Raw genomic sequence first — 70,294 nt, forward strand, 5'->3', positions numbered from 1 at the left:
TCACTTTCACAAAACTCATATCATGCACATCAAAAGCATATTTATTTCAAACTAAGTACTTATATATATATAATCACAAAGATAATCATATATGCATATGTTAGATAAAAGTCATATTTATATTTCAAAATCAGAAATCGTATTTCGCAAAAATTCACATTCTAAAATCCTACATACGAAAATCATATATATACATTTTGCATGCTCAACTCGATTTTTATAAATCATAGGACAAAACATATTATACATAATATATGAAATTCAATTTCACATTGAGGCTAATTTCTAGGGTGTGAAAACATAAAAGGGATATCAATCACTTACCTGATTTTGCCAATTCCACTTTCAAGTAGCAAATCAGAAAATCTTCCTTGGAGCTTAATATTTCAAGAATTACATAGAAAAATCAGAACTGAATTTGTAAACAAATCCTACAAGGCGACTTTCCGTTGACCATCCTAGATACTTAGGGTGCATAGCAAACTCTATTGCAATTTAAAAACATTTTCAATTAAATAGGTAATATATTATTATTATTTTATTATTATTATTATTATTATTATTATTTATTATTTTATTATTATTTGAGTTAATAAAAAATCAAATAAAATTGAGAATTAAAATTAAATCATAAGATTGGTAAAGATTTTAATTTGTGATATGAGATAACACTAATTTCATTCATAAAAATCATATTTATAATTTTTTTATAAATTTTTTATATTTTAAAAAAATCTACTAATTTAAGAAATAAATTTATAAAATATAAAGATATATTCTTTTAGATATAAAAATACAGTAGATATCACATATCCAATATTTATGAAGTTTACAATAGAATTTATCACATATTAATTAAAATCAAATTTCAAAAAAATTAAAAAAAGATTCTATTTTCTGAAATTTTCAGAATCTAGATGGTCATTTGGCCTAGTTTGAGCTCTTATAACTTTTAACCCGAATTATTTTCAGTGAAAATCAACACCAATATGAAGTATTCATATCATACTACAACACCAAAATTTGTTTTGATTAAAAAGAACACAAAATTCTCAAGTTTCGAAAGCCAAAACTCTTGAAATCATTACAGAAATACCCAGATTTTTGGGTTTTCAGTATCAACGAGCCTACTTTGAGGCTTTAATTCTCTTAACATAGAAAGCCCCTAACCAAGCCATTGATGCCATATTAAACATCTCATTTCATACTACAAAAGCCCTCAAAGAAACAACCAAAAAGGTTACCGAAATATGGAGTTCCGATGACCCAAAATTGGGTTGTCAAAACTATTGAAAACCAGGTTCTTAATTAACTTTAAAAATTTGTAACTTCCAAACCACAAAACCAAATAAGATGCTACAAAAACCATTGGAAAGATCTTTTCAAGACCTTTCCATTGTTACCCACCATGCTACCGGAAAGATTAAAAAAAGTGCCGGATTTGAATAAAAGGTAAGGAAATACAAATAATTTAGGGCTTTTATGCTCAAATTATGAAAATACAACCCCAAACATACCTTAATCAGCAATCTCTTGAATCATTTTCCCTTTCCTCTGTTTTTCTTTTTCCCTGGTGTTAAGTTCTTTTGACTACCTATTATTTAAGTCTGATGAATAAACTGATGAGTTTTTTGCCTTTTCTTTGTCAAACGTGTTGAGATAAAACTGATTACGTTTATTTTAAAATATGATAAGATTATCTGATTTTTTTTAATACAATAAGGTAAGACTAATTGATTTTCTTTTAAACGTGATAACGTAATCTGACTCTAACTAAAATATATCTACTTTATTTTCAAAAAGTCTTTTTTTTTCCATGTGGGGAATTACAAACAATATAAAAAATCAGTAAGTCTAACAGTTTAAACTAATGCTGATCATAAGTGAGAACTAAGGAGGGGTTTGTAATATTAATTTCTGAGATGAGCATATGATTCCTTCGGATGTTGATTTTGTTCTAGCTGTTGATTTCTCCAAACCATGGCTGAATAGATTACTGGTTAAGCTCAATTTGGTAATTTTCTCAGATGATTATAACCAAGAAGTTTAATCAAGTTTTGATGTTAGTGGAGTCGTTTTCTTATAATAATTTTTGGCGATTGAGAGAAATGGTCCACTGAGCAAGTACTGACTTGGAATATCTTGAGAAGTGGTAATCAAGTGCTTGAGTAAACTTCAATTCTTATATGTCACGAACCGGCAATCCCTTCGAGCCCGTGACAACCGTTGCGAAGTCTTAGTAGATATTCATTACTCGGAATGTCAACCGAAACCTCGTAAGGCTCTTGCATCAGTTTTCCACTTCCCCTATGAGCAATAGTTACTAAATATCGAGTTTTAATAGAATATAAACTATTTTAGATCAAAAAAATCAAAATAAAATTTTCGCCACACAGGGGTATTTTGATCATTTTTACCTAAAAATTTCGAAACCTGATAAAAATAAAACATATGGTAGAAAGATATCCATTTCCGATCAATAATAAATTTTTGTAATCTAAATCATCCATTTGGAGTGAAAAGTTGGCTAATTAGACTAAATAAAAATATTCGATAATATATTCCATTTTCTTATAAAACAACTTTTATAGAACTATGCATAATTAATTTTTGTAGCGTAAGAACAAAATAAATTCATACACATAGTAATACAGTAAACCAGGTATTCAAAATTATCCTACAGTGGCATATGGACCCCGAGATAACCAAAAGTGTGCAAGAATGTAGACCTACGATTTCCAAGGAAGTAAGTCCAAAAGAAATCCTTGATGAAATCGATTGCCTACAGACTATCCTGAACCTGAAATGGTTAAAAAGAAAGGGTGAGTTTTCATAAACTCAGTGAGTAAACAAAGTCCGTCATTAACTTCTAAAGCCAAGTAAATTGAGACAGTTAACTTTTCATCATACCATAGTCCATAACATTTTGTACTTGTTTCAAATCATATAAAACAACACATTTCATTATAATACACATCACGACTTATGATTTTCTTAAAAACTTGGCTCGTGTCAAAAATCATACTCGGTGATACCTTGGCCGAGGCATTCAACCAAGTCCGCCAAGGTTATTAAGTTAACAACTACTCATAAAAGCATAGTTTAGCCATCTCTTGGCGTTGGCGGAGTTCATCCTCAAGTGGTGGTTCAGCGTGAAGTGAACTCTATCGTACCTTAGGAGATATCCTTCGCACCTCTCATACTAAGGTAAATATAACGGGGTTTACCGTGCCCTTCTAATAGGCTGGTCCATGGAAACCCGCCTATTACAGTGGCTAATTAAATAGCCCACCAATCAATAAATTTTTGACAGCATAACGTGGCTAACATAATACTACCCAGCCTGTCAAAGGAAAACAAACAGTTTAATATATTTCACAACCTAAAAACCCAGCCACATATGTCATCACGTATCAATTCATAAATCATCAATTCTAAACATAGGTACGTAAACTTAAATATATAGGCAACATCAAAGGTTGGTCTCCACATACTCACATTTTCAAAAACATTATTGAATTGTAAAATAAGTCATAAACCTTATTCCTTAAATCGATTATTAGGCATAAAACATAAAATTCATTTAGGTTCAATATTCTTAAAATCATAAAAACGATTGTAAAAATACTCTAGATAGATAAGATGAACAGTGGTTACTCACTTTGACGGGAATTTACAACACTCCTAGTCTCGTTCCTCGGGTGCAATACCTTTGCCCTTATCCGAGGGCTCACCTCCTATACATAATGTGCAACAGGAAATTTAGTATACTTATACTAAATTGTCACAAAACTATTCTATGTTCTATATGAATGCATGCAATGAAATGGGAGGTGTTCAGCCTATCGCGCACTATACACTATTTAATCTGTCTAAACGTCCAATTCGATTCCAATTAATTTATTGCACTTCTAGTACTCCCCAAAATTCCACACACTTCAATAAAAATCTATTCTAAGTGCAATTACCAAAATATCCCTCATTATTGTGCAAATTGTTAACTAACTGGAGTAAAATTTTTTGGTACCCGTTTTCGATTTTCGGTATTCCTAAGCACCAAATACAATCTAAAGGGCATGAAAAACAACCAAATTCATCATCAAACCTCACCCATAAAATTCGGACAAGATAGGTTCTATAATGGGCATGTGGATTTCTTACTTAATTTTCATACTAAATGTTACTAAACACCTAAAAACACTAAGTTACCTTGAAATTCAACTAAATTCATCACCAACTTTCTCTCTCTAAATTTGGCCAGCATATTGCCCCTCATGAAAACTTGAATTTAATTCATGAAAAATGGAAAAGAATGCATGGGCAAGATGAATTTCAAGCTTAAGGTTAAAAATCTTACCTTTAATCACCAATTTCTTGAAATTTCAACAAATTTTCCTTAGTTTTTCCTCCCTAGGGTTTTTTTTTCTTTTCTTCTCTTTTCTGCAGGTGCTGGTCAGCCTTCAAATTCTGAGTGGAAGAGTATGGGCTGGTTTTTAAATGGCAATATAAAAATATTTAATTTTTGACACATGTCACCTTTTTGTTGGTCCACTTGTTTTAACTTAATTTTTAAGCCTTTTCTCACCACCAAAAATGCTCTAATACTTATCCATAGCATAAAATAATAATAGGTAAAATTCTGGAGCTGGACATATGTCATGGTGGTGTAAAATCGTAAAACTTCAAATTTTCTCTTATGGACCCGAAAAATGACATTTTTGCCCTTATGCTCGAAATTGAAAATTTTCACTTCTCAATCTCAAATTATACTCCAATTGGTCAAACTTGATCAAAATTTTCATCCAACTTTCCAAATTTACCCTCGGGTGGCAAAATTACCATTTTGGCCCTATGGTATGAAAATTCCTAATTGACTCCAATTTAATCCTCGAACTCCAAATCATCATATTAAGTCATTATGGGGTTTTAAAATTCTCAATTTCATCTTAAAATATCTATTTGAACTAGTTCGAGACTTTAAATTAACTTAGTTGCATAACTAGTTACGATACCGATTATTTAACTATTTCTAAGGCATTCTAACATGCAGATGTGTCATCAAGTATATGGATGTTATGATGAGTATATAATGGAGTAGGGCTTGACATTATATCTTGGTTGAGAAACTTGGGAAATATGGCTTTCTCATCAAACCCACCACTATAACAAGGTAAAACAGTATAAGCATTCAATTCTTCACAAACAGAGGTTATCTGGTTGAAAACAAGGAGACTATCATAGTAAATTAGTCTGAAACAAAGTGATTATCTTGGTTTGATATTCCAAATGAATTGTTTGAAAATTGAAACCAAAGTATGTGTAGCTATTGCTGTTTGGGAATTGACAGAGAATAAGTAGCTTACAAAATGAAATAATTGTATCTTTGCAGTCTACTCTAACAATGACTTCTATGAATTTATGTGAATGAATTTCTTCTTGTTAAACAGTAAGTAGAACTTTCCAACTACCATATTGGATTTTAAGTAGTGAAGTTGTAGAAAACTCAATAAGTATATCCTAATTAGAACTCACTTTAATGGAATGCGCAAGGCAAAATATACCACTCGCAGTGATTTGGTTACTAAGGAGAGGAATCATCATTCTCGCATCTTATAGTTTCATGATATTAAATTTAGTTAATATTAAGAAATTGAATTAATCTAGATTTTTTTAACTTTAATTTCTAAAATTTATAAAAACAAAACAGTTGTGTCAAGAATGACTTAAGTAGTTATCAAAATGAATTAATTAGCACAAGTAGACAATAGAATGTTATATTTTCCATAAATATTTTTCATTTGACCCATTCTCGATCTCAATTTTGAGTATAGACTTTATGTCACAACCCGAAACTCCTCATCGGGCCAGTGACAACCGTCACGAAGCCTCGACAGACATTCTTCATCTCGAATGACGATCAAAACCTCGCAAGGCTCTCGTATTAGCTTTCGCACTTCCCCGATGAGCAATAGTTATCAAATATCGTAATTCGAAGGATTACTAATCATTTCCAAATCAGAACATAACATATTGTTTTCTGGCTCACAAGGGCATTTTCGTCATTTTTCGTCGAAAATCTCAAAATTTGCTAAAAATGTAGTAGGTAAGCAGAAAATATATATTTAGTGATTTAAAAACAAATTAAGTATCTAAAACGTTCATTTGAAATGAAAATTTGACCATTTTAATATAATAAAAATATTCAATAAAATAAATTATTTTCTTGTAAAATAATTTTTATAAAGCTATCGGTAAATAATTCTTATAACGTAAAAGTTAATTATATTCATATATACTATAAAGCAAATAACCAAAGCATAAAATTACTTTTACAGCGACACATGGGCCCATATCTAACCAAAATGCATCGGAAGCTGAAAACCTATAGCTTTTGCCGATTCAAGTCCAAATGAAAGTCCTTGTCAAAGTCAGCTAACTATGGAATTCCTCGAGCCTGAAATGTGAGGAAATGAGGGTGGTGAGATTATAAAATCTCAGTAAGTAAACAGACACCATCTAAACTATCTAAAAGAGAGTAAATAGAGATAATTAAAATATTCCATCTAAATATGTATTTCATAACATAAATATACATTTCATTTAAATAATCAATATGGCTTATGAGTATCTAAAAACTTGGCTCATGCCAAAAATTATTCTCATACTCAATTATCAAGGATACCTTGGCCGAGGGCTATCCCAAATCGAGTCCGTCAAGGCTATTAAAAAGCTATGTGCGCATAAATCATGTTTTTATTTTGTAAACATAGTCGTTCCTTAGCGTTGGCTGAGTTCCCCCTCACGTGGTGGTTTGGCGTGAAGTGAACTCTAAAAGTGTTAGCCTTAAGAGTTATCCACCCGTGCTTCTCATACTGAGGTAAGATACAACGGGGTTCACCGTGCCCTTCTAATAGGCTGGTCCACGAAAACCCGCTCACTGCAGTAAGCTAATAATTATCCCACCAATCAATAAAATTCAATAACATGATATGGCAATTAGCGTAATTCACAGCTTTTCAAGGCGAAAAACACATTTCATATATTTCAACTCAAATACCAATTCAGCCATTAATGCAAATATTGTCATAAGCCATTTGATTCAAATCATAAATTTACAACACATGAAAACAGTCTCCAATTGCTCTATTTTCAAACCATCATTCAATTTCAAGACAATTTATAAAATCATTTCGTTTAAACACGTTTTGTTTGTAAAACAAAAAGATTTACCATTTAAACTCATTTTTCATAAAATCCACAAAATCGGATAAAACCACTTTAGATAATTAAGACGATAGTAAGGTTACTCACAGTACTAGGAGTCGATGTACTCCTAATCCTAGTCTTCAAGCACAATCTCTGTACTTTTACCAGTGTAATTTGCTCACCACCTACCCACAATGTACAATACACAATTCACCACATTAATGCTTGACCATTATAAAATCAATTCAGGCTCGGTGTATATGCATGATATGATATGCAACTTATCCGACTACCGCTTAAATGCGGTGCTGACCTAATTTGGCCTATTACCCGATTAAATGACAATTGAGTCTGATTTGGCTCCAAATTGCTCCATTTCATTTCTAATATTTCAATTCACTAAATACAATTCCAATAATCTAAAATTCAGCCTAACAACCCTTACAATTCTTCTTGAAAATTTCGGTCATTGTGGTGCACTATCACTAAAAATTTTCCCATTCCATTTTCTCATCATAAATCATCATTTCATCAATTTTTCAACCAATTCACTTGATCACAAAATCAATTCATTACTTCTACACTTCACATAGGGTTCGGCCATTGAAGGTTCATGAGGAAAATAGATTCTTTTCTTGTTGTTTTGTTTCTAAATATGCTAAACTAACTAGAAACACTAACATAACTTAAAATCAAATCAATCTAACATCTTTCTCTCTCCATACCCATTTTGACCAGCCATGAATCCATCATGAAAACATGTAATTTAGGCATGAAAAATAAGGAGAAATGCTTAAGGAAAATAGATTTCAAGCTTAAGTTGAAAAATCTTACCTTTTTCACTTGTTTTCCTTGATTTTCCACACTTTGTCTCTTAAAATTCTTCACCTAGGGTTTGTTCTTCCTTTCTTTCGCTCTCTTTCTTGCTTGGCCGAATATTTGGAGAGATAATGGGCTGATTTATACAGATTTTTAAGTTAAATAATAAAATATCCTAAGCTTGACACTTGTCATTTTCTTATTGGTCCTTTTTTTTATACTTTAATAATTATGCTTTCATTCTCCACCACATGATTAGTCAAAAGTCAAAATAAAGATAAGGGAAGACCATGTGCTGGACAAATGTCCTGGTCGTGGAAAAATTATAATTTTTCCCCTGGGTGGAAAAATTACCATTTTACCCCTATGCTCCGAAAAATACCGAGATTACAATTTTTCACTTCTCAATCTCAAATCATACTCCAATAAGTCAAATGTGATCAAGATCTTTGAAAAATTTCCCCTTTTTGTCCTCGGGTGGCAAAATTACCATTTTGCACCTGGATAGTGAAATTTTCGGTTTGACTCCAAATTGATCCTCGAACTTCGAATCACCATTCTAAGTCATTCTTGGACTATAAAATTTTCAATTTCACCCTAACATCTCTATTTGATCTAGTTCGAGGTTTAAATCAATTTTGTTGTACCTCTAGGCACAATACCACCTTTTGTAAATTCTTCGAAACTCTCCTAGCATGCAAACATACTATCCATCACATGTATGTCAGACAAGTATTTTATAGAGTCAGGCTTTACACTTTAATATTTGAAAACTTCAATTATAGAGTCTACACTTTACTATAACAATAATTTTAATAATATCTAAATGTTTGTTATGTCGATATATACGTGTACTATTTTTAAGCTATAATAAAATTTCATAAAGCTGCACTCATATCTTCTCTTCTTTCAAATTTATACTTACCATAATATAATATTCTCTTTTAAATTAAATCTTCACTTTTTAAATGACTCAGAAATTTTAGGAATAAGTTATCTTGTTTTACAACTTTTACCTTAAATTGACTCAAAAGTGGATAGGTCCTACCTAAAGTTAGTATTTTATTGAAAAATAAATTAAAAAGTGTTCATTTTGAGAAACTGGATATTATTTTAAATATTCAAAAATAAGAAAATGAACGTTCAATTTGTGTAAAAAATAATAATTCAATAAATTTTAGATGAAATAAGCTTGAATGGGATGCCTTTTATAAAAATTTCTCAATCAACAATTATATGTGCAATTTGCAAGCACAGTGGAATGAAGTTGGACTTGCGAACTACCATATTAAATAAGTAGTTTCTTTTCGTTTTCCTTTAAAGTATTTTTGTTTTTATTTTTATGAGAAAAGTCATGATATGACGAATTGTGCAAAGTTCGTTTTATCCTCTTAAAGTCATGATATTGGCCTTGCACTCCTTCACCTTATTCTTCCATCTAACTTTATCATTTTCAACTGTAAAAATATAATTAAGATAGATGGAATTTACAATTCTACAATGACAAATGACCCAAGAGCATTTTTTGTCCATTAAATGACCCAAGATTTAAAGGTCAAATAAAAACACTATCCCACTGTTCTCAAAGCATGATCACTGCATGTTTCTGATTAAGCTCAATTTCGTAATTTTCCATATCATTATCCCAAAAACAGGTTAACTAAATTTGAACACATGATTTCCTAAAGGTGACTTTGGCAATTGAGGGAAGTGGTCCATGGAGCAAGTCTGACTTGGAAATGCTTGAAAGGCTGTCACAATTTTGTAAATTTAGCTGAAAGAACGTGTTCTTAGCAAGAAATTATTCAACAGAGTGTTTTCGGGTGAAACATCCCTTGTTTAGATATTTCGATCAATAATTATACATCAAATCAATACTGTGAAGAAATGCAATGAAGTTGGACTTTTGAACTACTCTATTAAATTTTAAGAGAAAAACAGTAAACATCTTTGACAAATCAATAACCCAGTTCTTATGTTCCGTCAAGCTAAGATCGTGAATTAAAATCCCCTCTTAACTTGGTGTTGACATGAAAAATAATAGATAAGATTAATGGATTGTCCCTAAATTGTGTTAGAATTGAGATTTTCCTTAAGTCTTAATTCCAATTGATAGTTAGAATTTTACTTGAGGTCTTGTTTTTTGTCCTTAAGTTGACAATGTATGAGAGTAAAATTCATAAACCCCCTTAAGTATACTTTAAATTTAATTTTTGGAATAGAAATTGAAATGTTTAATTATATATTACTAGCTTAATGAGACTCTAAAACTATATTAAAAACCATTCAGTTTATAAGCTTAATCCCATGCTGATCATTAGAGGAGGGGTTTCTAATCTTAAGTTCTGACATGAGCATATGATTCCTCTGGATGTTATTTTTGTTCCAGCTGTTAATTTCACTGGTTTTGAAATTGATTACAACTTTAATGATTCAGAGACAAACAATTCATATATCAGGTTAACCATCATGGCAATACATAACTGGAATGTTGGCTTTTACACTCCTTTATTTCATTATTCTGTCTTATTCCATTATTCTTCAATTATAAAAATGTAAATATAGAATCATGGTTTGTGCAATTCTAGACTTGCAAATGACCCAAGATTTGAAGGTAATGCTAAAATCAAAACAACATCCGACAATTCTAATCAGATTCATTCTTAATGAATTGCAATTTACTGGTCGACTAGAATGAATATATATCTGCTGAGGGTTTTTTACACTTTGTAATAAATTTTTTGTTCATAATTTTTGGGCTTTGTGATTTAAGTGATGACAAATATTAAGTGTTGAACGTTTACAACAACTTTTACAGAATTGCTCTGTTCTCAAAACCATGGCTGAATTGATTTCTGGTTAAGCTCAATTAGGTAATTTTCTCCGGTGATTATAAGCAAGGGTTTTAATCAAGTTCTGATGTGAGTGGTGTTGCTTTTTAATCAAGGTCAGGAAATATGGCTTTCTCATCACAAACAGAGGGAGATTATCTTGGTTGAAATTAGGAAGATTATCATAGTAAAATAGGCTGAAACAGAGAGATTCTCTTGGTTTGATATTTCAAATGAATTTAGGTGAATGAATTTCCTCTTATTAAACAGTAAGTAGAACTTTTCCAACTACGATATTGGCTTTTAATTAGAGCTCACTTTAATGGAAAGCACAAGGCAAATTTACCACTTGCATTGATTTCGATACTAAGGAGAGGAATCATCGTTCTTGCGTCTTGCAGTTTTATAATATTAAATATGGTTATTATTAAGAAATTGATTTAATATAGATTTTCTCATTTAATTTTAATTTTTAAAATTTGTAAAAATAAAACGATTGTGTCAAGAATGACTCAAGTAGCTATCAAAATGAAATAATTGTCAAGAGTACATAAAAGAAGGTTATATTTTTCAAACATTTTTCTCATTTTACCCATTCTCCATCTAAATTTGAACCATAGACTTTGACATTTCAAAACTTCAATTACAGGAGGATTCACAGTCTACTATAACAATAATTTTAATAATACTTGAATGTTCGTTAGAACAATAGATTTGTATAATCCTTTAAAGCTATAATAATAATATCATAAAGTTGCACTCGGATCTTCTCTTCTTTCAAATTTGTACTTATCATGATATAATATTTTCTTTTAAATTAAATGTCCACCTTTTAAATGACACAAAGTTTTAAGAATAAGATATTTTACAACATTTTTTCGTTAAAATGACACAAAAGTTGGAGGGACCCATCTAAAGTTAGTATTTTTATCAAAAATTAAATTGAAAAAGTATTTCTTATTTTAAGAAATTGGATATTATTTTAAAATATTCAAAAATAATAAAATGGACATTCAATTTGCAATGCTTTTTACACCTTTGCTTTTAGACAAATTTCTCAATGTTAAATATGTAGGACACATATATAAAGTCAACATCATAGACAAATCAATGGCCCACTACTAATTTGGAAAATAACATCATAAGTTCACATCCCCTCTTGACTTTTAAGAAGTAAAGTTGTGGAAAACTCAATAACCGAATGCTCATTCTTTGGAATATAAGATAGTAAATACAAATTCCTCTTGTCTTGATACCAAAAGAATCAATATTGGATTGAACTAAAAGAAATATCTTCATTGACTGTGTTGTTCCACAATCTTGTTCAATTCTGAAAATTTAGTAGTTAACAATTTTGTAACTAAGTAACCCACTACTCACGCTATGAAAAATTAGCTAATAAATGCAATTCCCACTTGACTTGATTAGAAAGGGAAAATGATAGGTTAGAACAATGCATTGCACTTCAAAAAACAAAACAAAAAGAAATCCTATACTTTATCTAATGGAATGCTCAAAGCAAATTTACTACTCAGTGATTTACAATTCAAACCAATAAATCATCATTCTTGCTTCTTACAGTTTCATGACCATCACAAGAATGTGTTTGATGTTGAGGTCCTTTCTGTTTCTACTTACACTTTTGGGGCTTTGCCAGTGCATGAGAATTCCAAATGGCTTAAGCCCAAGTGCCAGAGAAGTGAAGATCCAATGCACAGACAAGCAGAGACAAGCTCTGCTTATGGTCAAGCAAAGCCTCATTGATGATTATGGTCAACTCTCGTCCTGGGGAAACGAAGATGGAAAAAAAGATTATTGTCTATGGAGAGCTGTCCGATGTAACAATAGAACACGCCATGTAGTCCTGCTTGATCTTATTAACCCTTGGACCTTTGATAATAACTTGAAGAAGCATAACCCTCTAAGAGATTGTTCTGTTCTCACATCATGACTGAATAGATTTCTGGCTCAGCTAAGTTGGTAATTTTCTCAGATAATTATAACCAAGGAGTTTAATCAAGTTTTGATGTTAGTGGTGTCGCCTTTTTATTATTTATATTTGGCAATTTTTCACACCAAATATCCTAAGAATGGACTGTGGCAATTGAGAGAAACGGTCTATTGAGAAAAGAACTGACTCGGAAAAGCTTGAGAAGTGGTGATCAAGTCCTTGAATAAACTTCAATTCTTAGATCAGGAAATATGGCGTTCTCATCAGCCTCACTACTGCATAAGCATTCAATTCACCACAAACAGAAGTTATCTTGGCTGAAATCAGGAAGATTATCATAGTAAAATAGGCTGAAATAGAGAGATTCTCTTGGTTTGATATTCCAAATGAATTGTTTGAAAATTGAGACCAAAATATGTGTAGCTATTGCTATTTGGGAATTGACAGACAAGAATATCGAGAAGCTTACAAAATGAAAATAATTGTCACATGTAAACAAGAGAATGTTATATTTTCCACACATTTTTCTTTTTTGACCCATTCTCAATCTCAATTTGAACTATAAACTTTGACATTTCAAAACTTCAATAATACAGTCTACAACTTACTGTAACAACAATTTTAATAATATCTCAATGTTTGTTACATTGATAGATATGTACACTATTTTAAAGTTACAATAATAATTTTATAAAACTGCAGTCATATCTTCTCTTCTTTCAAATTTGTACTTATCATAATATAATATTCTCTTACAAATTAAATGTTCACTTTTTAATTGACAAAAAATAATAATTCAGTAAATTTTAGATGAAGTAATGTTGATCCTTTTAGCATTTTAGAGCATGAATGGGATGCTTTTTGATACCTTGGTTCTTCATACAAATTTCTCTATCGACAATTACATGTGCAATTTGCAAGCATAGTGGAATTAAGTTGGACTTGCAAACTACCATATTAAATAAGTAGGACATATATTAAATAAGTAGTTTCTTTTCGTTTTCCTTTAAAGTATTTTTGTTTTTATTTTTTATGAGAAAAGTCAATACATGACGAATTGTGCAAACTTTGTATTATCCTTTTAGAGTCATGATATTGGCCTAACACTCCTTTACCCTATTCTTCCGTCTAACTTCATCATTTTCAACTGTACAAATATAATTAAGATTGATTGAATTTACAACTCTACAATGACAAATGACCCAAGATTTTTTTTTTTTGACCATTAAATGACCCAAGATTTTAAGGTAAAATAACAAAAAACAAAAACATTATCCCACAATTCTATATATTCATTATCCCAAAAAAAGGTTATCTCAATTTAGTGGTGTCAATTTTTTCCATTCTTTTGGCTTCTTTAACACAAATTTCCTAAAGGTGGAATTTAGCACATGAGGGACATGGTCCATGGAGCAACACTGACTTGGAAATATGCTTGAAAGGCTGTTGCATATAGTCCTTGAAGAAACTTGATTACTTGATATTGGTTGACTTGACTTGATATCAAAGGAGATTTTTAATTCTACTGTTAATGTATAAAAAAATTATGTAGTATTATTTATTTTGGAAAGCACAAGGCAAATTTATGGCCAGATTCTTTGATTTGGATTCTAATGTGTTGAAAGTTAGTCTCTGGTTCCATACGCTGCTGGGAGTAAAGATATCAAGTTTGGATTGAAGAAGAGGATCTTATCTGCTACTTACAAAGTTATTTAACTTTTTGGTTATTTCAACTTTCTTTGTTATTTAGTTTTTTCAGTCAGGCAACGTGTTAGCTTTTGCACAATTGGAGCAAAGTACAGCTGACAACCTTACTGGTGTTGGACCTTTTGTTAAGCTGCTTTTTTTTTTATTTTTAATATTTTATCTATTGCTTTTATATTGTAAGCTGGTATGGGACTTCACGGGTCAATTCAAGCAAGTCTTCTTCATTTTCTTTGCCAAGTGTCTTTTACTGGTTTGAAATGAGCCTCCTTTCTTGACCAAGATCTGACCTACAAGACTTTCTTTATACTTTTCATAAATCGTTTCGTAAGGACGACCCATAATCAAACCAAATATTGTCTCGCAATTTCATGACAATCATCACAAGAATGTGGGAAAAGTGCAGGTCTTTTCAGATTCTACTGATGTTTCTTTGGTTTTGCCTTGGCATAACAACTGCGGATGGCTTCAACCTAAGTGCCAAAGAGGATAACATCCGATGCATAGAGAAGGAGAGACGTGCTCTCCTTATGTTCAAGCAAAGCATTGTTCATGATTCTGGTCGACTTTCGTCATGGGGAAGCAAAGATGGAGAAAAAGATTGTTGTCTATGGCGAGGTGTCCGGTGTAGCAACAGAACAGGCCATGTAATCATGCTTAACCTTCATAATCCTCTTGATGACTATTATGCCTATCAGAATAATCGTCTGAGAGGTACGATTAATCCTTCACTGCTTGAACTGCAACATTTAAGATATTTAGACCTTAGTGAAAATGATTTTGGAGGAAGTCGATTTCCAAATGTAAATGACTCCCTAAGCAAGTTAAGATACCTCGATCTTCATGGAACTGGATTAAATTCTGCAATACTGTATCAGCTTGGGAATCTTTCTTCTTTACGATATCTCGACCTTAGTTCGAATAACCTTAGTGAAGCCAAGGATTGGCCGCAACTACTCAACAAGCTTCCTTACCTAGAAGACTTGAAGTTGAGCGATTGTAGTCTTCCGATTATCCTTTCTCCACCTTCCCTCACTAATTCTACTTCAACACAAATTTCTATTGATCTGTCAAGAAACGAACTTACTTCTTCCATTTACCCGCTGTTGTTCAATATTACCAGCCAAATTGTTGATCTTAACCTTGATGATAACTCGTTAGGTGGCTCAATTCCGGATTTTTTCAGGAATATGATTTCTCTTAAACATCTTTCTCTTTCGGTAAATAACCTTGAAGGTGATATTCCGAAATTCCTTGGGAACATGTGTACTGTTGAAACATTATCCCTTGCAGTCAACAACCTCAGTGGATCAATTATTCCAGGGTATTTTGGGTGCTTAGAAAATTCATTGCAGTTTTTGGACCTATTTGCAAATAACTTTCATGGTCCATTAGTGTTACCTCATATTGCAAGATTTTCTTCCTTAAGAGAGCTTCATCTCTCACATAATAAATTAAATGGCTTTCTGTCAGAGACCTTTAATTTGAAACAACCTTCCAAGCTTACTGACTTGTATTTGTCAAGAAACCAACTTAAAGGGACGTTACCTGATTTCACAATATTTTCATCTTTGAAAGCATTACTTATTAATGATAACCAATTGAACGGAGCTGTCCCTGAAAGTTTGGGATGCTTATCTGAGCTTGAACATTTGTATTTTTCTCGAAATTCTTTCGAAGGTGTGATATCTGAAACTCATTTCAAAACTCTCTCCAAATTAAGGTTTCTTGACTTGTCGTTTAACCATTTGGTTGTGAATTTTAGCTCTGGTTGGGTTCCTCCTTTTCAGTTACATCAAATTTATCTATCATTTTGCAAATTGGGGCCTCACTTCCCAAAATGGCTTCAAACTCAAAAAGAATTTCAAGATCTTGATATCTCTGGTGCTGGAATTTCGGATTCTATCCCTGATTGGTTTTGGGACCTACCTCCATACTTATTATCTTTGAATCTCTCTCATAATCAAATGACTGGCATGGTACCAGACTTATCATCACTCAAGTTTAAGGAATTTCCTGGAATGGATTTAAGTTTTAACATGTTTGAGGGTCCGTTGCCAGTGCTTCCTTATAACATGACATCAATAATTCTTGCGAAAAATAGGTTTTCAGGATCAGTTTCTTCATTATGTAAGATTGCAGCTGGGACTTTGAGCATGCTTGATCTTTCTGATAACCTATTGTGTGGAGTGCTTCCTGATTGCTTTTTTCACTGGCAAAACCTAAGTGTTTTGAATTTAGCAAATAACAACTTCTCAGGGGTTATTCCGACAACTGTGGGATCGCTGTTGTCAATTGAAACAATTAATTTGCGCAATAATAGCTTCTCTGGAGACTTACCTTCTTCTTTGAAGAATTGCAATCTGTTGGAATTTTTGGACTTAAGCGAGAATATGTTTTCTGGAAGTATTCCGGCCTGGATAGGAGAAAACTTGTTATCTTTGATTTTTTTGAGTCTACAAGCTAATGAGTTTTATGGGAGGATACCTTCCAATTTATGCCAATTGGCAAAGATACGGATTCTGGACCTCTCCCAAAACACTCTCGCTGGATCAATACCATTGTGCCTTAATAATTTGACTGCCATGGCTCAAAAAGGAGATCCAGATGATGATATCATTGAACAAGTATATGATCATTCAGGCCAAGGTAATGGTTTTTTTGTAGGCTTTTATACCGCGAAGGCATGGGTTGGATGGAAAGGAAGAAGGCACGAGTATGAAAGAAGCCTTGGACTGTTAAGGATCATTGATCTTGCAAGTAATAAATTAGATGGAGAAATTCCAGATGAGATAACAAGACTTTCTGAATTGGTTGAATTGAACTTATCGGGGAACAATTTGATTGGGTTTATTCCTGAAAACATTGGTCAGTTGAAACAATTAGAATCACTTGATTTGTCAAACAACCAATTGTCAGGGCGAATTCCTAACAGCATGGCCGATCTAAACTTTTTGAGTGACTTGAACCTGTCATATAATAACTTATCAGGAAAAATTCCAACGAGTACTCAACTCCAATCCCTTGACGCTTCAGCCTTTTCTGGTAATCAAGCACTATATGGGCCTCCAATTACACAACAGAGCCCCAAAAATAAGACGGTTCAAGCTCAGCCACCAGAAGAAGAGAGAGATGAATTCAATAGATGGTTATATGCTGGAATGGGAATCGGATTCTTCATGGCATTTTGGGGAGTTATTGGCACTCTACTGTTAGAGCGTTCTTGGAGGCATGCATATTTTCGACTCTTGGATAGCTGGACTGACTCACTGTACGTGACATTCATGCTGTGGAGTGCAAGATTGGAAAGGAAGTTCAAAAGTTAGAGACTACTAAGTTTCTACAAAAGGTCAGAAAACTTAACGTTTTTATAGAAAAAAAATATATTTATACATGTTTTATTGTCTTCTATAAAAGCACTCAACCAAGCTCATCATGGTGGATGATATTTAACAGATGGTTTCAATTTCGAACATGTTCAGGCAAAATTCTACTTCATGAATCTGTTGAATAGGTATATACATTAAAGTTCAATTTTTAATTAAAACCATTCTATTTATAAGTTTTATCTGATAGCAAGAACAAGTGACAACTATCTTGGAATTCATACTCTCTGATGTGAATTCTGTCTTTCTTCTAACTGTTGATTTCACTACTTTATGAGAAACTGTTGCCGAATTAATGACTTAGACACAATTGATTTGTCAGGTTAACTATCATAGTTGTAGCAATATCAAAGTTGTGAACTGTGGATTCAAAAAGATAAAGAACGTGGCGCGCAGACATAACTCCAGATTGGGATGAAACGCATTGTCTGTTGATGCATAGTCTGCTTTTTCTTCTGTTTTGAGAAGGATGAAAAATATATGCTTTGAAATTATCTTCTTGTCTATGTATGCTTATCTACTTGTTGATGGACAAATTCTGAAGAAAACTTTGTTCAAAGTTTTTAGTTTGTTTTAAGACATTACATGTTCTTCTCTTATTACCTTTATATATTGATGTATTTTCAATCCTTTTGAGAGAAATATATAATTTTTCTTCACAAAATCACTGTATAATTAGATATCGGTAAGAGATATCATCAAGTTTAAAATTGTTTTTAATGCATATAAAAATGTTCGAGGAGAGAGTGAATTCGGATGGTGGACCTTATGCCTCTTAAGGAGGGATAACAAGTAATAACTAGCAGATAATCAAGCTTTATTCGTGACTTACTTAATCCCATCTTGTTGTAATACAATTATTATTCTTAATATGATAAGTTACATAATTTGTTTATGCTTCAGAAACATAAATTAGGACTATTTCAAAATGAATGTCTATGTATGCTTATAATCTTGCTAATCTATTGATTGTGCAAACTTTGTTTAATATTTATGACATTGCCTGTTTGATCAGAGATTGGCATTCCTTGTTCTTTGGCATCCCAGATGAAATATAGGAAAGTTATAATTATACCCAAAAGGGTAAACTAGTTGTGTATGCATTTGGTGGTGGGTCGAGTCAAGTTTGAGCAATGATGGTATCACTTTTCTTCCAACTTTTTTGGCTTTTGTAACACAAAGATCCTAAAACTTGATTCCCCCATCATAAAATGATAAGAAATTTTCTAGGACCAAGATGATTGCAGCTGAGAAAAGGGTTGCAATTTCTTTTATTAAGGCATCCTATTAGCAACATAGAAATCAATATTGGTAGGCAATGCAGGACAGGAAGTACTCTTCCCAGTTTAAACCATAGCCATATGAGGACAAAATGCTCTTCAGATCATTCAGGATAAATGCCAGTCAAGTCAGATCATTGCTGTCATATGTTCGGATAAATGAGAGCAGAGAGTTTGTATTTGGGCAGGGCATGATGATAGATCAGATTTTAATCCTGGGTGACCTGTTCAGCATGAGAGGGTACAGTGTTTGATGTGAATCCCCATCATCTCAGCAGCTATTGAAGGTAAATTTATAGCACAAAAATCCAGAGATGCCATGAACACCAACCACACAGCAACAGAAGTATTTGTTCTGCCTTACTTTCTTGGATTTTGATGTACTTAATGTTTGTAATTAGAAAAATCATTTGCTCATAATCAGCACCTCCAGCAACAAAAACAAATAAAACGAAGGCACTTTGTAAGATACAAATGTGCATATATGACCATCTAAAATCACTATAGATAGACACTACATATGTAGGCATGAAAGCTACATCTTCCCATTCATGTATTGGATGCATGGATAAGCAAAGAGAGTTTGCCCCATACAAACCAAAGAAATACAGGACCAGAAGACCCATAAAACTACCAAAAGAAACCAACCTACTTGCTATGACAAGAAAATAGATTCAGGGAGAACATTACAAAGAATCTCATCACTGTTCTTTCCAAATCCTTCCTGTCACTCTAAGCTTCAATTCTTTCCGGTCTCCCCCTGAGAAGAACAAAGCCATGTTTCGTTGGATGATGAGACCATCAAAACTGTCACGAACCTTCCGGTGACTGTCCCTTATGCTCCTGGGCACCCCTTGCCAAGTCATCTTCCTCCCATTCCCACCCACCTCGAGACTGTAGCTATAGTTCTTTGCCTCATTATCGTCACCCATAAACCGCAAGAATGCTATATAAACAGGAGCCATCCCAAGCTGGAATGCTTCAAAGTGCAGGCAAAAGTACTGGCCAAAGCAACTGAAAACCTAAAAATTGAGAACAGAAATCCAACTATCAGTGACATACACCTCATAAAATCTTTAAATAAAATCTAAAATAACAAGGTTAAGTCTATGAATATCATTGTGCCACATCAAATAACAAAAATAAGCAAAATCTCTTATCCAAAAATAAAAAACAACTTAGTAACAGTCTTCAAATCTGTGTGGCAAAGCCATTTTATTAGTTTTATTCTTTTGGGTCCCCTCTATATTTGTATTCAATGGTAGAACAATAGAACAATACATTGACAATGAACTTTATATAATTCTCCATTCATTTTAATAAATTTCAAGTTCTTGAATTAACAGAAACAGTAGAATAATTCCTCTTCTAGAGGGTTGGAGAGAAAGCAAGCTATGACAAGAAATGTGAAGCAAGAACAAAGCAACAATACCGTTAGCATCCATGTAGCATTCTCAACCTCGTGTGGATTTGATTTGACATAACGATGGTTGAAGGTGCTGCCATTGTGCATGTCAACTTTATGATCATCTTTGAGATGGGCCACAAGATAAGGAATATCACCAATGACTGTGCATTCAGACCCAGCATAGGGGCAGCTATATGGTCTATAAGAACATTGGGACTCATGTTTTAGCTTGCTGTAATATGGATATATGCCAATGCACCCAAAACTCTGATATTTACAGGGAAGCTCAAGAGATGCAGCAACCTTCTCCAATGCAAGACACCTAATATTACCAAGTTCATGCCTACATGTGGGGCACCGGTTGTGCACCCTAGGCTTGCAACCAGAACACAATGTGTGTCCATTTGAACACTGCACAAAGAAAGAAAACCAGCAGTTAGTTTGTTGTGTTAGTGTTCACTATTAATTTATGTAAATGTTAGATATCATCTTGCACATAGACATGGTTTGCAAGAGATATGCTTAGGATGATTTAGTACAAGTAAGGTGGTTGAAACTGATATCATTCCTAGAAGATTTCCGAATATTGCAAGAGATTCCACCAGACACAACTTGCAGAACATATTTGTTAAACAATTTCATGAAAGCAATCATCAAATTAAGGTGTTATATGAACAAACCTGATGAATTGGCGGGTACATTGCATTTAAGCACACAGGGCACTCTAACAGCTCACGAACACTGCTAGACACAGTCACATTAGGTTTTATAGCAGCTTGAGTAGGATCATTCACAGATTCACTATCAATAATGTCTTCATTTTGTGGAGGATCAATAACCTCAGGCTTGCTCCGCAACTCATCAAAAAATGGATTCCCAGATGCCATGCTAGTATCTATGCCTAGTCTAGACTGAAAAGACAAAAAAAATGTGCATGCACAAAATCAATTAACATTCCGCATACCAAGCACAAGCAACTTAAAATCTTTGATATGTGTCAAATTTGACAAGAAGTTAATGTATTAAACAATTACTCGGAGTCAGCAAATACTACTGTCATTTAAATTCTGCCACAGAATCATACTTTTAACACATCAGCTTATTTTTCAGCCCATCATATATTCCACTTTGGCAAAAAGGATTCGACTTGTTTAAAACATGATTTAGGTGTCGAAACTTAAATGAAACTAAAATTTAATTGTAAAAAGTTACAGTTTCATACAATCCTTTCTCCAAAGTTCACATGCAAAGGTTACCAAACATGGACATTTACCTTTAAAAAGTCATGTAGAAATCAACAACATGAATAGAATTAACTGCATTTTGGACTATTTAAGTCAAACCAATCCATTTACCATTCTATAATAACTAAGGTCCCTCAATGCACATCATCAAAATTAGTCTACCACTGAACAAAACAAAAAATCTGATTCAATCATAAGGACAAAATATTCTTACCACCCAAGTTTCTCTTAAACCCCTCAATCCTCTCCCTTTCTTCTCTACCAAATTCACCTGCCGGCCGTCGATTCCACCTTACCCTACAAATAATAAACATTCATCAGAAAATCAGATTAAACTTCATTTTCTTTATTCAAAAATACCCAACTTATAAATTCATCATTGTGGAAAATTACAACAATGTAGGTAGAAAAACAAATGAAATCAGAAACTGAACAAACCTACTTGCAACTGAACCAAATAAAGACTATAAAAAAAACACTTAAAAAGGAGACAGGAATCCAAAATTTCCAAAAATAAAACTCCCCAAAAGAATCAAACAGATCTAAAATATTCCAAAAAGGAAACTTTACAACCAACCAAAAAAACCCCAGAAACCAAAACACCAAAAGAAAAAAGAGAGAAAACCCAGAAAACCTACCTTCAATCCAAACTCAAAAATCCATTTGCATTAGAAAAAAAAAGCCGAAGAAAAGAAATGGAGAGCCACCCAAAATGAACAAGAAGAAGAAAACTTTTATAAGGAAATCTGGGGTGTTTGTCTATTCAATTTTTCTTTTCTTTCTGGCTTTGATGGGAGTAATAAATATGGACAGCAATGAAGATGAGAATTTCAAATTAAAGAGAGAGGAGCGTGGGTGTTTGGGAATTGGATTGGGAGAGAGAAATTTCTCGAGAAAATACAAAAAGAAAGAGAGAAAAAAATAAAGTGTTTTATATGTTAAGAAGGGGCCCAACATTTTTCAATTTAATTTCTTTTTTTTTTTTGTTGTCTGAAGATTGAAAATGTCGGGGGAGGGAAATTTCTACGTGGGTTCTACGCACACGAGGGGGAGTTGAGAGAGCGCGTGGAGATAGAGAGAAAGAGATTTGATTTTTGAAATGAAAATGGGAAGGAGGCTGTCGACCGGCACCGGGAATACAGCGGACGGCAGCGCCCAGTATTTAAGGTGTCGGGTTGGATGTGAGCTTCCTTGTTCCCAAACGTTGACATTCCCGCGCGTGTTGTATACGCATCTTAACTTTATCCTTTTTGTTTTTCTTTGACTCTATTATCATTCATGCTAAGATAATTTAAAAACTATTTTCATAAGATCTTGTTGTCACGGGTCATTAACCCCTCTCAAAAAAATTAATCTGATATAATGCATATTCATAAGTGTTTAAAGATCTCCATGCTTACTCGATATGGTTTAAATCATCCGATGTGGTACTCTCCCCGCACCCATTCCAATAACATCCTCGTTATTGTTGGTCGTCCTAATTTATAATTTATGAAAAGAAAATTATCACATATTTCATTAAATTAAAAATTATAAATAAATCAAAATACATAGACATAATGCTCAAAAAAATCTTTAGAGTATTTAAAAAATTTAAATAATTCTTTATTCTTTGATTATATTCAATCAAGTTTTTATATTTTTATTTTGAATCAAATAAGTTATTAATAGTTGATTAATTACCATTAATTAAAATGGTACTTGTCATTTTATATCCATATGACATTGACATAACGTTGACATGGAAGGTAAAAAATGTGATTTGGTCATATGATTATAACATATTATCGTTAATTAAACTATGTAAACATATCACATCATCATCAATTTTGACATGTTAAAATGTCACATCAACGTCAGGTGGCATAAAAACTTATGCTTAAAATAAAAATTAATTATTAATCATAAGGGATTATATGACTATAAATAAAAGTTTAAGGACTTATTTAGCTCAAAATAAAATTATAAGAGCTTAATTGCATGCAATAAAAACTATGACAAATGGTTTTTTAACTAAGTTAATCATTAGTCATGAGCGTTTATTTGATTCAAAATAAAAATATAAAAATGTATTTGGTTCAAAATAAAAATACAAAGACTTAATTTAGCACAATAAAGACTTATTTGAATTTTTTTAAAATAGTTTATGAATTTTAATAGATATTATGCTAAATACATATTCAATTAAGACAAAAAAAGGGAAAAAGATGGACAAAGAGCATTTCTAGTTTTTTTTTAAAAAAAAAATATAATAAGACTTTGCGCTTTTATAACAAAATATAATTTAAAGTCAAGAACCTGTTAGAGGGTTAGGCATTTAAGATTTAATATAATGAGGTTTGGATTCAAGATCATTTCGATTTTATCTCAATAATAACTTAAGGAGAATAAACTCGTTATTAAGTTCGTCAATAAGACCTTGTCTTAGTGGTAACGAGAAAGCTTTTGAACTTTGAGCTCTCTATTATCTTTATGTTGGATTTGTCAAGGTATATGTTGATTTTGTTGATTGGTTTGTATGCTTAATGATTTTTTATATGAGATGTAATACTTGATTATGATTATAATTATTACTTTGTACATGCAATTACCTTAAAAGAAAAACTTGTTATTAAATTCATCTATTCAGAGATAGATATTTTAAATTCAAATTAATTTTTAAATTAATTATAAATTACATTTTTATCAAATATGAAATTTTTTGTCATAATTTATACATGGTCAAGATATTATTATTAATATCATGTTTAGTATTCAAATCCACGTAGTACAAACTTATTGACATTATTGATTTTGTGTAATTCACAATTTTTAATTAAAACATAAGTTATTAATTCGAAGGTCACATATTTGACTTTTAAAGAAAAAAGAGTTTAGATTTTTTATATAAAAAAATTTTAATGACTGTTCATGTATATAAAAAATAATGTATTTAAATTCTTTTATGGACTAAGAGAATTAATAAATGGATGATAAAATCAAACCTAACTTGCAATAGAATTTTTATGCTAATTAAATCACATTCTATGCATGTATGGATAAAAGTCATGCGATGCATTCCCAACCACCATGGGCACAACTCTCACATGCTTGCCCATCATGATATTCCTCACGATTGTGTTAAATAAATATACTAATTTATCAAAAGCATTTGTTTTGAAATCAAATGCATATCATTTTCTTGGCAACTAAAGAGTTTTACATGTTGAAACAAAACCTATAGTTTATTTTTAGAGTTAAGGTATTGGAGAAAATTTAAATTTATTGTTGTCCAAAAGTTTTAAGAATAATTTTAACATTAATCCTAAAACTTATTTACAAGATCAAGGGAGTGAATAAGTAGTCAAAATGATAGTAAAACTCAATTGAAAATTATAAAATAAAGTATAAGATAGAGAAAAGATTACAAAAGAATATACTTCATATATGTTAGTAACATGTGTACATGATTGAATCTATTACATACTTAAAAGGAAGCTCCAAAAGAGCATCCTCAGTTAATCACATGTCAGCTAAATCACTGCTCACGTTTTCAGTCTCCTAACCCATGAGTCAATCAAACTTTGCAAAAGAGTCAGTCAAGCCACATTTGCCCATGAGTCAAATTGAAATCTCTTTTGCCCATGAGTCAGTCAAGACATGTTTTCAAGCGTTTTAGACCTCTGTCAGTTATGACCAAGCTTGAACAAAAGGGTTTGAAATCTTTGGCATAACATCTGAAAGAAAACCCAAATTGCCCACGTTTGTGAGTAATTCCTTGGATCGGTGTGGAGGGTCAGCTTTGATCCTGTTGGTGTTTCTTTGTCCATTCCCATCCCTTATTCTTTTACGCCTTGGCTCGCCTTAGATTTACCTGATCATTTTCATCTTTTTAGCTTCTCTCATTGCTGGCTTCATCTCGGGTGTGAGTTATATTTTAGGCTTGCTCTCATGTCGGCTTGGGTTAAACTAAAAGAAAGGTTTGGTTTCTCTTTAAAAAAATGTGAATGATAGAAAAAGAAATTGATATGTTTTTTGGTTTGTCCTTTTATGAAAGCAATCTCAAAAAATGATCCACACAATGAACACATCAATTCTAAAATCTTTAAAATGATCTATGTTACAATGAGCCGCGAGTGAAACATCTCTATCCCACTTAAACCCTCCTTACCTTGTCTTAATGTTAATAAGAAAGCTCTTGAACTTTATGAGTATAAGTATAGTCTAAAAATATATTTAATAAATATGGTTATTTTCATCGATTAAAAAGTTTTTCAACAACATACTTTTATATGTACTAGAGTATGTTCATGTGATGCACCCGTGTGATATAAGTAAAATAATGTTTGTTCAAATATATCTACATTTCAATATTTATATGATAGTCAATGAAGTATGAAGCTATTTGTTAATTGTAATATGTATAGAAAATATAAAAATTGCATCATTGTTTAAGTGGGAATTTATTTTAATAGTTGTGAATGTAGGTTGCAGTATACAACTTAAGAACACATAAAATACATTAAGTGACTTTACTTAGTAATTTTAATGACTCTAACATTTGGTATTTGTGGAACTTTTTTTCCAATAATGACAATAAGTATTCCATCCTTCATAAAACCATGAAAGAATAACAAAAAGAAAAAGAAAGAAAAATTTAGAAACTTACTTAAAAAGTTTTTGATTTCTGTATGAAAATAATAATATTATAAAAATAAAAATAATAAAAATCTAGATAATAAAAATTTGAATAAACAAATCAAATGAGATAAAAGGAAAAGAAATAAAAAAAACTTACATGAAAGTTTCTAGTTTCTGTATGGAAGCATTAACATTATAAAAAACATAATAAAAACTGAATAAATAGAAAATCAAGGAATTAATTATTCAATCAATTATTTTATTTTTATTTTTATCACTTTTTAAACAAATTTCATAAATTTGAATTAATATAAAATAAATAATTTTAAAGATAAAACAATGGGCAAAAACGCAAAAACCATAAAAAAAAAAACCTTTACTTTTTTCAAAAATAACAATATGTCACATGGCTAGCAATTAGCCCCTCAATGTACATTGCTAATGCCTATTTGCAATGCTTATTTGCAAGATTATGTGAGGCAAGTTGTAACAATGATAGTAAAACTCAATGGAAAATTATAAGAAACATATAAGACAGAAAAAAAAATTATAAAAAAGGTGTGATGTGTAAGTGATTGAATTAGAGTATGGGATTTTTTCTTAAAAAAATGTGAATGATAAAAGAAAAAAATTGAAGTGTTAATCGGTTTCATTTTTTTCTGAAGTTTTTTGAATAAAAATAAAAGAGAAATAATAGAGAAATTAAGGAATTTTTTAGTTTTTGGGTAGGTAATACGGGCGGTAGTATTTTGGAAGCAATCTCAAAAAATAACGGATTGCTTTCTTTATAGGAGTATTTTTAAAAAATATCCAAAGTCGATTATTATATAAACAAAATATATTCATAAAATACTTAATAATATCATTTATCTATTCCAAATAAAAAAAAAGTTAAATATAATTCATAAAATCTTACTCTACAATTGTTTGAACTCAATTATTCTAATTGTTATCTTTTATTCTTCAAACCAAATTCCTCCAAAGTTCTTCTTTATTCTTTTTTCATCATCGACTTGGTAGAAAGGATGCAAGTTCGTCAATGGCGATACTAACTCATATCCTTGGTTTATCAAGATATATTACGAACCTTTTATTTTTTTTTAAATATATTTTGGAGATGTTTATCAAGATTTTTGATTAAATTATTAAAAAAATAAGAAAATAGCATTGGGTTATATGCCAAAATGTCCCACAATGGCCCTAAATGAAATGAGTCCAAAACCCAAACCCACCACGTGCAAGGGGCGGTGCCGAGGATTTTCCACACCGTAACAGGCCGGGTCGTATCACGGATACCCTGCCCAATATGAAACCTCCAGGCTAAACAACCCGGATTCCGATACCGATACCCGAAATCTGATCCACGACCCAAAATAACCCGAACCCAAGCAAAAAATACTTGACAGTGGGCAGCAAGCAAAACATCTGTCCCTCCCGCATAAACCCTCTTTTCTCTGTAAGTAAACAACCCAATCAGCTTAGTGTCAATTTTTTTTTCTAATTTATGAGATTAATTTTAATTTTATTAAATTGTTTGCAGCATTTTGAAAAAGTGAATTTTGGTAATAGAAAGATGCCAGACACCCAAGCTCTCGTCAATGATTTTCTTAACCAGCTCAAAAAACGGTGAAGTTTTATTTTTTGCATTTAATTTAATTTTAGAAAAACAAAAGTTAGATTCTTTTAGGGTTTTTTTCAGTGATTATGAACTGTTTTTAATTTTTTTTTGTGGACAGTAAGATTGAGGGTTCACAGGCAACAGCAAAGCAGACGGCGGAACTGCTTCGGTCTGTGATTTCGCAGACACGAGTGCCTTATACGAACCAGGCTGGAGCTTTGATTGATTCTGTCAAGGCCGTTGGAGAACGGTTAATTGCTGCAAATCCTGTCGGTATGAAGTTATTTTCCTTAATTCTTTTTTGGGTTTAATTTGGTTTCGCTGATTATGTTTGATAATTTGTTAGTATTCGGTATCAGTTTGATGATTATGCCATGTTGCTGATGCGGAAATTGTTAGCATACATTGATACAGTACGCTTTTGAACTCTCACTAATGTTATGAGTATGCACAAAGTTGCTATTTTTTTAAGGAGTGCATCTATATGTGTTGATTTCAATCTCTGGATTTTACTTGTCTAATGGTAAATAGGTTAGTGTTGTTTATGCTCAAACTAGAACACAGGTAGATGTTTCCTTTGCAATGTCTTGCATTTTATGCGTTCGTTTGGTCCTGCTGGAGTTGCATGAATAAGTGCTGTTAGAGTAGAGTTTTTTGGAAAGTGTTGCATTAAGTTGAAATTATTTGTAATAACTAAGAATGGATTCTCTTTGTTTAAAAATTTTATTCAAATTTTTTATTGGCTTCTCATTGCAATCTTATTCAGATGTTATATTTTGGTTTTCTAACTTCATGCAATAGGGATTGTAGATACTTGCCCATTGGTATTCTATGTTAATAGTGTATGGATGTGATGGCAGAGCTTGCAGTGGGTAATATTGTCAGGCGTGTTTTGCACATTATCAGAGAGGAGGATGTTTCTCTGACAACAGCTGCTATGGCTGGATTGAACTTATCAGCCGTAAGTGACGATGAAGATGATGCTGATCGAGATGACCGCCCTGTACTATCAGCCGCTGCTGTTGCTGCTGCCTCTAGAAGCACCTTGCGTCCACCTTCCTTGCAGACACTACTTGAGGATGTGCCTGATTCTGCAGCAGTTCCTCATACTTCTTCTTCCGGCGGAGATTCTGAAGGAAAAAGCAAATGTGAACTCTTTACTTCAGACACTTCTTGTATCTGCAATTTGCTTGATGAAATTAGATTTTGATTTTGCCATTGATATTCTCTGAGATTAATGTTTCTGGATTTGGTTAAATATTAGTTAATTAAAAAACTGGCGTCTTGCAGTGATTATCATGTAATGTTAAATCTTGTAGCATCATAAATTATTTATGAGTATTGATATTTAAGGGCTCTATTTTCCTCCATAGCTGCTGACAAAAGTTCAAGAAGCCGGAAGCTGAAGCATGATGTCATTGAAGCAGTCAATGAGCTTATTCAAGACATTAATACTTGCCATGAACAGATTGCTGAGCAAGCAGTAGAGCATATACATCAAAAGTATATTTTTTTGCCTTAAGCTTTTTCATTCTTTTTGGTTTTCAACCTTTATAAAACACTGCTTATTCCTTGTTTAATTTTTGACCAAACTACAAGAATCACATTTGATAGTCTGAGGTTACTTGGATTTGCTTTCAATCTTATGCTCTCCTTGACACCACCCGCCCCCCTTTCTGGGCATGGTTTTTCTCATTCCCTAACATCCATATCTAGGGGGGAGCATCGGGCGGTTTGGTTGGCCTCGGTAGTGGGGGAGGCCACAACCGATCAAGCCGACCGGGGTGGTGGAACCGACCGAGCCAAAGGAGAAGCCAATCAAATCGTGACCGACCATGGTCAGTCAGTTAAGCAGTCGGTTCTAACGGTTTCAAAAGCAAATTTGGCATACAAACATGGTGGTGATGGATATCCTCTCAAAGCTTTCAGTTGAATCCCTGGCATGTTTTGGTTGTGTTTGTAAAGCCTTGGTCCTCTTGTTTCTAGACCTTTGATTTCATTACTAAACAATAAACATCAACAAACAACCTCAAAAACAACAACCTTAAATCTTCTTCTCAAATGTTGTCATAGCATCACCCTTGAGGCCATCCATTATTTCTCAACACTTTCAACAGAAAAAGGGGAAAACCTTTTAGTAGCAGAGAACATTCACAGTTCACTTACCCTCTTTTAAGAATTGTTGGTATGCCCTTGTGGTTTCATGTCCTTGTAATGGATTTCATGGAAGAAGCTCAGCTGAAACCCTTGTGAGTGTCGTGAGTAGTTCTCAAAGCAAAGAGTGAAGGGATGATCAGAAAGAGGATGTTAAAGAAAGGTTAGAGCTTAGCCTTTCACTTTATAGGGGTTGGTTTTTTGGTCGGTGTAGGGGTGAAGGATTCCCCACTGACGGCCGAACCGATTAACTGCCCAAATCGCCACAATCAACCGACTCTTCAACCGGAGCCGATTGACTAAACCTTTTTCAACCGAAATCACTGGAAACCGTCGGTTGACCACCCGGATGCTCAGCCCTATCCATATCTGTGCTTGTTGTTTCTAGTAGGTTATATTATTTCATGTTCTATAACCTTTTAAGTTTTATGATTATATTTGTCCTGTTGTTTCATTATGTATGATCTGTTGAAATTTATATGGTTATATCTGGCCTGAGATCTTAAAGTTAATGTTTTGAGTTTCAGGGATGATTTTTCTTTAGAGACACAAATTAAACTGAACCTATTAGTGCCATTAGGATATCACCCTAGTTTTATTTCTGAAGATCATTTTTATTTGTTGCAGAAACTAGCTTCTGATTTTCTTAAGATTCTTGATTGTCAAATGTTTCATTTGTTTGATAAAAGGTTTCTCTGTTGTTATGATAAAGAACGTGTAAAAAATTTATTGATTACAGCTTGTCTACAAATTTTCAGATTCTTTCCTGGATAAATCTTGTTAATCTTCTAATTGACAACAGTTTCAATTCAGTTATCTAGGATTTAGTGTGATGCATGCATTCTGTTTATGATGTCTCGGCCCAAATGATATTTGATATATATCTCCCATTAAACCTCTTTTGCTTTTGGTATGCTCATGCTCATAAAGCACCTGGACAATTTTATGTTGAGGATTCTTCATCTGTCTTAAGAATATGAAACACATTAGCCTCTTCGTGTTATCAAGTCACATTCTACCTGTCTTTTTTGCACTTTTTTTTGAGAACCCATTGTTGCACTTATTTAACTTGCCTGGTTACTGATTATAGCTAAAACATATTGTCAGTGAGGTAATATTAACCTTAGGCAGTTCAAGAACCGTGCTGGAATTTCTTTGTGCTGCAAAAGAGAAGAAAAGATCATTTCGGGTATTTGTTGCGGAGGGTGCTCCAAGGTTCGTTCAAGTGGCTAATATGTTTTACAAGCAAAGACATTCAATTTAAGCTGCTGCAATTCTGATGTTCACCCTGTAACAGTTTTCTTTTTACATTACTTGGTGTTAACTTAGGTATCAGGGGCATCTTCTTGCAAAAGAGTTGGTCGCAAGAGGTTTACAGACCACACTGATTACTGACTCTGCAGTTTTTGCCATGATTTCTCGAGTAAACATGGTATGTGATGTTTTAATGTTTTCCTACTTGGTAATGAGTTTCTTGCTGTCATCTGAGATTTGAAATATGAAGGTTATTGTTGGAGCTCATGCTGTCATGGCTAATGGTGGAGTTATAGCACCTGTTGGGTTGAACATGGTTGCACTTGCTGCTCAAAAGCATGCTGTCCCATTTGTTGTACTCGCTGGCAGTCACAAGGTATTTTGGCACAATAACAGCTTGACCAGTAAAATTTCTAGAAGTTTTAGTGGATAATAAGCAAAAACACCTTTTTTTTTTCCATTTCAATACATTTTCTGTCATTTATTTATGCCTCTATGATGGCGTGAGTTTGTGTTTTTGTGTGGTTCTTTTTTTCTTTTCCGATTTAGATGAATTCAATTTGGTAGCTTGAGGTATCATGAACATGAATAATGGGATAGAAGTCATGAGGGCTCTAAGAGGAGCTATTGGTGCATAGGATTCAAATTGATGTAGCAAGATAGTACATAGGATAAATGTGTACAAACATGCTTGATGGTGCAAAAGATGGGGTTGAGCACCAAGTGTGATGTAGAAGTATTAAGTACCTAGTAAAGGGAGGTGAGGAGTGGAATAAAAGCATACGGAGGTGAACATTTCAAAAGAACATACCCCACATTAGACACTGAAATTGAAGTCTGAGCTATAGGACTTTTGTTTTTATAGAGGCATAATGTCCTATTTAGCCCCTATACTTTAGGAAAATGTCTAATGTGGTAACTTTACTAAAAGATTTTCGATGTGGTACTAAACTTTAATTTCATGTATCGATCTACCCCAATCCATAACACCCTTAACGAAATCTAGTGATGTGGCTTCTAAGCAATCAAAATGTGTAGGAAAGTGCCATGTTACTTGATGGGATCATGTCAACTTGAACAAGTGGATGTCAAATGGCACCACGTGGCTGCCATATGTCATAAATTTTTTTAAAAAAATAAAAACTAATTTTTTTCAAAAGTGAAAAACAAAAAATTTATTAAAAAGTCTTTTTTTTCCTTTTTTAGTAGGTCATATCTTGTGCTCATGTCTCCTTTGAAGCGTTTTAGAAAAATGAAGAGTGTAGAGTCCTATACTTCTTATAAGAAGTGTTTCTCTTTATTTTTTTCCAGCTATTAATTACCTCTTGTAAGCCACCCAGGTGCTGGCCAGAAGTGATTTGAAGCTGGTGCTTGTTTTCTTGCATATTAACAAGGCAATAAATCTAATGTGCTGCATCTGACGTGTTGATTTGCATGCCAGACAATTCATTAGCAAACCAGGATCACATGTCTACTCTTAAGCTTTTCATGGGGCATTATTACATCCCTACTTTAAATCTAGACATATAATGAGGGTAAACGTTTAACTTTAAATATGAGCTTGAAGAGCAAACTATTGGGGTGTAGTTGCAGAGAATTATTGCTAATTGATTCTTGAGGGCCTCCTTCTAAAGAAATCACAAAGCAAAAAAAAAAAGATCTACTAAGCTGACATGAAGATGGTCAGAGAAATGGCCAAATAATTGACATGCACCCAGATGGTGTCAATGCTTGCTAATGCAAATATTACAGTATGGTTTCTGCTGTCCCTGTATTTCTGAATTTTACTTCAGCTTCTGCTTGTCTCTTGTTGACTCATTGGTGGTCTGCATGGCAGTTATGCCCCTTGTATCCACACAATCCTGAAGTCTTACTGAATGAGTTGCGGTCCCCATCTGAGTTGCTGGATTTTGGAGAATTCTCAGATTGCATGGACTTTGGAAGTGGCAATGGTGCCCCTCTTCTTCATGTCGTCAATCCAACATTTGACTATGTGCCACCAAAGCTTGTTAGTCTCTTTATTACTGACACGTAAGTTCAACTGGACTTTATAGACCTTAAAAGATTCAAAAGTTCTATCCTTCCTGTTCTTATTCAATTTGTTTTATGTTTACTTTCATACTACAATTTCATTTCAAGTTTCCAAATCAATTACCATAAGATGTAACTTTTCCACATTATGGAGCATTAGTGCCCAGTCAATATGATGTGGGGATGCAATGCAGAGTCCCCTTTCAGATATTTCTGTTTCACATTGATCTTGGCCAAAAGAGAATAAAGATTGCATGTATTTGGCTCTTCTGTTTCTTCCACCACTAGAGGGTTCTGCTTTTCGCACTCCTCTATTTTTCTCTGCTCCTGCTGTCACTGATTGCTTTGTGTCTCACAGTGGAGGGCATAATCCATCATACATGTACCGGCTCATTGCAGATTATTACTCTGCTGATGATCTAGTAGTGCAACGAAGACCTACTTCAGGGAATTAAGTTTACAATACTCAGATATACTGGTAAGTGCTTTCCCAGCCTATGGAGAGGTTGTGAGTTGTGGGGCAATTGTGAGTCATGGTGCTCAATAATTACTCGATGCTAATATGTTAATAAAGCATGAATTTGAGTTTTGGAATATTAAAAAATCAATTAACAGCTAGATTAGCTTCAAACTTGGTCCGTATAGAACTTGATCAAATGTTTCTGCAGCTCAACTTTCTGATTATTTGTGATGCCTGTATGTGGAGATATGAAGTTAAAGTCAGAGATTATGAAACTGCACCGAGCATCGTCACTGCTGAAACCATTGTTATGACTTTGTGGAAACAAGTTCTGCAAACTTGAGAGAAACGAAAGAAAGCCATTATTGTGATTATGAAGAATTATAGGGCTAGGAAGTAGAAATGTAGTGGCAGAAACAGCGAAATCAAGTGAAGGTAATTTTTGTCTCCCATTGTATCATGTATCAAAAATCATTCATGATCTACTGTTGTATGACTTTTGGTTTGAAACTGATAGTGGGGATATATTTCTGTATTGAATTTACTTGGAAAATCACAGAAATTTCGAATAACATCGATATATAGTTGCAGTGACTGTGAGTGAATGAAGTAGACCTTTTTTCTTTTATGAAGAACAGGATGATGAGGAGAAAGCTAGGATGGTGTGACATTTTACCAACAAAAAGATTTAGATGAGATGCAACTTGTATTGAAGTTATCTTATTTGAACCCTACATTTTGTGATGATTTTGATTACCAAATGATCATGTTGTCGCCTTGACAAGATCATAAAATATTCTAAATAGTATGACCCATCTTACATTGAAGTTTATCCTTAACAGTACATTGATTCTAAGTTGAATCTGTAGACCTTTACATGTGTTTTTCATTTGAGCTTTGTAAGTCAAGTTTGGACCCATCTGATGTGGATGTGGATTTCAAGATGTACTTGCATTGAAAAGTCTATAGACTTCCAAACAAGCCCTTTTTTTTTTTCTGTCTAGGAAAAATGAAGTTGGCCTAAATTAGAGGTATCTTGACTAATGTGGATTAATAATATTAATACAATTAATTAAATGTATATAAATATATCATACATGAATTAAGTGCGTCAACTTGCATAAAACATGAATATTTTCGTGTCATGTTAAAAAAGTCACTTAATTCCATATCTTGTAAACGAATTGTGCTCAAAATTATCCGATCTAGTGATACCCCAATGAAATAAAATTCTCATTATCCAAACTTGATAATGACATATCAAATTAATTAAATGTATATAAATATGTCATACATGAATTAAGTGTGTCAACTTGCATAAAGACACAAACATTTTCATGTCATAAGATTCACTTAATTCCATACCTATTTAACCGATTGTGTTCAAAATTATCCAATCGACTACACCTTGATTGCAATATAAATCACATTATCCAAATTTGTGATAACGACATTGATTAGAAGTCACTAACCTTATAATTAATTAGGTTTACACATTGAGATTTGTGTTCTATTGATGAGTAATCCACAATTAAGCTTAATCCCACTAATTTAATTCCAAAACCAAGATTGGGGGGAAGGGGGTCCCATATGCATTATTATAAGATAACATTAAACCTAATTTTGATCAATTGGGCAGTCAACTTGAATGTGGCACTGGGTTAGTAAGAAAGTCTTAAAGGCTCCAAGTGTCTTTTGATTCTTTTGTGCTTTCAAACTTTTCAAAGTATTTTTGGAAAGCATTATTCTCATTGCTTTTTCGGGGTTTCTTTACTTTCTTATTAAGGAAAGATAATTTCTAGCCTTTAATCTCAATCCAACCCTTTTGAAATAATTTTATTTCTTTCTAATCCATCTTCGTTTTTATAATAATTTTAATTACAATTATCCATAAAAAATATAATTCCAATCAAATAACTTTCACGTACTCGATGTTTGAACTTCAAATAAGATATTGAGATTGAGTCAATGGATATAATGATAAGAGAAGTAATTTTTATCAACTTCAAGTGTACAAATATTATTCGACTTATAATCAAAATCCAATCTCATTTACTCGAGATTAATTAGCATTTCGCAAGAAATTTTTTTCAACTAAATAAAATTGTTGTATTTTTTTTTTAATGATTGTATTCATCTAAGCAAATCTAAGCAAATCAATTGCTTACTTTCCCTACCAGCTCCTTCATAAAGAATAATAATAATAATAATAAAAGAAAAGAGTAGTAATCAAAGGCTGTGGAGCTCCCATTGAGATACCTTTGAAGACATCACTTTCAAGCATTGAAAGCTATTGAGAGACGTGTATGTTCTAATGGCCACGTGCTTTGCTTTTGCAACCTAAACTAAAGGTACCAAGGCCTTTTCTTCCACCAAATTCACACATGAAAACATTTGTGCTCGTTTGGTACAATTTTTGAGGTTTTCTTTTTCGTTTTTATTTTATCTCAATTTATATTACATGATGTTAATATAATATATTGATATACCATAATAAATAATGATATGATATATTAATATATTATAATAATATGATTACGAAAAATTTTCATTATTCATCTTTACGTCACTTCAACGTCACATGAACATTAAAGTGAAAAATAATATTTTGACAAAAGGCATTTAATTAACCATTAAACATAAAGATTTATTTGATTTAAAGTAAAAGTATAAAGACTCGATTGAAAGCAATAGAAAGATAAAAGCTTAATTGAATTTTTTAAAATAGTTCAAGAATTTTTTTAAAATATTATGCTTTAAGAAAATAGATTTTAACTTATTTTATGCTTCATTTTTATCAAGAATTTAAGGTACCTTTGGTTGATATTTTTGTTATTTGGTTTTTACAAATTTTTTTTACATATTTTTTGAAGAATTGTTATGAATAAAAACAATATTTTGATTTAAAATAGATAAATAATTAAAGACAAATACAACATCAATCCATAAAAAAAATAGAATCATGTGCTTTCTTATATAAAAATTAAATATTTTGTAAACAAATTTTTTGAAACTTTGTTAATTTTTGTATCCAAACGCGTATTTTCAATAATAACAAAAATGTCAACCGAATGGAGTAAAAATCGAAAATAATATATAAATGTTAAGTCAATAAAAATTTCAAATAAAGAAAAAATATTTTTAATTATTTTGAACAGTTAGTTAGTGCACTTAACAAGCATGATTGAAGAGTAAGAGATGGCAATTAGAGACAAGCAAGGTCTAGACAACTCACCAAAGTAAGCTTGATTCTTATTTTAATTGGGTTGAATACCTTATTTATTTAATACTTCCTTTATCCCATTTTTATTATTTTTTTATGTTTTAAAATTATTCACTTTGTGACGTTAAAAATATGGAATATCAATTTTATAAAATATATTAAATACACTAAAATTAAAAACTTTTTTAAAATTTTAAAACGAAAGGAGTATTTATACGTAATATAATCATATAAATAATTTATTATACAAATTATTATAAGTTTTTACATCAAAATTGTACTATAATTTTTCATGTAATTATAATATTACATGCATTATATTCTTATTGTATTTGAATTTGAATCATTTTCGATTGAGGTAAATCCGTACGCATATACTTGATCGAATGAAATTATTAAATCTATTTACTCTAAAATGTATATATATATATATATATATATATTATGTTTTTTATTACAATTTTTAATTTATAAGAAAAATAAAAAACTTTTTTCCTGAACACCTAAGGGGCCCTTAAATCTTTGGAGCTATTTAAATGTTTGAGCCAACTTTTTCAACTCTAAATAAATAAGCATGATGCACGTGTAAAAATTCGAGTCGAAAATGACCCAAAAGAGAGTAGTGCTATTTTATTAAATAATTGTACAATACCAATTATTTCCAAATAATATGGCATGGCAGTAATAAATTATAAATTTATTTAAATTATTAGGTATTTATAGTTATTAATTAACAATAATAAAGATATTATTTTAAAAAATTTATTTATTTTTATATAATATTAAATTACACAATAAAAGATAATTTTTACTTATTGTATAAAACTTGATATATATAATATGATAATTTTTATAATTACGTGTTAACTATTCTCATACAAAATCTTAAGTTCGTGGTTGATTCGAACTTAACAAATCATTAAATTGTTTTTTCGGGAGATTGGGTTTTTAACTTGTAATTTACTATTTTTGTGAAATTTAAAAAATCCAATAAATTATAAAATTTTCTTAAATAAATATATATATATTTATTTAGTGGAAACACGTAATGATTCCTTTGAACAAAATGAATGAATGAATGAAATTGGCATTTAATGAGAGCAACCCAATCTGAAGCACTTTGCTCATAGAATCTGATCTCATTCTTTTATTATTTTATTTTTTTTATTTAATTTTGTTGTATTTAATTATTTATTTTTAAGTGCAAAAAATGGGGGCCATTATTTTCGGAATTACATCATCACGCGCAAAATCCTTGGTGGACGCGGGACCAAAATCTTCCCTCCATTCACGATTCTGTCTCCCAATCTCTTCAAAATATAACTTCACTGTACTCAACCAAAACTAATACCATATAAGGTGATGTCAGTAATCTTATTTTAAATACTGGGGTATATATATATATATATAATTATTCATTTTACCAAATTAAATTATCCATAAAATTTTCAATATTTAAGGAACAGTTTTAAGTTAAAAAAAAAATCATAATTGGAGTTACTTGTTATTAACGATCATTAAAAGTTAAACTAGCTTAATGGTTGGATTAAGGTTTAGTTTGGCATAACGATTGTGATAGAAAAAAATTAACATTGAGAAAATGTGAAAATTTGTGGTTTAAGTTTTTCTTTTTGAATATTTGATGTTAGTGTGAAAAGATGTTATGAAAATTAATATTGAGAAATAAAGAATAAGTTATTTTCAATAATACGTAAGCAATTTATCAATAAGATAAATAAAAAAAATAAGATATTGTGAAATTTAAGTTTAAAAATTTATATAACAATACCATTTTTAGATTTTCTTCAAAAGAAAATTAAATTACTTCAAGATAGAAAATTAATTAAGAGATAATTTTGTCATATTTCAAACTAATAATAGGTATTTAATAATTTCTTCTATAAACCATAAGTTACAAACCGTAAAGGTGTTTTTCATAATTTGGTTCAAAAATTAATTTCAAAAAGAGTTTTAATTCAAATTATAGTGCGTTTAGCATTGTTTAGCTATTAAAAATTAGGTTTCAAGAGCCAAATATAAATGTCAAATGATACTTAAACTGATTAGGTCACTAAACTTAAAAGGAGATCAAGTTTTGCATCGGATAAAATTTGGTAGAGAATTTTATTAAAATTGATCAAAATTACGAAATTTTCACAATTTTTAGTTCAATTTTAGTAGAGATCGAATCAATCATTTTAGCCCTTATCTCTATGCAAAATTTTCTTAAACCAAAACTTAATAAATGTGAACACTAAAAACTAAAATATAAAAAAGTACAAATTATATTATATTAATACTTTTAAACATAGTTTTACATTATATATATATATATAAGTTTTTGAAAAGCTACATAATCTATATATATAAATTATATTAAATCAAACTTAACGTAATAATTTGCACTCGAGCATTTAACTCATTGGTTGATGCATTATCTCCTACTTAAAAAGTAGGGTTCGAATCTCCTCTCCTCCAATTATAAAAAAAAAAACTTAACGTAATAACAATTCGATCATCGAGTACAATCTACATTTATAGTAATATGACTTATACATATTCTTTAATATGTTTATATAAATATATTAAATAAAGGTTACTTATAACAATCAATAAGATGACCTCATTCTTTTTTGGAAGCAATGAATTATACTCGAGATGAATAAAGTTTTGTAATCATATAAATGTGTAATTACTTTGATTGAAATACGGTTATGTGATTGTAGCAAAAGAATTATACTAATCTGATATTGTCCTCTCAATAAAGAAAACCATGTCATTTCATTTGAAAAAAAAAAAGTCTCTCTTTCTCCCTGTCTGTTCATCTCCCAAATCACAACAAGCCAAACAAAACCTTAAGAGAAAAGGAAGTCTTTGAGAGAAAGAGACCACCAACAGAGCCTTTGCTCAACCCACAACCAAAAACCAAACAGTTTTCTTAGAGGGAAAAATATATAATATTAAAAAATCCCAGAAAATTGAGCTCCATTTTGGTATATTCCACCCCAAAAATCCAATTCCATTAACAAACTCAAAACCATCAAACTTTCTTCACAAAACCAACAAAGGGAAAACCAAAAACCCATTTCAGCTTTGACTTAAAAGAATTGTTGTTTGTATTGTCAGTGGAAAGATTTTGCAAAATTCAAGCCTTGGGTCTTTTTGTTTTCAATCAGATCTGATTATGCTGAAGTTGCAATCTTGATTTGACCACCCTGGAGGCAGGCCTTGGGAATTTGAAATAAAATAATCAGCTTTTTGTTGAATTGTAATGGATTTGGATGATTTCAGATCAGTTCTTGAGACAGCTGGTGTTGATGTGTGGACTTTTATTGATTCAGCAATCCTGGTAGCTTCCCTGGATTATGGTCAAGAGTTGAAGCAAAGGAGGGATGGGATTGTGGAGAGGCTTTATGCTACTTCTATGGTCACTAGATGTAAAAGCTGTGATTTTGGTGAGAGATCAAATGGATATCAAGTGAACAAAGAAGGCAGTCCCAACGAAGGTAAAGGAGGAGAAGGAGGAAGAGAGTCACCTTTTACACCTCAATCGGATAATGAAGATGGTGATTTGGACCCTTATGGAGGCTTGTTTGATGATGAACAAAAAAGGGTTCTTGAGATTAAGGAGAGTCTTGAAGAACCTGATCAGGTCTTTGAATCTTTTTGTGATTGTATTGTTGGTTTGATATTTTTGGATTTTGTTTTGAATTTGTTTTTCTTGTTATTGTTTTTACAGTCTGAGGATTCGTTGGTTGATTTGCTTCAAAGCTTGGCAGATATGGATATAACATTCCAAGCCCTCAAGGTAATAATCAGGTGGAGCGGTTTTGTTTGTTTTTCTTGTTTTTCAGTTTGTTTTTGTTTGATTCACGACCATTGCCATGTTATGATTTCTATCATCAGGAGACTGATATCGGGAGACATGTGAACAAATTGAGGAAGCATTCATCAAATGACGTTAGGAGATTAGTGAAGCAACTTGTCAGGTTTTAATGAACTTATGGAAATTTACATATATGTTTAAATGTTTTGTTATGGTTTTTTGGTTTGAAAGAGCAGTTCAAAGAAAGTCTCTTATATGACTTGGTTCTTTGTTTCTCCAGGAAATGGAAAGAGATTGTAGATGAATGGGTAAGGGTGAATCAACCTGGAGAACTTGAATCTGCTGCACTTATGGGTAAAATTATTATCTAAACTGTAACATGAAGTATTTTCTTTTGTTCCTTTTGTGAGAAAATATTTCAAAGGTGAAATGGAGATTGACATGTCATTAAAGTTAAATGACAAAGAATACTCTCTGCTAGCAGATGGAGATTCACCACAGCAAAAGCTTCCTCAAAATGGTCGTCAACAGGTAAACGAAATTAATTTTTTCATATTTTTTCTTTCCTGTTAAAGTTGGCTGAAAATACTGTCTTTATTTAACTTTCTAAGATTCTGTTCTCTTATAGGTTCCTGATTTTGCGTATTCTCCAAATCCGCACAGTGAGTACAGAATCTGATGCAAAGTTGGATTTGATCTTTGTTTCTTTCCTTTGTGCATTTAATTAATCAGCCTTCTTTTTTGTTGCTTTTTTGGATGACAATTGACAGATGGGAGTTTTGGTTTAGAAAAGAATAATTCAGAACCTGAAAGGAAGCCAAAGCCAATCCCTCCTCCTCGAAAAGATCCTCCACCTAGACCTACTCACTCAACTCCTCCACAAAATGTACAGGTATAAATACATACCAAATTAGAGCCTCTAGTTGTTTTATTATTTTGTCGATGGACATGGAGGTCTGATACCAAATTTAGAAGCACATGTTTTTGAAAAGATTTTTTTGCTGCGAAACTGCCGTTTTGACAAATGTCTATAATGCCAAGGCTTATTATTTTTAAGAAATGAGAAGTTGTAGTTACCATGCCCACACAGGTGGTCTTAGTGAAAAGGACAAGAAAGGGCAATTCAACTTAAATTAACCATTTTAACCTGGTCCAAAGAATTCAATTTGGCTGCGTTTTTTTGGTATAAGCTTTGTTACTTCTATTTGTTGAATTGCCTTTTTGGGGATTTTGTAGAGACAGAGAGAACAAAAGGAAAGCAATTTTGACTCTGAAAGGCTGGCTTCTGCAAGAAAAAGGCTTCAAGCAAATTACAAAGAAGCTGAAAATGGTTTGCTTTCTTCTCTTCTTCGACATTTTGTTTGATCTTGAATCCCTTACTTTGGGTTCATACTAAATGTGATTGCCTGTGGTTTTGTGTGCTTTTTGAAGCCAAAAAGCAAAGAACGATACAAGTGATGGACATTCATGAGCTACCAAAACCCAAGAATGCCTTCTTTGGGAAGAACAAGGGAGGTGGTTCTCAAGGGAGGCACTGGTGATTGGGTGAATGAATTTGGCTTAAAGACGTCCCATCTTAGGTTTTTCGTTTCTATTTTTCTGTTGTGATCATTGTATTAGATAGGAGTACTCTTCATATAATTTATAGGATATCTTTCCATGTTCTTTCTTGGAGATGTACTGAATTATTTATCAATCATCTGAAATTTTTGAAGGCCATGGACATCCATAACCATTCAATTTGGGGATGTACCGTGATTCTTATGTTGACACATGTTACACCCCCCCCACCCTCTCCCCCCCCCCCCCTTACCCCAAATGTGCGATGATGTTAATTCGTTATATTTGTGAGTTTTCCTGAAAGGTAACTCCTTGTTTTGAAAGTGTGTTAGTGTCTTTCTTTTTTTCTTTTATTAAATGCAAGCTGGCACTACCTTGAAGAATACTGGGCAAACTCATTATTTAGGATATTGGAGTACTTTGTGGAATACACTTATGAGGATAATTTACTTTTTATTTATTTGCACGTTACTTTTTGAAAAGTTCTGTGTGATAGTCAGCAATAAGGATTTTGATTCAATTGGCAGACACCATCTGTCTTGCGAAACATTGTTGGGGTGCACAGAGCAACATTCTTTTGTTCAAAAAATTAATTTCTGCCATCATGGTTATGTTTTGTATAGTTTCCCTATTCCTAGCTAGGATCCTCAGATGGCATGTAGAAAATTTTGGAATTCACTGTGAAAAGAATTATGAAAAATGACATTGGACAGAGAACAGAAAACTACCTAGCTCCCATATTCAGAGGATGTGATTTTTCATTCCTGTTGCTACCAGAAGTGCTGCTCAGATTATGGTTATTGAGAGTGTGACTGATGTTGTGTTTCATTTTACTGTTAAGTTTTGCTGGTTATTTGGTAAGGCTCCTTAAATTTATTGCATCTGTAGAGAGGGGTCAGGGGGAACTCTGGGCAGTTCATACAGATCTATAGGAGCTATGGCTCATGCACTTTGGCTGATGATTTTTAGTTTTTATTTTCTTCCAATAGTTGCTTGTACTTCAAAAGGTGCTTGTATCAAGTTTGTTATCGCCTGCAGATTCTTTGCAGTCATCCTAGTGCTTTTGTTCCCCTATGTGCAATATACATTTTTTTGAAAGGTTGTATCTCTAAGCCATTTCATTTTGTGATACTTCTCTCACTTGAGGCTGTTTATTTATTGGCCAACAACTCTTACTCGAGGCTGAGTGCTTAGCAAAACATGACTCCCTTCCCCACCCACAAACTCCAAGCCTCCTCCCCCAAGCCAAAAAACAATAAAGAAAAGAAGAAAGATTAAACTTTCCTCTGTCTGTCTCTCTTTCTCTCTAAGATGATGTTAACTCTTTTTCTTGTCAATTTTGGTCGCAGGTGGTGTGAATCAAATGGTCATCTGTCTCTTATGCTTTAAGTAGAGCAAGAGTAATAAGGCTCTCTTTATATCTTGATCAAGTGATTAATTGCACTTCAACATTTGTGCAATGACCACAACTGCCAGAGAAAGCAAATTTGAGCATATTTTGCCAGTTGGTGGATGTAATTGATTGAATTCTGCTGCTAATGGGTACTCTCATACGACATTGAAAGATATTTTTAATCAATTCTAGGTTTGTTTTAAAGTAGCAGTTTAACACTATATATTTCTTAGACTGAAGTTGCTTGAGCGAGATTTGTTGGGGAAACTGTGATTGAGATCCATGATTTATAGCTGTTGTAAACTTAGAATGCATAAAAATGTTGAAAATCTTGAACTTGATTCTGTTGCTACATGAATTCTGGATCTTCTTGTATGTCTCCCTTCTGGTTTTGATGAGTGCTAGTTACACTGAACTGGTGCTTTTGCTCCAAAGAATTCAAAGTTCTACTATAATATTAAGTGCTCATGTTCTTAACCTTTTATGAGAAATATTGCTCAATATTTTTTCCTTTTGTTTTGTTTTTTTCTCTCTCTTTCCTACAAATTTATTTTTTACATACTAATGTGACTATAAATCTATTTTTCTTGTGTTCACAAGTATATATGTGTTTGCCGATCTCTTTATTAGCAAGCTTAGTCTCCCACAAATTTTTGCAGGTCTTCTTTGTTGATCTCAACCTATATATGTGGCATGCCATTACCACATTGCCTCTGTCCTCTGAATCTTAGAATTTAATGAGGGTAAGCTTTTAATGATGAGCTTGAAGAGTAAAAGATTCATTGATGACGATGCAAAGGTAGTTCCACATCATTTGGTGAGAGCTACAATGCCACATTCATAAGGTCAATGACTAAAATTGGTAATCTTGGTCACTGCAATGCTTGAGTTGAACTGTATTTAGATGGTGTTAATCCTTACTAATGCATTTTATCTATGATTCCAGATATTATGAACTTTTGAATTTTCTTATAGTTCTTCCTTGTCTCCTCTTTGTTAACTCATATTTGGTCTTCATGACAATTAATACTCCAAAGATCCCTTCAATCCTTAAAGTCTTATTGAATGAGTTGTGTTCCATCTTAGTTGCTGGATTTGAAGAGTTCTCTGTTCTCAGATTGCATGTATTTTATATGTGGTACAGGTTTCTTCCTTGCTGTTGTTCAATATTTGATTGCCTTCTACCAAACCTTGTTTGTCCTTTTGACTATGCTGACAAGTAAGCTTAGAGACATGATGGAGCTTGGAAGGTCCAGATTTCTGTCCCTTACGTTCTTCAAAATGCATTGAGTTTTTGGTGTTCTTTGTCACCATCTTTGTCTGTAAACTTACTAGATGGATGATAGCTTTTTCAACATTATGGAGTACTAGTGCCGAATCCACGATATGATGGAGGAATGTAAGGCATAGTTCTGCTTCAAACTGTATTTATTTCACATTTATTTTACCGAAAGGGAAAAAGATACCATGTATTTAGCTTTCCGGGCATTAGAAATGCTATACAGCTCTACTTTTCTTGTTCATAGTTTTTCTGGGCTTGCAATTGCTAAATCCCTTCTTGTTTCACAGCAGTGTGCTGACAACAGATTGTTATCCTGCTTACATTTGCCTATTGTCAAGACTGCTTTGCTGCATTTCAACATGAGACCAGCATCAGGGTATGTATCATGTATATAACATGTTACAAACCCATTAGCAGTGAACAGTAAATCCTTCTGCTTAGCTTAATAGATGGTCTGACCCCGAAGAGTTGTTAAAGAGCTTGGTCGAATTTGTCCAGTGCTAAACTTTTGGATATTTTAGGAAAGCTTAGTGGCATTCTAGTTGGAGACATTGAATTCAAGTAGAAATCATGGAATTGTGTTTAACATCATTATTGCTGGAAGGGGCTCCAGGAAGCCATGGTTACACGGTTATGGTAGTGGAATCGACTGTGACAAAGTTTGAGAAGAAACAGTCAATTTTTTATGATTTAAGGGTTATAATTCTAGTGCCCTTCAGTTCCAGAAAGTTGAACTCCACCATGCAAAAGGACCCCACTTATAACAGGTAATGAATGGCCAAAATCAACCCCAATATCAAATAATCTCCATAACCCATGATCTTGCAGCCTTTTGGACAAGTGGGAAAAGAGTACTGTGCTCTGAGAGAAATTCCTTCAAATCTTAACCTCATGACAGCAAATTGCTAACTGAACACACATTTTATCCACAAGTTTTGAATCTACCAGCATTAGCAAGAAAAATATACCTTTTCCTCCAATATGCGGTAAACTAGATTAAGAAAGAAAAATCTCATACAAAATTACTAAATAAGGCTGCTGGAACCTCTTCATGGGGAAGCCATAAATGTTCCATTCCAAATATATAATGTTTGAATGCTACATAAGTTTACTTAGCTGGAGTACTCAATGGACCAAACATATTAAAACAGCCTACATAGAATGACCTTGGCAACAACATGTTGCAGAATGACCATGAACTTAAATTAGATTTAATTCTACAGATATTGAACAAGTACCAACATTCAGGGCTAAATTGAAGCCCTAATTGGAAAAATGTGACAGACTTGACAAAGGATGATGATAATAAAATCCAATTATTTACAATCAACATCAAACCAGAAATAGAGAGAAGTTCGAGCATAAATGACCCGAACTCGCTGCAGTGCTAGGTCTCCACTGGTCAAAACAGCCTTCGCGCCTCCTTCAATTCGAGTGTGAGAAACAGAAACGCAATCACTACGATGGCTCTTCAAATTGGAAGGGAATACCTCACTACCAGCTGTACTCACAATAGGGCATGATAGATAGTCCAATGGGTTTGATTCACACTGAAGTATGCATTCATCTATAATTAGCCTTCCGCTCCTATGAAGCAAGCAGCATCCTAGTTCCGCCTTTACTGTTAAGTTTGTCAGCTTGCAGGTGGAAAGAAACTCCAATGCACTGCTCCACAAAAATGAACAGCGCATACCAACCATTGTTTCTTTTGATAAAAAAAAAAGAAGAAGAAGGTAGTGGTGATATACTGGGGGCCACCTCCAACTGTTGGATACCAATATTCTTTCGTAGCAGCTTGACATGCAATCTATTCTTTTGGTTTTATCATAAATCTCGATAAAAGAGTATCAAGCCAATTATAGGCATATCCCTATTCATAAAATATGGTTTTGCAGGTAAACATACCATCAAGAGCATCAACCAAGTAAAAAAGATTAGTGACAGAATGATCTTAGACACATTCCACCTTAAGAGCATTTTCATTAAAAAAAATAAAGAAAAGAAAACAAAGAATCTTTATGAGCAGAGGGATCATCTGACCATGTTCGAATTTAGTAAAATAAACAAGGTGTCTCATGTGCAAAAAAAGCACTGTATGTGCACTACTTACGAACATCTATGGTCATTTAATCATGTGGCTGCTGAAATCCAACAATATGGAGGTGGCTCCTCACAGCATTTCTAGAGAGAAACATAAAGAAACCTCTGAAATAATCACCATAAAAAGTATGAGGCAAAACATAATAGAAATTTTGCAAACCTGTCTGAACCTCGCAAACAGAGGAGAGTTGTCTCATCAGGAAGCTCACCTCCACCAATCTGAGCAAAGTAAGTTGAGATAGAAGTGGGGGAAAAAAAGGAAACTTTTGCTACAATAATCTATAAAAGTTTAATCTTCTTTCTCCATACATGGCCTTGATCTCCTTACCAGGACACAATTACATAGTGCCAAGATGAGAACAGACAGGGACCTTTAAGAGAATCATGTTCTACAGCTCATTAGGAATAGCTCAAAAAATTTTGGGCAAATGAAGCTTAATGGAGTCTGGATATGGGTAGTAATAGGCTGAAAGCCATCCATGTTGGGACATCTACAGTAGAACTACACACCAAAAGTCTCCTAATGGCAAATAGTGAGAAGAGGTTATAATTCGGTGCAAATCAGGGATTAAAAGAGGGTAGGTAACAGTGGGTTGAAGGTTTGCACAAGAATTAAATAAGCTGCCATTGATAAAATGTAATTCTACTTCATCTCAGGCAAAATGACCAAAATTTAATTACAGGGTTCTAGGCCTATATATTACCATCTCAATATCTTTTGATAGCAACATATGTCTATATTGAGTTCGACCCTTCGGATGTTCATATATTTTATAACAAAATATTTGGCATATAACTTGTCTTTAAGTATATAAAAAATAACACCTATAGCCTTTTACGAAATAATATCATATGAATCGAATAATTTGAAAAGGATACCAACAAAAAGTAATAACTACAGAGGGACTAACACGAAAACAAGATAATGAAATTAACATATCTCATTTCTCAAATACAATGGTAATGCATTCAAAAATATAAGTGACACCACATATTAGGATAGCATTCAAAGACAAAGCTTATGGAAGTTCCCTCCAAAGGTAGATCATATACTGGCTGGCCATATTAAGACAACTATTCTCATAAATTCATATTTCAAATTTCAAAGGGTAAATATATAGTGAGCAAATAACTCATTCACAAACAACATTCCCAAAACCCTAAGGACATACCAGGCATAGTGGTTTTCTAATCTGAATATTAGAGGCAAGATGACTGCCGCCAGCTGCAATTAAAATAGTGTCGCCAGGTCTAAAAGGAAAAAATTAATGATTTGATTTCAGTAATCCACCCATATGATCCCAGAACCACAAACAGCAAAATGTAGTTCTACATACCTGGCTGCAGATACAGCTTCTTCAATGTTAGGGAAAACACCAGGTTCGGATAAATCCTTCAAAGATCTGTCAACTCGCAGCCACAATTGAGGGTGACATGCCAAATAATGCCATCTGTGGCAAACGAGGGCGGTGTTATACCGATCTGCAACTCAATAGTAATATGTGAAAGAGATCATACATTATAATGTGATAAAAGCATCAGGAACAAACATGCCTACTAAAAGCTTTTACATTACTACAACATGACACTTCCAAACACCAATTTGGAAACTGATTAGCCCTAAAAACGCGAATACAAAGAAAAAGATACAATATGACTGCAATTACAAAGCAATTTACTTGAATGCTTTCTGTTCTCACAATTTACCTCATTAGACTTAAGTCCTCATGTGAAACCTCTAAATATCACACCATTAGCACCAGAGAACCAAAGATACGAGCACACCCACCAATTGGCTTGCATTGAATGAAAAAAAGTCTTGCAAAGGCAACATGTAAAAGCCCCATCAAAGCCATAATCTTTCTGTCCTACCCAGGTAAATTATTTTTTGAATCCACTTTTATAAGCAGTCAAAGCCCTAAACATAAGGGGAAACGTGTATGAAATGCAGCAAGATGGAAAAAGAGCACATATATGTTACTCCATGCAGTGCACGAGAACTAGCTAAGTTCAATTTTACAATGGCATTGGTAAGTCAAATATACTGAGTGGTTCATCACAGAATTGTACATAAACACAAATACTGCACAAAATGCACTGATTTCATGGAAAGGGGATGAAAATTTCGGATTCCAAATTGTTGGTTTTGTGAATATTTACATCATTCTGAATCTGACTGTCCAAACTTCAGGCATTTGGGATTTAAAAAAAAAAAACAAAAATTGTAACCTAAATCTTAAAGGACAAACAAATTTAAATTGTTGTGCCGAAGTAATCCGCCCAATAAAGACATCAATTCGCAAACCCCAATTCATATTCCTTAAAGAAATAACAACAAGAACTATCTCAATTAAGTAAATCATGGATACTTCTTACTCCAACAAAAGAATCACACAAACATCAGCAAAGCCAATTGCCCAATAATTAAACCTAAAGTAACTAGAATCAACATTCAGTCCACCTCCTATAAAGCTAAAAATAACAATTTTTTTGATAAGCAGCAAAAAATAACAAATGAGTGGGAAAAAAAAAATTCGTTAACACCCAAATGGCAAGGAAAACATTAAAAATAAATACAACAAAGCCAATCGCCCAATAATCATACCTAAAATAACTACAATTGACCTTAAGCCCACCTCCTATAAAACCAATACCAATAAATTTAATGAAAAATAACAAATTTCTAAATACCCAGATGAAAATAATACATAACTGAAACGAAATGAAAAATCTTAGCTGCAAAAGAACCAAACTTTACACAGATCCAAGAAATGAACAATATTCATAAAGAAATGGGTTTTCTTTAAAAAAAAAAAACCAAACCTGGAATGGGAGATAAGAAGCTGAATATATGCATGAGGCAACCATCATCAAGACTATTAATAGGAGCAAAAGAAGAAGAACAAGAAGAAATCCTTTCATTTTTGTTGCTTCTTGTCATCTTTCTTGACTTTCTCCCCTCTTGCTCCTCCACCTCCATAGCCGCTTTGGATGGTAAAGACAATTTGTTTCCTGGGATTTTTTTCTTATTAAAGAAAGAAATGGCAGAAGAGAAGAAAAAGAAAGAGATTGTCTTCTTTCTCAAGATATTGACAGCTTGACGATGCAATGTTAACGAACAAAAATCCGACACGACAAGATAACTAAGTCGGCCCAAGACCGAAACTTGGACAAAGATTTCATGGTCTTGAGCCCAACTCTAATAGCAATTCCTAGGGAGTGTCCGTTCATCCACGTGTCCATAACAAAAGAGCCACAGTACTCTGAAGAGATACGGACTTTATCACCCAAAACAATCTCGACCGTCCAAATGCATCTATGTCTCACCCAAATCAACGCTCTAAATTCTTTCTGCAATAATGAAAGCTACGTTCTTTTAAAGCCTCAGGCCTCCATCGCCATTTCCCACTACCCCACTCTCCAGCAACCAAAAAGACGCAAACATGGCAACCAATTTCGCCAACAGCGGCGAGGTTTCCGGTCACGTCTGTAACGACGGCGGAGCTGAGGGCTCTCAGCCGTGCATCAAAAGCATGGTGGACGAAGGCAGTGTGGAGAGCCATAGGTTTTACTTGGCACGCAAGACTGTTTGGGAAATGCTCAAAGACCGAGGCTATAATGTGGCTGACTCGGAGTTAACTCGATCAATCACTGAGTTCCGTTCCGTTTTTGGAGACCAACCTGACCTTGAACGTCTCCGTATATCTGTTTCCCTGCGTTCGAACCCTTCCAAAAAGGTAAGCTTTTTGTGACCTTTCTTATAAAGTGTTTGTTTCCTGGGAAAATGCTGGAGTTTTTGGTCATAGTGTTTTCTTTTTTCTTTTCAAAGTGACGGAAAATGTGATTGAAACGAAATACTTCTTCTTGTTTCTTTTTTTCTTTTTTAAGAAAAAAGGCTTTTTTTCTTCATATATACATATAAATAAGAGTTTGTTTGTATGTATATATATGTTTTTATGCATGTACATATGCATGTTTACATATTTATATGTATGCATATATGTTGGTAGGTATGTGCATGTATACCTGTACGTATGTATGTGTGTGTACATGTATATGCATATGTATATGGCTGTTGAGTAACTTTAGGATATGCATGTATGAATGTAAATATGCATTTATGCATATTTATGGATGATACATGTATGTATGTATGTGTAGGTGTATGTGTATGTATGTTTGCATGTATATGTATATATGTGTCATGGTGATGGCTGTTGTAGTGTTGTTTCAGTTTCTTAGCAATGAATTGTTTGGATGGTGAGAAAATGGAGGAAATTAAAGCAGGGAGAAAGGTTCTCTTTTGCTTTTTTATTTTTGGTAATGAAAGCTTTATTGATGTACTATACTGACATATTCATACCTAAACACATATAAACAAGATCCTTCTTTATTGATATAAATTGCTTGAAATAGAAGTTTTGTCTTTTCTAGCACCCTTTTGTTTTTCTTTTACCCTTTTTTGGTAGCCTGTTAAGAGTACAGAAGAAAAGTATTTGCCTTTTAGTTTGCTTTTGGTATGTCAGTTCTTAAATTGTAACTGTTTGTAAATTTTTTTATTATATTATATTTTATTTACCTGTGTTGAATTCAAAATCAAGTGAGCTTGGAATGTATTTCTACTGCATTGGTGAGTATATATACATGGCAGAAAATATAAGCATTAATAAGCAAATATAGTGTACTTTCCTTGATGTTTTTCACTTTACAAAGGAAAAAATGGAAATCTTAGCCAAAAGAGAAAGGTAACATCTGCTGAACTTTTTTTTATTTTTTATTTTAATCCTCTGGTTGGTTATCTATTTGTTTTAGGACTGCAAGGCCATGCCAATGTTCTTCTTATAACAGGAGAGGAAAAATTTTGAAAAATGTTTATGTGAATGCTATTCTCTAATTCGTTTGGTTTCTGAAAATTGAAAAACTCAACTGAAACAAGTTTTAACTACGTTAGGTTGAGCAACACTGTTGTGTGGCTTTATTATTCCATATTTGAAATTGTCAAGCAGCTTTAGATGGTGAAGGAGTTCCTTTCATGCTCAGTTTTGGTCTATTCATGTCTTTATTTGGCCTGAGTTGTTCTATTGTCAAATAGGTTATTAGTGCAGTACTGCAAATACATGTTTAATGGCTAACAATGAAACCCTTAATATTCATGAAGTTTTGGACAGCAGTTAGCCAATTTATAAGCCTACTTTAAAATTATCCGTCTATTGGATTGTGAAAACATATACAATTTCTTGGTGTAGTTGTACATTCTAGTTCTTATGTTTCTGCATCCTGTAAAGTACTCACTTTTTAGTCTAGTCAAGTGATTGCAAATGAACTAATTATTTTCTGACAATAGTTGGATCATTTGATTTATGCTTCACCTAGTGTGAAATGGAATCTTAGGATGGTTTTGATGAATGAGGCACATAAGTGAGCTTAGAGTGGCAAAACAGTTCTGAAGGCCAAAAGATCAAGTGGCCCCAATAAAGCCACATGGACTATAATTGTTGATATCTTCCCTTTTTCCTTCTCCCTTTTTTTTTGTTCTTTTCTCATTGTGGTGTTCTCCTGCATCAAGATTGCAAGTCTTGAAGTTTTATTTCCTAAAACCACTCCAAACTAGGATTTAGTAACAAATACATGGATCTGATTGCAAACATTCAGAGCTAAGGAAGAAATGCAGAAAGTGGTGTTATCGAAACAGGGAGAAATGACAAGCAGAGAAATGTGCTTAGTGGTCCCATTGAGGTAAGAAGAGGTGCTGCTTCAGAACCTGTGTTTATCAAGGATTCTGATTTTATAGTCATTCCAGAAGGAAGTAAATTGCTATGTTTAATGTCTATGTTTAAGAGAGAGCTTCTATTGCTTCATCTTAAATAGTTAAATATCTGGGTGTCTATATGGGTGTGCAGCATGTGTTCGCCCTTCATTCTTGTGCTAATTCTGAAGTATTTGTAGACAGCTTTCCTTCAATGCTGCCTAAACCTACCATATGGTATCTTATTTACGCTCCTCTTGCAGTTATGTAACATGATTTTTAAGTTGTTTGTAGATCCTGGTTGTCTTCATGGGAACAAATGATATCAGAAAAGCAACGGTTTGTGCTCTTAAAGGTCAGATTCTCAATGAAAGCTTAAGTGGGCTGATACTGATCCTGCAGAGCAAAATGAACTCCTTTGCTCTAAAAGAACTGAAGAATTTTCCATTTAAAGTGGAGCTTTTCAAAGTAAGTGAAGTCGTATCTTTGCTATTCTTACCTTCAAGAGAAAATTAGTGCTACTATGGCAACCTCCCCGAAAAGTTGCCTTACCTGTCTTTTCTTAAACTAGCAGTTCATGCCTGCATTATAAATAGTGTGTTAATTGTCCTTCTGCCTGCTTATGGACACATTTGCATATAAGACGTGGAGAAGAATGAAAACAATGGACATGATGTAAAAGTTTAATCATTACCTATTTTTCATGGATTGTTAAAAGAAAGATGTGCATGAAAAATTTGTTATGCTTAATCATTACCTATTTTCCTGGTAGAGACATCAGACATGTAGATTTTGATGCTTAATATATATATACTTTTGCTAAGCATGCTGTGACCATTTGTTATGCTTACATGAAAAATTTGTTGAGTGCATTATGAAATTTCAAAAAAAAAAACTACTACTAAGGTGAGTGCATGTATCTGCGTGACTTAACATTACATCACGATACCCTAGGGAAGAGTGGCATACCAGTAGGCTGTGGCTGAGCAATCTACTTTGGCTCTAAAGTATTAGTTTGAAATAGGTCTTACATAAGCATTATTTTGCAAATTTTCATTAAGTATTTTGAACTCCTGTAAATGTAGTAGTTTTTTTTTTTTTTGCTAAGCAGTAAATATAGTAGTTAAACTCTGGTTATGCACCTATGCTTTGGTGGTCAAGGTTTTCTAGCAGTTAGATAGTTATTCATTGCTCTTATACTATATGGTAGCCAGATGTTATTATATGATCATATTCATATGTAAACTTCTCCAATTTACTTCTTGTTGTTATGCCGATATTACCATGTAAACTTGCATAGTTATTTAGCCATTGCACACTGCCTGTGTGAGTTTAAGATATAATCCCATTTTTTTTGGATTTTACTTTACAGAGAAATTACTGCAGCCCTAGTAATACTTTTCCCTCAAAAATCTTTCTGCTGGCCATTCTTTTCTTGCTATAGCAGGGTATGTCTAGGTTAACAATAACTTGTAAGTTTGTGCTTTTTAGGTTATGGTTGCATGCACAAAAATACAGAGATGAATGAATATGCTTGACATGGTATATTGTTTAATCATCACTATTTTTAAGTGGGCTGAGAGTGGGGTTAATTGATCACAATAGATTACAACAAAGCTAAATCAGCTTTTAGCAAGAACTGTTTTCCTATGGATGTGCAGGACATTCTCGATTAGGATAGTGAAATCACTAAGTTGCACAGATTTTAGATTAACTGCAGCACCTGAGTCAGTTCTGGAAATATTATCTAAATGTTTGACACTATTTATAAACCATGGTAATATCGGCTCAGACTGTTTGCCTGCAAGGCGGGGTATTTGTTTTTTTTTTTTTTTATATTTTATGTTCTTTTCGTTTTCACTTATGATTTGATTAGTGCAATCAATGCTGAGTTTGCATTTACTTGTTCTAGAACATGATGTCTTTTATTGGTGACCTTGCTTAAATGAAGTCATTTTAACTTTTAAATATCTTGATCCTATTGGTTGTTAGGAAATGTTGGAGAATTTTGTGACCCTTTGTGTATCATTGGAGAAAATTTTGTGAGATCGTGGATGTTTTAGCAAAGAGAATTTTTGTTTTGGCATGTCTAATCTAATTTCTCCATAACCCACACGTGGAATATGCCTATCTTTACCTTTCCTCTTGTGCATGCTATGGAGTGGGGGCAGAAACAGCTGTACCAAGTCAAATGTGGCAGCATTACCTCGAAGTCTTAGATCATAATGGTGCATCGTATTTTCAGGATTAAGTTAATTAAGGCATGAATGATTCCTTTCATTTTAATGTTCTGTGGCTGATGCATTCTTTCATGCCTTCTTTCTATTGAATAAGAAAAGAGAAATTAAAAGGCACTTCTCTGCTTCCGGATAAAAGGGGTTTCCCACTCTAGGTTCCTGACGTTATGGCTTACTTTATCTTCAGATTGCTGACCTGTATGTTAATATAACAAAGCACTTCTTGATGCCAAAGCATGAGGTGCTGACTGCTGAAGAAAAACAAAAGTTGTTGAAGAAGTACCAGTTGGAAGATAAGCAGGTAATCATTGTTAACTTCTTAGACTGCAGTTGAATAGATAGAGGAACATGTTTTCTTCTTGATGCTCTTACGGTGGAACATTGATCATCTTACTTGCAAGTCAACTAGGTCTTATAAAATGGTAGATGCAACGTTCTTTGTCTGATATCTTCATCTTTTCAGAAATGGCTAGTGATTTATCTTGAGCTATTAGGAATGGATGGATGTAAATTTCACACACTAATTTCGACTTAACTAGTACTTTGCCAGTTGCCATCCCTCGAGATGTTTTTTCAACCTTACTATTGCTGATACTACCTTCTTACACAACAAGTTATTGTTACTGGATAGATCAAACTATATGTTGTCTACTTAATTTCTTTTCTGTAATTCTTAAATTTTCAGCTGCCCCAGATGCTACAAACTGACCCAATTGCTCGATACTATGGACTGGAGAAAGGACAAGTGGTGAAGGTTACTTACAGTGAGGAATTTGTTCAATTCCATGAACAATACCGTTGTGTTGTTTGATGCTAATCTTTGTTGATTAACCCTTTTAAAGTGATACCATTATGGGAAACTCAGTCGCACTTTCTGTAAGTGGCTTAGCTGTAGTCTGTGTAAGTTGCAGAAGTTGACTATGACATCTATGTATGTATTTAATCTTTTGGCTTGTCTAGCTGACATTTTGTAACTTTGGTCCTGGCAGATTGGTCTTTGCCATTGTTATCGACCACTCCCTGTCAGTTTCATTTGTTGCATTACTGATTTTTTTTTTCTGTAGCATTACATTCTTGAATGTTAAAGGTGATCATGATGCTAATCAATCATCTCCTACATCTAGACTTGGCAACTTTAACTATAAATCTTTCATTCATACTTGACATTCAATCTCTAAGATATCTAGGGGTCTCTTTATATAACTAGCTGCTAGTAGCCTTCTGCATGGCTCCATCAATTGAACTTCACATTTTCTTTTAGGTAACCCAACCAGTTGCTTTTCATTCTGATGTTTTTGGATCCTTTTTGCTGTTTCATCTATAGGGGTTGTTGGAAACTTTTTCTAGTAATAAACCTGTAATGTATGTGATAAACAGGTATCAAGATCGACCAAGGTTAGTGAGTTTATTTTACCTAGGCAAGTGGTCTGGGATATTGAAAAGGTAAGAGCTTGTTTTCCGCCTTATGAAAGCTCACTCAAAATGACATTGCCATTAAGTCTTAGGCATCCACGAGACAGGTTGGTTTGGCCAAATAGTAAGGATGGTGAGTATACGGTAAAGCTGGGATACATTATTAGATGATGGAGATTATTGTGCCAGTTCATCTATGTGTCCACTCAAAGATTGGAAGAAATTCTGGTGTCTTGACATCCCAAAAAAATCCAGCTTTTCGTATGGAGGGTATTACAAGGATGTCTTCCAACATGTACTGCTTTAATAAGACGAAATGTTGTGATTAATTCTTATTGTCCATTGTGTAATTCCACTTTGGAAACAGACCTCCATGTTCTATGTGATTGCCCTTTTGCGAAGGCAGTGTGGTTGGCTTTAAAATGGGGTTCCCCAGATAATGCTCACTTGTACTTTGTTGTGCAAATTGATACTGTCTCTGTTATATCCTTTTGATATGGAATGAAATTTTCTGTTTTTTTTTAAAAAAAAAAAACTTGCTATTCCATTTCAGACTTGTTTATTATGTTAATTAATCTTTGAGAAGTGATGGATAAACATCGAAACAGTTGAATTAATAGTAGCTAATATATGCACTTATCATTGAGTTAAATGCTTTGATGTAGATTTCATATAATTATAGGTTACCATATTTGTATAATTTAGTAAGTTGCAAGAACAAAATATTGCAAAATGTACTATTATACACAGGTACAAATGACTGCAACAATGAAAAAGGTGTCTATGAAACAAGGATCAAGAAATAAGTATAATCAGGAGATTATACCCTAATTTCTTCTTGGAACATATCTGTAGATTTCTTCTTCAGCTTTTTGGCCTTTTTGTATTGTTTACCAATCAACCAAAGTCCCAAGCCATTTTGGTTTACGAGTTACAATCACAAGATATCCAACAGCCACTCCAAATACAAATCCACATCCATACCCCAATAACACAACTTTCCAGCCAAACCCATATTCAGAATCTGAGTCATTAGATGGTGATTGTTGATTTTCATTTCCACTGCAAGCTTTGTTTAATGGAAATCCACATAAGTCCAAGTTCCCTTCAAACGAACCATTTTCAAATGTATTGAATTGGTTGCCTTGAGGTATGGGTCCGACGAGTTGATTGTAGGAAAGATTCAAGAAGGAAAGTGATGTCAAGTCTACCATTTGCATTGGAATCTTCCCAACCAGCTTATTCGAGGAGAGATCTAGCCACTCTAGAACAGTCAAGTTTCCTATTGATTGGGGTATATGACCATTGAGGCTGTTATGAGAAAGGTTAAGACCTCTAATGGAAATAAGTTTCCCAAAATCTGTTGAAATTTCTCCTTCAAACTTGTTATTGGACAGATCAATGCTTATGAATATTGCTGAGATTTTAACAAGTTCTCTATCAAATCCTTTAATTGCCACAACCACAGAATAGTCGTAGGTGTAACCATAGCTACCAATATCTCTCAAGTATTGCAAAGACCCATCATTTCTCCTCTGGTTTCTCATTGACTTCAGATTTGCAATGTACTCGCTTGGTAGAGGACCGGTGAAGTCATTGTTGGAAAGGTCTAGAATTTGCAACTTGGAGAAACAATGAGCTGATTTACAACCATGAATGAACCCATGCAATTGATTTGATCGTAAGACTAGAACTTGCAACTCCGGGAGAGTTTCCAACCATTGAGGAAATGTATCATTTATCTTATTGTTACCCAAATCTAGCACTTCCATGTATCTACAGCCAGCCATTGATGGTGGTAATCTTCCTTCCAATTGATTGCCATTGAAGTTGATATACTTCAACCCACAATCATTTGCAAATGAGAAGGGAATGATTCCATAAAACTTATTCATTTTCAGATTCAAAACAGAAAGATATGCACTGAAGTTTACGAGGCATTGTGGAATGGTTCCACCCAAGTTGTTACGAGACAGATCAAGAATGCTGAGGAAACTTACATTGCAAATTTGAGAAGAAATCCCTCCGCTCAAGCTATTGTTGGAGATTGAAAAGAAAGTTGTTGTGGGAGGAAGGAATGGAAGCTTTCCTTGAAGCAAGTTCGAATGGAGATCAAGAATTTGCATTTGATTCCATGGGATTTCCTCTAAATATGTCAAGAAATTGTTTGAAAGGTTTAGATAAGACAAGGAATTTTTCCCTACATTCCCTAACCATTTTGGAATCATGCCATGAATACCATTATTAGAAAGGTCTAATCTGTTCAAATTGGTCAAAGCTATTACAAATTTGGGGAAGTCTCTTAGTTTACAAGATGACAGAAACAACATAAAAAGATTAGGTAATGTATAATTGACATCGATGTTGGATTTCACTGATAGGTTGTTACTTGAAAGATCAAGTACTTGAAGGTTTTGGAGCTTTGAGAACATGTCTAACTCCACAATGCCACTCAAATTGTTGGATTCTAAACTGAGTTTAGTAAGATTCACAAGTTCGACTATCGAATTTGGGATTGGACCTTGGAGTTTATTATTTCCTAAATATATGTACACCAATGATTTTTGTTGGAATTCTTTGATTTGACCAGTGAAATTATTACCTTGGAGATATAGGAATTCTAAAGCAGAATGGGAGTACAACCAAGTGGGCAAGGTTCCGTTGAGGAAGTTGTAAGCTAAGTCTAGAAAGGATATTTTATGAAACAAAGACACCTGATCAGGAATGAGACCAACTAGTTGATTGCTGCAAAGGCTAAGATGATCAAGTTGTGTAAGTTTTGCAAGTGAGAAGGATATGTGACCAGTAAAACCATTAGCACAAAGATCTAAGTAAATGAGTTGAGATAAGTTGCCCAATGATCTTGGTACAGATCCTGAAAAGGTAGAAGCAGCAAGATCCAAATATGTTAAGGACTCTAGATTGCCAATTGAATCAGGCAATTCTCCAGAGAAAGATGTAGACCAAAGACTCAAAGACACAAGGGGGCCACTCCAATTCGTCTTTGGAAGATAACCGGAAAGGTCCCGATTACCTGATAAACTAAGCATCCTAAGGTTGGGTAGGTGAAAAATGTTTTGTGGGAATCTTCCTCGCAAACCACAATTATTAAGGCTAAGAGATATCAAAGAGGAAGATAGGTTCATCAAGGAGCCAGGATCAACAGCTGAAATGTTTACTCCGTTGAGAACAAGTACTCTTACCTTTGTTAGGTTCTGAACAAGTCCTCTGAGAGTGTGTTCTTCAACTTGCAATAGTCCATAGTTACGTACAGTGAGGTCAATTGAAACCAACGTGGACAGTTGGCTAATGCTGGAATATGGGATTTTCCCCGAGAACCCTGAAGAGGAGAGGTTAAGATGGGTTAAACTTGCGAAACCACCAAATTCAGGTGAAATGTTAGAGCCTCTAAAATCATTATAAGCAAGGTTGAGCCGTTGTAGGTGCCGAAGGAGAAAGAGGCTGCTGTTTGAAGTGATGGCACCGTAAAGCCAGCTGCAACTTAGGTCGATGCCTATTACATGACCAGAGGCACTGTCACAGACAACTCCTTTCCATCGGCAACAATCTGTACCTTCCATCCAAGAGTTTGTCTTGGGGTAGGATTTCGTACCGACGAAATTGCAGAGATAGGCAGAAGCGTTGTTGATGGAAAATGTGCCTTTAAATTGCAACAACGCAGCACTCTCAAAATCAGAGCACTGTGGTGGTGTTGGTGAAGGAGATAAAGAGGATGAAAAGTTAGCTTGAAAATCCAGGGAAAATAAAAGGAGGCAGAGCAGTTGACATAGCCAAGGAAACCAACCCATCTTTCCTTTTTTGAAAATTAAACTGTTAAATAATGGAGTAATGAGATAGAAGGCATTGCATTGATGACTATTTATAGTTAAAAGTCAGGCCAAGGTCTTTCCAAATTAAGTAATACTAGTAGTTCCATTAGGTATACAATAAGAAAATTATTTGTACTATAGTTTACTCCCGTTTTTTATTTGTATTTGACTTTTACTTAATTTAAAAAAATAAAAGGAATATTATATATCAAAAGTTTAGTATTCGGTCATGCTCTTCCCTTACAATATGACCAAAGTTACTAAATTTTGTGTTTTACCGTACGCCATTTGGAATCCTTTTGAATTTGAGTATATTGTTTAATTGTTATATTATTTACTTTTGACCTATTTGATTCAATCGTTTTATTTTTCAAATAAAGCATGAAATGATGGTTGAAACTTTTTTGGGTCAATGATGAGAAAGTAACAATATTATACAGAAAATTTGCAGGCATATATTTGATTGATCGGCCGGCCACTATAACTCTATTTCTAGTCTCTGATTCTAGTAACAAATTTTATTATTATTATTATTATTTTTTACCTATAATGAGGGTTGATCTCTTCAGAGCTGGCTAGCCTTATGGACAAACAACATGACTATATACCTTACGAGTCCCTTTTTTTTTCTCAGCCAATCAAAAATTTTATTGATAGTGAAAATAATTAGAAAGATAACAACTGCTACTCAAAGAGAGCAGTGGCACCTTATGAGTCTATTGAATATTGCAAGACCTCTCTCCACCAATTTCTTTATTGAAAGTTGAACAAATTTTGAAAATTATTTTTTTTGAACATTTATATTCAAATTTCTAATACTAATTTTAAAATTAAGATATATTTATAGTACTATATATACTAATTAATTTACATGAAACGGAATTCCACATTATACTAATTATAAAATTCCACAACTTTTGTTGTTTATGACTGCGACAATGAAAATGGTGCCTATGAAAATAGTTTCTTCTTTGAACATATTTGCCAAATTTCATCGACCATTTTATACTTTTAATGAAAGTTGCATATAATTTTAGTTTATCAATTTAACTTAGTGACAGATTCAGAATTTTATATGAAAGGTAATTAAAAGATAATTATACAAAATCATGAATCTATGTATTTCAATTTTTTTTATTCAATCATTCTAAAATTTCCTTCATGCAGCTCTCAAATATTGGTGAGTTTAAGTTAAATGTAGATGGCCCAACAAGAGGTAAGCCAGGTTCTGTAGGTTGTGCAAGTGTTCGCCGCTATGCTGAGGGGTATGTGGCCTGTAACAACAAATTTATCATTGAATAAAGATCATGAAAAATGTTGAATAAAGATCATGGAATCTATGGCATGTATTTAATGACATAGACATACTTTGTGTTTTTTTTTTTTAATTGAGGAAAGGGAAATTTAAATCTTAATTTTTAAATAGAGAGATTATACACCAATCAATAAGTCAAATGCTCAAGTACTAGACATGCTTTCTATTACTCTTGATGAAGTTGTGTCCCTACATACTCTACGGGATGGAAGTGCTTTTGCAAATATGCTAGCAAAGCATGGAGTTGACAGCCAGGCTATGCTTTTTTCTCTCAATTATTTTCGTTAAACTCTTGGCAAAGTTTAGCCTGAATTGGTAGATGTTTTTACCAGCTATCTCATTTTGATTTGTACTGTGACATAAATGTATGCTGGTAGAACTAGGTAGTCCCACCCTGCCTGTAACTCTTTGCTGCTTTAAGCAGATTATTAATGAAAACCACTACATTGACTGAGCAAAAAAATAGAATTTGTCTCTCTTAGAATATTTAAAAAAGACTATTTTAAAATTCGACACTTTACAATTTCAATGTGATTTGAGATATGTTTTATCTATCAAGAAATAATTAAATTATTATTTATGTTAAAATTTGCGTTATTAGAGTTTCTTTCAATAATGAGAAAATAAAAAGAAACTTAAGCCGAGGAAATGAAGAAAATATGCCAATAGATTTATAAACAGCACAACGCACCACCAACAACTCACTTCTCAATAACTGATTCATTAATAATGAGTTTCATAGAACCAAAACAAGGACAAGACTATGAAATTTACAAACCATTTGGGTTTATCCCCTTTGGATCACAAGATATCGCATGGCTCCAAAAAGAAATCCGCATCCATAACCCAATAAAACAACCCTCCAGCCAAATCCATTTTCAAGTTCTAATTAGTCATCTACAGATAATGGTACTGGTGGCCTTGTCCCATCTTCTTCGCAATCTCTGGACAATGGAAATCCACATAATCCCAAGTTTCCTTCAAGTGAATCTTTTTCAAATATATTGAATTGTTTACCTTGAGGTATGGGTCCAACAAGTTGGTTGTAGGAAAGGTTCAAGGAAGAAAGTGATGTCAAGTCTACCAATTACAATTAAGATTTTAATATGAAATTAATAATATATTTCTATCAAAAATTAAAATCATTACTGTATTTATGATTTAAGTTTAATTCTCAATTTAATTTGTTTTTTTATTAATTCGTTGAAAAATATATATATTGCCTTATTAATCGAAAATGTTCTTAAATTGCAATAGAGGTTACTACACACCCTAAATGTTTAGAATGGTCAACGAAAAGTCGCTTTGTCGAATTTGTTTGCAAACTTAGTTCTGATTTTTATTTATATTTTCTTGAAATATTAGGTAATTAGAAGGATTTCTGATTTGCTACTTGAAAGTGAACTTGACAAATCAAGTAAGTGATCGATGTACCTTCGGTGTTTTCAGACGCTAAAAATTAACCTAAATGTGAAATTGTATTTAGTACATTATATATAATATATCTTGTCTTATGATTTGTTAAAATAGGGTTGGGCATGTAAAAATGTATATGTATGATTTTCGTATGTTGGATTTAGAATGTGAATTATGTAAAGTGTGATTTATGATTTTGAAACCTAAATATGATTTTCTTTACTGTATGATATATGATTATCTTTGTGATGCAAATATAAAATATTTTGTTTCAAACGAATATGTTTTGATATGCACGATATGTGTTTTGATGTGCACAATATGTGTTTTGATGAAAATGGATATTACAGTTTTGTGAATTTGGGTAATAAAAAATGTCTCGTTTTGTCGCCTAGTATGACTATGTTATGATCCCGCCAATGGAGATTAATTGTTGGCCATGTCGATATGTATTTTATGATTAGAGATCAATTTACAAATCATACCACTGGTTTCAGAATAATGGTTTTTGTAATGTATGTTTAATGCAGTCAATAATTGCTTCTGATAAACTTATGACCCATGTCATTGATGTTAATTGTAGTTTATGATTATGACCCACGCCACTGGGGTTAATTGTGGTTTAGTTTATGATAATGACCCATGCCATTGGGGTTAATTGTGGTTTATGATTATGACTTATGCTACAAAGGTTAAGTGTGGTCATAATAAGTTACAAGTGACCATTAAAAAATATGAATATTTGTGAAATTATGTTTCGTTTTAAGATATAGAAATGAAATTTTGGAATAATATGATTTTAAATAAGATTACCTAAATTTTGTTTTGATATTTATATGATTAATGATATTTTGACTTAAATGTTTTGAGCATGTTTAATCCGATTGAAAGGATGTTTGTTACTTATTAATTGGGTATACTCACGCCTTCTCTCACAATTTCACAGGTTGTGAATTGGTTAGGCATGTGGGAAATTACAAGGATTGACGTTTTGTAGGCTAGCATGTGGATTTGGATTGCTTTAGGATTATTTAAATGTTATGAACTTTTAGTTATCTTAAATTAGTTGTTCAGGCCTTTATCTCGATATCTTAGCTTTATAGTATTGGAAACGTACTTTTGATCATTGTCAAATTATATCCCTTTTGAATTATGTTGATAGACTTAGCTTTGTGAGTCATTATATTTTCAGAAATATTTGATCCTTTAGTTAGTTGTATAAGATATATGTTTTTAAACTTCACATGTTTGTCGGATTATATCTTACAGGTATGTGGTGTTTGCTATATTTTGAGTCTAGAGTGTGACAAAAACATTAAGGAAAAGAAAATGGCTGGATTAAAGGGTGAGTTGGTCAGTTAGACAAAGATTGCATTTTGCATGAAATGACATTAATTATGCAAAACAGCAAAGACAGAAAAGAGGAGCCTTGTGTTTTGTGTGATGTTTTTCTTTGGTGAGGGGAAAAGAAGCTTTTTAATGTTTAATTTATCTCAACCCAATCCAAGTATGAAGTTTGTTATCTATTTTGCTTCTTCTTTGGTCTTACTTGCACGTGGTCCTCTGTGAATCGATTTTTTTCCCTTTTATCAATATCTTTTCCTTTGGGGACTTCTCTTTTATTTGTTTCTCCATTTTTACTACAAAATTGCAATAAAATAGCCATGACTAACTTTGGAATATTGTCAATAAGTTACTACATGGAGTAGTAGATGTAATCAAATTATTCTATTTATGCCTTTGGATCTAATCTCTAAGTTAATACCAATAAAAAAAAGGGTAAGATTTAAGAAAAAAATTTCAAGCCAAATGCATGAGGCTTCTTAATAAGTTCGATTAAAGAAAAATTAAATTTAAAAATCCAAGTCAATAAATTAAAAAACTTTATCACAAAAATAAAATTTATAAAATTTTTATTTTGATAGGCTTGGCAAGACATAGAAACTTGAAATTCTCATCAACTGACCGCCTTTATAGACAAGTAGCAAATTCATACATGCAATTGTTAATTTGGATTTGGTTGAAGTGATGAAAGATGGAAGTGAAGCTTGTCTTCTCCATATTTTATCAATATAGTTAGACTGATTTAATTTCTGAAGTGATCTAGAAGAAAGTAATGGAAGTAATAGCATTGTAATTGAGACAATTTCTGTAGAACATGCCAAAGTGGCATTAAACCAAAACCTACAAATTTTGTTCTTAATTTGTCCCACTTATGCAAAGATGTTTGCTTCCATTCTCAACGACAATGAACAAGTTCATGAAAAACAAATTTGGTAATGATATTAGCAAAGCAGAGAGGTCAATTATATCTATCTCTATCAGTATCCCCAGTCAAAATGTTCTGACTTTACCCACAAAGAATCACTCTTTCTCAGCTTTGTATCTATTTAATTTTGAGTTCTGACTTTACCCGATCGATGTTCCGTTGGATGTCTCTGAGTTCCTCTTCAGATTCTGAAAGCAGCTTTTCATATGTAGCTGATTCACCCTCCTTTATGAATCGAGTATAGGACAGATCTGCAGTAACCAGCATTGACCTCAAACGCAAGATTATTTTATGAGCTTGATCCATCCTATCATTTAAATTCATTTTTTCATATAATATTTCTTCGTTACTACCCAATAGTGTTGTCATCCTTTTCATCAATGCCTCTAGGTTTGCCCCTTCTGTATTTTCCATCATGTAAATGATCTTGTAGACTGAAATGGGTACCATCCCAAGATAGATTTCCATCATATCTTCCAGCTTAGATTTCAAGTCTTGGAAAATGTTCTCTTCTGCATCATTGCCTGGAAACATATAGTAAATTTCAAACATGAGGTCAACAAAGACAGATTCAATGTGGAAAATCCAATTCCTTATCACTTTCAGAAATCTTTTTCTCAGATTCACAGTCACAGGATCCAATTCATCACCAGAATCTGAGGCTTTTGGAGAAACATTCAGATCAATTTCCTCCTTTATGTATATCTTCTTCTTCAACTCCTCAAATATCTGTTTCAGTTTCTTGACTCTAACCCATTTCAGTTCCCCTGCATCTTTTTCCTGCAATTTACCATCGTCATCCGAATCTGAATCTTCATCAAGCACGATATGATCCTCATCTTCAAGAAATAGACGCTCACTTTCGACCAGCGTCCTATGCCCTAGAGATCTTTCTATCTCCATTGCTACATTCCATGGAAACCCATACAAATGAGTAGCAACAACATAGAAGCTAAAGTCTCTACTTTCTAAATTTCTCTTTGGCCCTTGACTCTTCTCCTGTCCATCTTCTTTAGTAAAAGCAAGACTTTCAAGATCCATAGGTTTATTCTCTTTATAACTCTCTTCAATCCCACCGCTGCATTTTGGCACTATATTGTAATCCCTCATCAACTCAATGACCCTCTCATTCAGTTCATCCCCTCTTTTCTTTAACCCTTCAAGACCATCAACTAAACCTACCAACTCATCTTCCCCTTCGGTTTCAATCACTCTAAGACCCTCATCTTGCAACTGAGAAAGATCACGGTTGTGACTATTACCTTCGCCGGCTCGGAAGAATGATGTCAGCAACTCATAAAAAACGTCCTTCAATTCTTCTTGATTTGCCTTGAGTCCTGCTACCGCCTCTGCCAACCCATTAAGCACTTCGGTACTGCTGTCTTGGCTTACTTGGTCAAGGTTTTGGTCAATCATGGAGAGCGTCTGATTGAGTTGGCCAAGTGTTTGGTGAATGTCTCTGTCTTCGGTAGCCATTGATGATCAAAGAATAAAGAAATGAGGTTAACAATAACAAAAAGAAGGAAATCTTAGTATAGAGAGAGAGGAGAGAGTTTTGGCGCCCAAATGTGGGTTGGGGTTAGGTGATTCAGTTAGATATAGGGAAGTTATTTGATTCAATCACATGGGGGTGATGTTTGCTTAGATGACAGTGAAGGTTCTTGAGTTTTTGAATATTAGAAAAATAGCTTTGTTTTTATCAGAAATTAAGAAATTGTCCTAATTTGTGAAACCATCTCATCTCTATTTTCTAATAGTATGACTTTTCAGGCTTTGATTTCTCCCATTGTCTAAAGCTGAAAAATGTCTTCTTACCATAATTCTTATTTATGGATTTTAACTTTTGTTGAAGCTAACCTACATTAATTAATTAGTGATGATATTTATTCTTAATTATTACTCTAGAAAATGTAACTCAATATAAATTAAATCTTTTATTAATGAATCAAAATTAAAAATTAAAATTTATAATAAAAGATGTTTTCGAATGACGATTTAGAAATATATTAAATGGTGTTGTCTTTTTTCGTCAATTCAAAATTTCACACACATTCATATATTTATATATACTATATATAAATACTTTTTCTTATCTATTTTTAAATAATTATTATATGTTCAAATAATAATCAAGTTCTTTGATTAAGAATGGATGAGATTATAAATTGTTCATAACAAGTGAGAAAATGAATCTATGTTCTTAGCTAAAACTATAGCATGACAATATATAGTCCTCTTTAGTGCTTAGATCAAAACCAAGGGTAATGATAAAGTACAAGTCCTAATTACCGATGTAGCAACCCTTTGCTCTATTTTTGACGTATAGGACCACTTTATCTGTAATCAATTTTCTACTATTCTTTAGCATCTTCATGTCATAACAAAAGTGCAGTCAATATTTGGTATCTAATACCAAAACTTTGATTGAATTGTACAAAATTGAAGCTTAATGATATACTTGGTTAAAGTTGAAACTTCTGTAAGCTTTCATCTTCTTTAACCAAGTCAAGGGAACATTTCCAATTCTTCCTTTTCCCATCTTGACCATAAAGATGCTTGAGAACATTTCCCAAGTATATATGAGCCTTTGCCCTCATTTTTGTCTCCTGTTCAACAATTTTGGCAATGAGAGTTCCATCACATGGAAGTTAATTCCTAATTGCGAATAGTCATTCCATAGAATTTTTAAAGCTTTGGAGTCATATTAGCCAATCTCATATACGTGGCAACGTGTGACTCTGATAAGCATCGTATGCTTTATCATCATTACCCTCAATCTTGGGCTTCAGACAAAGCTTCAAGTAAAACGATTTCTCTTGAGAACCATTCTCAAGTTTGTGTACCATTTCAAGAAGTTTAGCCCATTAGGCTTCCTTTTCATCTATATGCATTGGAGTTATTTCATTTTACTCATATTTATCTAATAACCAGAAAGTATAAAATAAAAGCAAGTACTGTCATTAATGCATGATAACCAATTAAAAACAAGGTGTAAATCTTATATTAGTTACTCTCACTATTTTGTTTAAGATGATAACCCTCCATATCTCCTTGGAAGATATCTACGAGTATTCTTCTAGTAGGCTAAAATCCCATCCATTCTAGTCACAACCTTGAGTTTGCTCAACAAGCTATGATAGGAGGATTACATGGGTAACCCTGTTGACCAATTGTATCTCTATACAACTCATTGATCAGTTAGGTGGTAACTTTTTACTTAAAAATATCATTTCTGTTTTACCTAGCCATTGCCTATAGTTTTATAATAATCAAGTTTCTAAGCATCCAAATTTTATAAAACTACTTGAGTAAAACCCACTTTTCATAGAAAAAAACATATTCAAAATAAAGTTTGGCCTTGAGTTTGCCCAACAAGCCTCCAACATGAAGAACTCTGGTTTTTACTATTAAAGTGGAAGGCAACTTTATTGTGCATAGCATGTGACTTAATATTTTACAAGGGATTTTAAAATTCAAATTTTCGGTCTCATTCATACATGGCATGTATAACATTTATAATATTGTATAAAATAAGTCTATCACATGCTTTCTACTTTGGATGATTATGGATTTTAATCTAAACTAATTTCCTTGAGCCATCAAAGGATATTAGTTGGTCAAATCCTACGTGATTACATAAAAAGTCTTCTAGCATTGCTTGTAATCTCCTTGTCCTCCATGGCGCCTTTGGATCTTCATCTTTGAGTTACAAAATTTTCTTGTCCTAATCTACCTTAATAAACTATTTACATAATTTATTTGAGAAACCCTCAAATTAAATTCAAAGGGATTAGGATGAGAAAAGAAATGTGCAAACTCGGAGATAAAATGTGAGACCCTGTCAAGCTCGATTAAAAGACGGTATTGTACCGAGTGATACAACTAAGTTAAATCGAGCCTTGAACTAGTTCAAACAGAAATTCTAAGAGGAATTTGAAAATTTTGAAACCCATAGAATGTCTTATAATAGTGATTCGAAGTTCAAGGTCCAGTTTGGAGTCCATCAGGAAAATTGACCGATTAGGGACAAAACGGTTATTTTACCATATGATGATTAAATGGAGATTTCTAGCCAAGATTTGATCACATTTGACTAAGAATAATTATATGAAATATAATTATGATTATTGGAGTATAAAATGATGTTTAATAGTGAAAAATTTTGATTCCCGGTATTTTTGGAGCACAATGGCAAAATGGTAATTTTGCCACTAGAGGACTAAACGGGAATTTTTATAAAACAATTTTTACCCCATTTGGTTAATATTGATCAATATTAGTGTTATTTGAGGTTGAAAAGTAGAAATAATGTGATTCCGGTATATTTTGGAGTATAGGGGTAAAATCGTAATTTTTTCGCTCCGGGGGTAAATCGGTAAATTTTTCACCCCAGCACTTGTCAAGACCAAGGGATTTTAATTGTGGTAGGATTGGATAAGTACCAGAATATTTGTGGTGGAAAATTAAGAAGAAAAAGTCAAAAAGTTGAAAAATTTGAGCCAATAAGCATGTGACACGTGGCATGCTTGATTATTTTATTATTTTCTATAGAAATCAGCTCATTAAATCCCCAATTCTCTCACCATATTCTGCCTAGGCAACCAGCAACAAGAACAAAGGAAGAACAAAGGAAAAAACAAGAAAACCTAGGTGAAAATTCAAAGAAAAAGTGAAGAAATCGAGGAAACAAGCTAGGTAAGTTAGAATTTCTTTAATTC

The 70,294-nt window shown here is 33.0% G+C and overlaps 8 protein-coding genes across 19 annotated transcripts; 5 read left to right on the forward strand and 3 right to left on the reverse strand.

The window, feature by feature from the left end:
• LOC108663664 (probable LRR receptor-like serine/threonine-protein kinase At1g12460) lies at positions 14,901-15,751 on the forward strand. The gene is made up of 2 exons (XM_018128907.1): positions 14,901-15,667; positions 15,748-15,751. The coding sequence occupies exons 1-2, from the start codon at positions 14,901-14,903 to the stop codon at positions 15,749-15,751; spliced, it is 771 nt and encodes a 256-aa protein (XP_017984396.1).
• LOC18587321 (receptor-like protein 12) lies at positions 15,726-18,505 on the forward strand. 2 transcript variants are annotated; one of them, XR_001929799.1, is made up of 3 exons: positions 15,726-17,860; positions 17,968-18,025; positions 18,220-18,505. XR_001929799.1 is itself a non-coding variant. In XM_018129066.1 (2 exons), the coding sequence occupies exon 1, from the start codon at positions 15,774-15,776 to the stop codon at positions 17,835-17,837; it is 2,064 nt and encodes a 687-aa protein (XP_017984555.1). In that variant the 5' UTR covers positions 15,726-15,773; the 3' UTR covers positions 17,838-17,860; positions 18,220-18,505. The 2 variants fall into 2 exon arrangements, 1 of the variants encoding a protein (XP_017984555.1); XM_018129066.1 differs by lacking the exon at positions 17,968-18,025.
• Positions 19,513-22,735, reverse strand: LOC18587322 (E3 ubiquitin-protein ligase SINAT5). Its single transcript, XM_007011039.2, has 5 exons — positions 22,468-22,735; positions 22,044-22,126; positions 21,266-21,496; positions 20,610-20,996; positions 19,513-20,199 (listed from the first exon to the last, which is right to left on the reverse strand). Exons 3-5 carry the CDS (start codon positions 21,470-21,472, stop codon positions 19,879-19,881), a joined length of 915 nt encoding a protein of 304 aa, XP_007011101.2. The 5' UTR covers positions 21,473-21,496; positions 22,044-22,126; positions 22,468-22,735; the 3' UTR covers positions 19,513-19,878.
• Positions 27,825-34,874, forward strand: LOC18587323 (translation initiation factor eIF-2B subunit beta). 3 transcript variants are annotated; one of them, XR_001929801.1, is made up of 12 exons: positions 27,825-27,905; positions 27,990-28,075; positions 28,186-28,340; positions 28,928-29,215; positions 29,441-29,570; positions 31,329-31,436; positions 31,551-31,653; positions 31,726-31,851; positions 33,313-33,506; positions 33,865-33,984; positions 34,175-34,401; positions 34,605-34,874. XR_001929801.1 is itself a non-coding variant. In XM_018129067.1 (11 exons), exons 2-10 carry the CDS (start codon positions 28,023-28,025, stop codon positions 33,959-33,961), a joined length of 1,254 nt encoding a protein of 417 aa, XP_017984556.1. In that variant the 5' UTR covers positions 27,825-27,905; positions 27,990-28,022; the 3' UTR covers positions 33,962-33,984; positions 34,175-34,566. The 3 variants fall into 3 exon arrangements, 2 of the variants coding, with proteins under 2 accessions (XP_017984556.1, XP_007011104.1); XM_018129067.1 differs by lacking the exon at positions 34,605-34,874 and having other exon boundaries at positions 34,175-34,566; XM_007011042.2 differs by lacking the exon at positions 34,605-34,874 and having other exon boundaries at positions 34,213-34,566.
• On the forward strand, positions 39,998-45,489 carry LOC18587324 (probable mediator of RNA polymerase II transcription subunit 26c). 9 transcript variants are annotated; one of them, XR_001929806.1, is made up of 11 exons: positions 39,998-40,841; positions 40,929-40,997; positions 41,096-41,178; positions 41,296-41,369; positions 41,497-41,546; positions 41,644-41,677; positions 41,786-41,907; positions 42,252-42,345; positions 42,447-44,160; positions 44,628-44,813; positions 45,113-45,489. XR_001929806.1 is itself a non-coding variant. In XM_018129068.1 (9 exons), exons 1-9 carry the CDS (start codon positions 40,461-40,463, stop codon positions 42,554-42,556), a joined length of 1,017 nt encoding a protein of 338 aa, XP_017984557.1. In that variant the 5' UTR covers positions 39,998-40,460; the 3' UTR covers positions 42,557-45,489. The 9 variants fall into 9 exon arrangements, 2 of the variants coding, with proteins under 2 accessions (XP_017984557.1, XP_017984558.1); XR_001929805.1 differs by having other exon boundaries at positions 42,447-44,117; XR_001929807.1 differs by having other exon boundaries at positions 42,447-44,830.
• Positions 46,273-50,473, reverse strand: LOC18587325 (F-box protein SKIP5). The gene is made up of 5 exons (XM_007011049.2): positions 50,174-50,473; positions 48,688-48,832; positions 48,523-48,601; positions 47,511-47,569; positions 46,273-46,915 (listed from the first exon to the last, which is right to left on the reverse strand). The coding sequence occupies exons 1-5, from the start codon at positions 50,328-50,330 to the stop codon at positions 46,567-46,569; spliced, it is 789 nt and encodes a 262-aa protein (XP_007011111.2). The 5' UTR covers positions 50,331-50,473; the 3' UTR covers positions 46,273-46,566.
• On the forward strand, positions 50,751-56,384 carry LOC18587326 (DNA-directed RNA polymerases IV and V subunit 5B). Its single transcript, XM_007011052.2, has 4 exons — positions 50,751-51,087; positions 53,391-53,564; positions 55,521-55,634; positions 56,019-56,384. Exons 1-4 carry the CDS (start codon positions 50,794-50,796, stop codon positions 56,142-56,144), a joined length of 708 nt encoding a protein of 235 aa, XP_007011114.2. The 5' UTR covers positions 50,751-50,793; the 3' UTR covers positions 56,145-56,384.
• Positions 57,637-60,555, reverse strand: LOC18587327 (receptor-like protein 12). The gene has a single exon (XM_018128908.1). It carries the CDS (start codon positions 60,553-60,555, stop codon positions 57,637-57,639), a length of 2,919 nt encoding a protein of 972 aa, XP_017984397.1.

This window comes from Theobroma cacao, chromosome 10 (genome assembly GCF_000208745.1).
Source record: "Theobroma cacao cultivar B97-61/B2 chromosome 10, Criollo_cocoa_genome_V2, whole genome shotgun sequence".
Taxonomy (NCBI): Eukaryota; Viridiplantae; Streptophyta; class Magnoliopsida; order Malvales; family Malvaceae; genus Theobroma; species Theobroma cacao.

Bases quoted from the DNA above. Each gene is read 5' to 3' on its own strand.
- LOC18587325 (XM_007011049.2), bottom strand. From the start codon at position 50,330: ATGGAGGTGGAGGAGCAAGAGGGGAGAAAGTCAAGAAAGATGACAAGA. The intron at 48,833-50,173 runs GTTTGGTTTTTT...ATTGAGTTGCAG, and splicing joins CTTCTTATCTCCCATTCCAG to ATCGGTATAACACCGCCCTC. The intron at 47,570-48,522 runs GTATGTCCTTAG...TACTTTGCTCAG, and splicing joins TTAGAAAACCACTATGCCTG to ATTGGTGGAGGTGAGCTTCC.
- LOC18587324 (XM_018129068.1), top strand. From the start codon at position 40,461: ATGGATTTGGATGATTTCAGATCAGTTCTTGAGACAGCTGGTGTTGAT. The intron at 40,842-40,928 runs GTCTTTGAATCT...TTGTTTTTACAG, and splicing joins GTCTTGAAGAACCTGATCAG to TCTGAGGATTCGTTGGTTGA. The intron at 41,908-42,251 runs GTATAAATACAT...GGGATTTTGTAG, and splicing joins CTCCTCCACAAAATGTACAG to AGACAGAGAGAACAAAAGGA.
- LOC18587322 (XM_007011039.2), bottom strand. From the start codon at position 21,472: ATGGCATCTGGGAATCCATTTTTTGATGAGTTGCGGAGCAAGCCTGAG. The intron at 20,997-21,265 runs GTTTGTTCATAT...TTCTTTGTGCAG, and splicing joins TGTACCCGCCAATTCATCAG to TGTTCAAATGGACACACATT. The intron at 20,200-20,609 runs GTATTGTTGCTT...CTCAATTTTTAG, and splicing joins ATGCTACATGGATGCTAACG to GTTTTCAGTTGCTTTGGCCA.
- LOC18587326 (XM_007011052.2), top strand. From the start codon at position 50,794: ATGGCAACCAATTTCGCCAACAGCGGCGAGGTTTCCGGTCACGTCTGT. The intron at 51,088-53,390 runs GTAAGCTTTTTG...AGTTGTTTGTAG, and splicing joins GTTCGAACCCTTCCAAAAAG to ATCCTGGTTGTCTTCATGGG. The intron at 55,635-56,018 runs GTAATCATTGTT...TTAAATTTTCAG, and splicing joins ACCAGTTGGAAGATAAGCAG to CTGCCCCAGATGCTACAAAC.
- LOC18587321 (XM_018129066.1), top strand. From the start codon at position 15,774: ATGTGTACTGTTGAAACATTATCCCTTGCAGTCAACAACCTCAGTGGA.
- LOC18587323 (XM_018129067.1), top strand. From the start codon at position 28,023: ATGCCAGACACCCAAGCTCTCGTCAATGATTTTCTTAACCAGCTCAAA. The intron at 29,216-29,440 runs GTGAACTCTTTA...TTTCCTCCATAG, and splicing joins TTCTGAAGGAAAAAGCAAAT to CTGCTGACAAAAGTTCAAGA. The intron at 33,507-33,864 runs GTAAGTTCAACT...TGTGTCTCACAG, and splicing joins AGTCTCTTTATTACTGACAC to TGGAGGGCATAATCCATCAT.
- LOC18587327 (XM_018128908.1), bottom strand. From the start codon at position 60,555: ATGGGTTGGTTTCCTTGGCTATGTCAACTGCTCTGCCTCCTTTTATTT.
- LOC108663664 (XM_018128907.1), top strand. From the start codon at position 14,901: ATGTGGGAAAAGTGCAGGTCTTTTCAGATTCTACTGATGTTTCTTTGG.